Source organism: Sitodiplosis mosellana, unplaced genomic scaffold (genome assembly GCF_009176505.1).
Source record: "Sitodiplosis mosellana isolate CC-2019 unplaced genomic scaffold, AAFC_SMos_1.0 Smas_scaffold_1, whole genome shotgun sequence".
Taxonomy (NCBI): Eukaryota; Metazoa; Arthropoda; class Insecta; order Diptera; family Cecidomyiidae; genus Sitodiplosis; species Sitodiplosis mosellana.
The window spans coordinates 15,065,286-15,130,483 of NW_022595244.1; the positions used below are offsets into that span (position 1 = coordinate 15,065,286).

Consider the following 65,198-nt stretch of genomic DNA (forward strand, 5'->3'; position numbering starts at 1 on the left):
AAAAAAGCAAACAAATCCGAAACAGTGGTATAAACTTGTAAATAATACTTGATGTCTCGTGTACAATGTTAGTTTTAAGACTCATCTTGGAAAAAACTGGATTTTCATAATAAAATATTGGAAAATTCAAAATAATTTTTTTTTTATCTCATTGAATTCAATTGAATCAATTGGCTTTCTTTGGCTGGCAACGTATATGTGAAAATATTTGCCGTATCATCAAATTGTGGTTCAACATAGTCAGGTATCGTTTGTTCGCATTACTAATTGGTAAAATAAAGGACGAAGCTTTTTCAATGGAGCTAAAATGTTGTATTGTTTTAAAGACGAAATTGAATTATTACAGTAGTTTTCGAATTGGCTTATGAAACAAAACGACCGTATCAACATGAAAATGAACGAAAATTTGGGCATATAAGAAGCTGGAAAAGTCAGTAGAAAGTAACAATTTATGATCTTTTTCTTCACTTGAACCGTTTTTGTCTACATAAAACTAAATTCAATGCGTATATTAAAAGCGAAGATATCATTTTCAGCTTTGCCGTGCGAACGAAATGGAAGAAAGCTTGTTGAGCGAGTGAACGGACAGTAGCCGTAGTCTCCGGAGAATGTTTATGAAGTTTCTCGCACAGAGATGGCGTTGCCAACACTAAAGTGGCAGAACACAGTTCAAAACTCTTCTAACACAAGAGCTGAAAACGAATTCAAACCAAAAATGTAATCATCTCTAATTGTAAATTTATAAAGTGGAAATAAACTATATTTAAAATCTGGACAATGCTTGAAATAATAAACCCATTTACTTTCTCCGTCCACTCGAAAACTCATTCTCCCAACATCTTCGCAGTTGATAAAAAAAAACCCAGTCGTCGGCAACAAAAATGAAACAATGAAAAAGAACTATCGAGCATGAATCGTGGCATTGCCGTATTGAAAAAGTGACGTTCAAATGGAAAATTAAGACTTTTCACTGAATTGTCACGTACCAAAGAGCTCGATTATCAGCATAATAACCGATGGTGGCGAGATGCATTGTACTCGTGTACATTGAAATTGTGTAATTGCGATGAATGATTTCCCAATTGCGATAAAGGATCGCGGCTATTGTTGTTGCGTGCTGAATGTGTGGACGAAGAGCGAAATAAGCAGAATTGGAACAAAAAAAATAAACAAGGCAAATTTCAAGATACATAAATAGTTCGCCCTCGTTTTGAGTGCATATTCGCCGTTGTTATGTCAATTATACAATCGAGTGTAGCATTTTTTTTCTCTGTCTTTTTCTATCATAGTTAGTGAAAAATACGGCGCAACGAAATGATATAAAAATGAAATATTTTCGTAGTTGTCGTCGATTTTACCATCATGTAACAGCACTTTAGTAACAACTTAATTATGAGCCCATTATGGAATCGTTTTTCAACCAATTAACTGACACATACGTGTGGCGCATCGCACGCCTATTTTTTCATACCAAAGTCACAATATTATTGAATCTGACAAATGGAGGGCAACAAGAAATGACGCATTCACTCACATACACACACGATTGAATGGAAAAAAGAACTTTTTCCTCCTGATCAGCACTCGTATTCAAATTATTTCCACTTTTTTCGCAGCACAAGTCACCCTTAAATTATCGCCGCAGGCACACAAAATACGACGAATGATGTGTGTTGGCTTACACACTCGTTGACTTTTCATTATGTTACTGTCAAACAATCTCAATGTTCTAATTTAGATGGATTACGAACTTTTGCAAATGGCCCCGACAGCACAATGTGCCGTTTTGGGGGAAAACAATTATACGGACAATTTGTTGTATGCTAGTTTTAGTGTTGGATTTTTTTCTTCTTGATTTTATGACATTTTTTTCATTTGAAAATTATTAACGCAAAAATATACAGACCAAACGTCAATTTTTATGAAAACAGCACACTTTAGGTCATTTTTTATGGGGAAAAACTTTTTTATCGTACAAAATGTATATTGAAAGTTGAAAAATCCATTTTGACCTCTTGAAAGCCGTAAAAATGATCTCTATTTCTGAAACAAATCATCTACAGAACCAACTTTGATTGGGATTCTCTCTCGTTTAATAGAACAATGCATCGAAATAAATCTATTTTATGCATTTCCACTTCATACAATAGTGCGGCTCATGCACTAGAAAACCAAAAGTAACAAAAAAAAAATCTTCTAAATATTCGTTGAACTATCCGTAATAGTTTTCCATACATACAATTTGTATGAATTTCGTGTCGTTTCGCTTCAGCCGGTTCGTCACGTATGTTGTTCAGCATCGATCAAATTTTCAGCAACAAAAGTGCTACCGAAAAGCGGAATTTATCTAATAATGTGTCGAAGTAGCAAATGATATTAGTGTTCGAAACAAGTTTATCGTAAAATTATACCACTTATCTTTTCCACATACTACATGGCACGATACATATGTGTGCTCGTGATGAGTTTTGATCCAATCTTCTGTGTAAAAGTGTATGCAGTTTGCATGGCATGCAGAAAAGAATGGGCGGCAATCAAGCGATTTGTTGCTTGTTATATTCACGCTTGTGTTGCTTGTGAACATTTTCAGTATCAGCACAATTTGATAAGCGATTCGGAAACGGATGCCCACTTTTAGCCACACAGTACACTGTGTGAAAATCGAAACTCCTAATGAATTACCTAATCTCATTTTCAGGTCGTGTCTACGTTCAGTCTATCTCGGTTTGAGCGCATATTTTGTGGATGGTAGACAGGTTCTGGATTTTGTTTTCCACACAATGTTCGCTGCATCGGTTGGGCCTTTTGACAAGTTGAACAGCTTTTTCATGTGCTCTTTTGTGTCCAAACTTTTGTTTGTTATTCAAAACACGATGAACAAGAACGAACACGAAAATTCAAAGCGATTTTCAAATGGTTCACAACATCATTTTGACACTTTGATAGTGAAAGAGCCATGAATTCAATAGCGAATGGAGAGCGGAAATTATCCAATATCTATGCATACAATTGATGGCATCATTTTGGAGGAAAAAAATAAAAAATAAACGCATTTCAATTCGACGAAATCATGATGCTTTTCGGTTTAATTGTCATTTTTGGGTTTCTGTAAATGATATGCAGTATGTGAAATGGTGGAAAAAGGCGAGAATAATGAGTTTCAATGTGATTGGTAAATTGAGCGAATGCTGAATGGAGGATATGGCTCTCGCGGTTGGTAAATATGACTCCAGAATTCAATGGTAGCTGTCATGTAAACGGTTGAACATGCTTTTTAGAAGATGAAGTCTTTGTTTTGATTTAACACGTCTACTGCATTCAAACTACAATAAACAATCCACTGGAATATCCTTTCATCTTCACTCAATTCTGAGTACGTTGTAATTATATGAAATGAATATTGATAATTCGTTAATACCATATTTAAGCACTTGAATTCAAACGATGCGTATAATGAACTGAAAACGAGCAAATAAATTAAGTGCAATTTCCACCGAACGAAGCAGTTCAAATAGTTCTTCAGATCAGAAGTTTTGAATCATCTAATTGTTGATTATAAAAGAATCAGTAGACACAAGTATGTATCGTCGTTCATTGGAATCGAACACGTCTTTTTTTGTCGACTTTGCTTAGTGGAAAATTGTTCATCGATGTTTTTTCTGTCGAATCATTCATGTGAATTCAATCAGTGATTTCTCGAAGTCAAAACTATTTTCGATTTCTTTTTCAGCTCCAAATGAGTTCGATTCATATTCAAATCTTGTCGATGGCATTTCCCACGTTGATTTCAATTCATGAATTTTCGATGTGGTCACACGAGAAGTACACACCTATAGCTTCAATTCGACCACTCGGACATATCAAAAATCAGGAATTTACGAGTTCATTTGCCGTTCTTACACCGTTGAGAAATGATTTTTATTACATTTTATTTACAAACACACAATTTTACCGTGAGCTTGACGAAAACATGGAAATTCCGGCATTTTCGTTGGCCACAGAAAAAGCGGCGAATGGAATACGTGATGAATTGAAAGTTTGATCTAATTTGAATAACAAATGGAAATCATGGTAGAAAAGCGTAGAGAGAGAGAGAGAGAAATTTGCAAATGTGCAAATGATGTTGATTTTCTAATGAATGCCGAGAGTGATTTCCACATCAATTCGCTGCGGAGCAAAACTTTTCGCACGGCATATAACAAAAATCAAGGAGGCAAGCGGGAAAAAAATTTACGCTGAATTCGCAGTACAGGGCCCTCCCCCTTTCTATGGCTGAGCAAAATTAAGCTCCCGAATGCGAATAATTGGAAGAGAAGGCGAGAAAAACGGAGAAAAACACAAATGATATTAATCATAAAGATATAACCTCGTTTTCCGAAGAAAAGAATGCCAAGCAAAAATGGAACGATGAACAGCATTATCGCATTATCTGCTGTAGATGAGGTGACATCAGCAGCAGAAGCAGCTCCGGCTTCGTTGCACGAACGTTTATTAAATTTGCCAAACAAATCGAATTTGAACAAATCATGTCATAATGTTGTGATAGAATAATGATGTCAAGCAGATCAGGAACAATCAGACCGTTTCGTAACACGACAACATCAGTGAGCATGGTCTTTGCCACCGAGGATGACAAGGACACATTTTTGATATTGCGTACATTTTGCTATTAAACCACGACCCAAAATGCTATGTGGCACTTTGCCAATTCGTGATTTTTTCCACTCGTGATACTCATTAAAAAGAGACGGTTTTTTCTTTTTTTTTCTCTCGGCTTTTGCCGTTGTGGGTTCTATTTTATTGTCATCGATATTTGAGACTGGTGGTGATATAAGCGTGAAAAACTGAAGACCCTAGAACGAGAAGATGATTCATAAAAACGAAACGAAATAAATATCATTTTCAAATTTAATTGCAATCGGTTACTACTTGGAAGGACTTTTCTTCCTTATTTCCATTGCGTAACGTATGAAAAATGTTTCAATGCGGGTAATTCCATTGAAAAACACTATTGCAGTTAGTAATTGCTATGTGATATGATTTCAAAGTGGAGAATACGGATTTTACAAATCAAATTAATCCTCTTCTAAGAAATATAAGAAAAATACGGACAACATCATCTCCTATATCGGACTTCATAATTCAGTTTATTGGATTTTTTGTATTTTTCTTCGCAATTGAAATAAGTAGAGATGTCTCTCCTTGTGTATGTTCAACGGGTTAGAATAAAAGTTATTCAAAATAAAGGGAAGTAGAAAAAGGAATGATTATTTCCTGGCAGAAACGCTAATGGTTTTCATTTGAAATCATCATTTTTGTGACTCTTTGATCTCATCATTTCTGTTCCAATCCTTTGGCAACAGAAGGCTTTTACATCGGCTTTTCACATCAACGCATTACAAAAAACACCCATTCCTTTTTATAAGTGAAAAAGCAGACAATTTATATCACAACGTTTAATCATCACACCCACTCACAATTGTACGAATGCAATTGGATGCATCAAAACTCTGTGCCAAACCATCAGCACCACGAGTCATCATCTCAGCAACGCCCGACATATCAAAATCGGAAAATTCTCTCTCTTTCTGTAGTCACATCAAAGGAATAATTTTCCATTTTTAATTTAAATATAAATCCCTTGGTAAAATTTTCGCTTCCTTTTATTTTTTGTTCTTTTTTTCTACATTTTTCTTTTAGCCGTTGTTTTGTTTGCTATCAAACGTTCGCGTTTGACAGAATTCGCTCAGATCAAAGCCTTTCGTGCTTTTTACCGTAAACACTTTTGCAATCTCATTTGATGGTGCGTTTTGTTTACACAATTGGAACACAGAAACTTAAATGCAAAACAAGACTAGCATTGTGAACAGAACGAACTACTTCATTATTTCGAACAATATGAACACAGTCAACTCGTCATTGGTCGAACAAACGCATTGACTATATTAATAACAAATCCGATCTATTTTTCATTTTTGGAAAAAGTGTAATTTTCTTTCAAATTCATTTTAGAACAATGAAACTATAATTTTAATTTTTCGATTAATTTCTAATAAATTGGACGCATTTTTCAACAACTTTGCTCTGACGATTTGACGAATTCATACTACTGTTCAGTCAAGTTCATGTAATTCACATTGCGGAGAGATTACTGTGAACAAAAGTAAATGATCACCTCTGGTTAATGTTTGAATTATTACGACAAAGCAACGGATATGTTTCTGTCATGGAATGCGACTGCAATTACTGTGATTATGTGGAAAAAGTATTAAAATACGAATTCAAATAGCAAAATCCTTTGATATGGATTCTTTTAGTTGTGCTCAAACGGTGCATGAGTAAAATGAGGTTATTCATTAAAATCGTATGCTGCACTGAATAATGAATTATGGCTGGGACTTACATTACTACCGCATAAGTAATTATAGCATTGACTTTTAGGAATGAACAAAGTGCTGGATTCTTGATTCCAATCTTAACTTTTTGACTTTCTTCACGAGACATTTCCATGGCGATATTTTAAGTTTTTAAGTCAAATTTCTTCTAAAATGCCTCAAAATTGTAGGATATTGTTTATTTCTTTGTTTTTTTTTTCTAAAACCATGCCCTAAGCCTGCTTTTAATAGCTAGCACGTGTCATGCACACGTTTCCCGAAAATCTTATCCAATTTGAAACGTGTAAAATATCTCACATTCAAAATGGCGAATTGCAAGTATTACCAAGCACAAATAGTGTATTCTACAATTTTGCACGAACAATTTGGAATGAATAGGACGATGAGTTCTGGATTTTTTTTTGCAATTTAACTTGAAGCCTTTAAACAGCAAATCCAATATTTTCAAAACAAAATATCCAAAGAAAACTTCTTAAAATACGAAAATGATACCGATTATAATTATTAACAAAAAACCGCACTTCTCTGAATGAAATGAAGCAAAAAATGATTTAATCTGTTTGTCATTATAACTGCTTAACTTACCGCAAAAATTTGCATTTTCGGCATAATGCAAACGTGGGGAAAAGGGAACGCGATTTTGGAACTTGTGGGTTGTGGCGATGATAATTTTGACACAAACAACAAAAGCAGCGAAAAAAATTGAATGAAGCGGATTGTGTCGCAGCACTTCAAATTCACCGTCATTTGGATTAACGACCGAACTAACGAGAGTCCCATGAATTAACAAGAAAGAAAGAGAGAGAGAGAGAGAGAGAGAGAGAGAGAGAGAGAGAAAGAAAAAGAAGAGAGAAAATTATATGAAATTACTTTGCATTTGCGTCATTTCGAATGATGATGACTATTATCCGGAAAAATTCATCTTATTCCATATATTTTCCCCTTGATAAATGGACCGTTTCATCATTTTTCGATCAATTTCTTGTTTCTCACTCGACAATGTCGCAAGAAAATTTAATCCATCGTTATCATGTGAATTGATTCATTTTCTCGGCGCTTCGCTCCGACCTGATTATGGCTTCTTTTCGACAAACAAACAAAAAAAGCGGTGGAATCATTTTAATGCAATTTGTGTGTAAACATTTGAATGAGAAAAAGAAAAGTGAAGGCGGACTCTCTTATCTTGGCGCTGGTTTCTTATTGAATTTTCATATTCGTTCGTTATAAATTTTCGCTAGAATTGAAATTCAAATCAGCAATTTATTTGTTTTACATTTGAATAGAGATCCGCTCATCCTCATTGCATATTTTTTCTATCGAGAAAATGCTTTTCATGGCATTAACGAGAATCGAGACATTTCGGTTCCATTATGCGCCTCCAATGGACATGAGCATAATCATACAAGGGAAAAAAAAGGTCATTTGATTAAAATGATAATTTTTGAAAATCATATGATGACATCGATATGAATAAAAATTGATGCGAAACGAATTTGATGAAGTCGATGTACAAAATTGAGTCGCATTTTCATTGGAATCAGCAAATTTTCATGCATAGGCCATTTGGTTCCCATGAAATTGATTGCGTTGTCAAGGATTCAATCCTTCATTTTATTTAATTAGGAGCTTTGAATCTTGCCGTCTCTTTGAGCAAAAAGAGCTGAATAAATCATTTTCAATAAGGCGGCACTATTTATGCTCTGTCCAGAGCAAACATTTTCAATCCCTTTCGTCACATAATGAACTAGCTGTTATATCATTTCTCAAAGATTCATGGATAAAAAAACCCAACTTTTTAAGTGCAAATCATTCATGGTATGGGAAATAAGAAATGGGACAATCGCTAAGAAGACTCTGAAGCGGTAATGCCCTTTGGATTAAGAGCCGAGAAACTTAAGCAAATAAACCGAATTGGATGAAATGAAATAATAAATCAAAATATGAAATAGGTTTCGAGTTTATCTGTTGCTGGCAACAAGTATCTGCTCTTCGTTGTTCTTTGTTTTGGTGTCGCATTCGCAAGGATAGCAAAACACTCGAAACGAAAATCGATTACATTTTAACATAAGACATTTACAGGAATTATTATTGATATAGTTTCCGATGCGTAAAACGATGTATTAAATCAACTGGTATGGCTTCGGGGCGTGAAGGATCTGTGCAGTACATTTCTCGGAAGTAAGATTCACTTCACTATTGGTGTTATGTCACTTCACATCATGTACACAAACCGTTTTCCGAACCACTCGACACATATAGCAAATCCATCGAATGGCAAAAGTGCTTCGACAACTCGGTTGAAATGACATCGCCTTTCTTTTGCCAACAAAAGAAAACTTAAGTGCAAAATGCCATGTTTTTCCTCGACCTCCGAATGCATTTCTCCGCACGATGAACAAAATACTTTGTAGCCAGGTAGAAACCAATCGAGTGAGAGAGTGTATGGCATCAATTGTGTGCAATTTCACATCGTTTTGGTTAAAGTAAAACTCTACACGAAACAATTGCCATCATGTTAATTACACGAGAAGTGTGTGGAATAAGTTATTAAATGCTTGAATATGAAACATTTGATCGGAGACGATTGACATGAATCAACCACATTCCATGGAGTTAATGGTCTTTTTAGAGTGGTTTGACTGTACAGACGCCACTTACTACAGAAAATGTGATAAATCTCCACATCGCTACTTTCTAAGAAAAATGGCTAAACTACGTTGAGTACTACTAGCCGTTCAAATGGAAAATATACAGATGAAATTGATTGATTTCGTAAAATGGCGCTTTTCAACACATTCAATCCACATTTCTTGATGACTGATTTCCAATAACGCATTTTGCACTTTACTCAAATTGAAAAATCCTACGATTGCTTATTTTATCAATGAGTTTTCTACACATGATTCTTTACCGTCGATTCTTGTAGCAATTCTGGAAGATTTGGATTCGAATCGATTCTGTTGGATATTTCAAGGCAGTTTTAAATCCTTTGCATGAACCGAAAACATTTTGCAAATCAAAAATACTCTCAACATGTTAATGTTATTTGCATTGCTTTGAAGATGTGAATATTTTTTGAACAAGCGGGATTAAAACAGTGTCAAAAGCTTCCATCATCACTTCATTTCTTAAGAGAATTAAATTTTTTTTTTCTGAAAATGAAACTAAGCAAACCTTAGAATATGCACATTTTTCACTGCGTGGATAATTTTGTGCATTATTCCATATGAAAATCTAAAAATGCGTATAAGTAGCAAAATAGAAACAAAACAGAAAATGTCAGTGCATTTGAAAATATTCATCACAACATAAGCGAAATATCTGTAATCAAACCATTCGTCCCTGCAATTTGTATGAACTTCACGTTGTCTCATTCTATGGAAATCCGTACATTGCCTCTTGCGCAAAATGTTCTTATGTGAATTCACGAAGCGCATGATGGTTCTTATTCCATTCAGCGGTTTGCTATCGCTTTAAAATATTGGACGGTTTTTTTCCCCGTGGCCCGTTGAATAGAGCCCCGGTGAAGCGCAGCAAAAGCGACGACAACGGCGAATGATTCGTATTTGCGCATTGTACGTTTGATTCCATTATTCGCAGTATTTGATTCGTGAGGTTTTTTTGCAATGGCATGAGAAAGAAAGCAAAAGAAGCACAACAACAACAAATTATGGCGGTTATTCGAATGGAGTCGATCTTTGAATGCTGCGGCTGCTCACCATGCCCAATGTAGCACCACTGCATACAGTTTGTGCTGCATGAATCCGACACGGAGAGCAGAAATCAAGAGCGGCTGCGAGTCAAGCATTGTTCGGTATGGTTGTGTTTGGTGTGCATGTAGAGAGAGAGAGTCGATGGTTTCTTTAGCCAGGCGTTCGAGGGTTGGGTGTAGTAAATTACCGAGCATAATGAAGTGACGGCAACTCCTGTGTGTTGACGCTGTTTACGGAGTTTTGCTATACCGCGCGCTATTATAATTCATCGTGCTATTCAATCTGCTCGACTTTTTATTTCTCTTCTTCCATTTTTCTATATACGCTCACTCCCTCTCTTTTCGGGCTGTGAAGTACACACACAAAAAATAGCGGAACGGGGCGAAACAACAGAAACGGAGACGGAGAATATATTTTCATAATTTTTAATATTACGCAAAACGCAAATGTATGGCTACGAATTGCGAAAATGTACCATTGTGAGATTGCGGCTGTGTGAATGAGATGGAGGTAGAAAGAGGGAGAAAAAAGGTCGACAGATTCAGGATGATGCGATATATGTGTTATGAGTGAATAAGATTTTTACTATATTTGATGAATGTTGAACGGGCGAGTGTGAGTATTTGTATGTGTGTATGAGTCGTATGTACGCGTACAGAGGACGGCACGTTGAAGCCAGTCAAACAGAAAAAATAGACGGAAGAAGAAAGAAATCATACGAAATAATCATAATAATCATGATGAAACGCCGTATACGCGCATTATTATATGCTCAAGAGAAAAAAGGCGGAAACAATTTTTTACTCGCTTATGGCGCTGCTCGAACCAAGCGAAAACCGAAGAGACGACAAAAAAATGAGTAAACGCTCTCGATCTGGAGGAGCGAACTAAAATTATGCATTCATAAATGGATAAGTGTATGAGGGCTATGGCAGCCATATTTGTAATTACACCATAATGCATAACGATTATTATTTACGTATATGATGTGATTTATTCCATTTAAACGGAGGAAAAAACGAGACATTCTTCAATTTTTTTCTTCTTTTTTCACTTTTACGTCATAGATTTGAGGTCTTTTCTCCACTTCGGCAAATGGAATGGGTTGAAAATTGTCATTATCGTTGCTGAAATGAATATAGCTGATTTTTGCGTCAACGTTTTTTTCTTTCACTCTCCCGCTATCTCTCTTTGCCGGTATTTTTTCCTTCATTTGCAACAGCAGCATTGTCATCATCGACAATTGGAGCAACGGAAAAGCGATTATAATGCTCGATATGTAGATGTGGAAGGAAAAATACTTCTCAAACATTATCCTCTTAATTTTGCAAAGTTGCTATCACGCTGAAAAACTTTATCAATGTGTTTTAATTCCAATCGACTGATTCCATTATCCGTTTAATGAGATTATCACATTCGAATGCTAGACACTTTTATGAGGATTGAAATTGACAAACTCTTGAACAGTTTTTTGTCTTTTAGTAGAATGTATCATTTTTGATGGTGAAAAAATGGGAAAAACTTGAAACATTTACAACACATTATTTTTAATGATGGTTTCAAATCAATTTGACTCATTTTCATCTTCGGAAACTTTTTCGCTCATTATTCAAAAAGAAGACATTTATTTACTTCTCAAACATTCGTTTGTTTTTTCTTAACGCTTCATTTAACGCCACAAACGTGACCAAAATTCAGTCATTACTGAAAATTCATCTCTAAATGTATTTCGATAACATCCAATTAAAAAATAGTAGCACCAAATCACACTTATCGTTCATAATTCATCATTCATTTAATATTACAACTTGCGACTTTCAATTCATGGTTGCATTCAAAACCGGCAACTTTTGTCCTCTTTCTATGCCTGTTTTGTTTTCATTGTGTGTACTTTTGTGAGTGCGTGTAAAATTTCATGTTTATATAAATATATCGGTCGATTCTTAGATTTCGATCAGTGAAACACACAACATCAGATATCAAACATGTTTTGTTATTATTTATTTTCATACACACAATAATTCGAACAGATGTTAAAGGTTCTCATTTGCTGCCTGTTCGTGTTCGTGATGTCAAATTTGTCAAAGTGTCAACACATTTTATCCAATTTTGTGTTTTTTGCTACGTTTCGTGACGATTGATGGGTTTATATTCGCCGAAGCGATGTTTGAATGAAAAGGCTATTATAAATTGAAAAAAACCCATTTTTCTGAGATATGAAAAGAAAAGAAAATGCATGAAATGAACAATCTTTACTTTATTAATCATTTCATTCTTTCGAATCTCTTAAGATCAAGTATTTTTTTTTTCTTCCGAAGGACTAATTTACCACACAACAAAAACAAAACGACATAAAAAAAATAACAAAAAACATCATAAAATGGCACTAAATTCCAGCCTCAAGCTTCAATTTAAACAGCGTAAACATTCGCACGCGTCATTTTTAACGAATTCAATGCAATTAAAAAAGCCTGCAAATTCGCACAGCGCCATCGCTTGAGGGTTGAATGCAGCAACGGCTGTAATTTTGCACGGCACACGGTTGCGCTTTGTTTTAACTTGAAGGCAGATGCATGCAAATGGCAAGCAAGTTCTCGGTTTGAATTCGACGCGAGCTTTGCGGTTACCAACGGGCACCCGGTTTCAGCTGTAAGCAATGAAATCCGTTGAAGATGCGATCCGTTGTACAAAAAGTGATGAACGCAATCGACAATCTTATTTTATGCTTGCATTGACACTTTAATCGTTAAACGGTTCAAGTAGTTGAAATTCATTTCAATTCGGGTTTTTATCAAGAGTGTTTCATCTTTGCCGTCGTCATTTTCATATGATTGAATTGTGTCGATGGCTGTTATATTGTTGCTATTTTGAATTGAAAATAAATCGAAAAATTTGATTCTGTATATTGAGTTTTGGTCGTTGAACAATTTCAAGTTGCTAACGAATTGATTTGTTCGTGTCGATGCATATCACAGTTCTTTCGCCCAATATTCATTCCCCAATTTATTCATCATCAATTTTCATATTTGTCGTATGTTTCGATTTTCAAGATGCGTTCACCATGTTCGCACGCACATTCCCCCATTTCGGTCGTCTTGCAAATGGCATTTAAATTCAAATTTTTCAGCCTAATCCGTTGATTGGATATTTTGTTCATTAAATGACATTCGGAAGGGTGTCAAAACATTGCATGTGACTCGGCAGGAAAAAAAACACCGAAATTGCTCATCAAGATCATTGAATGCGTACGAATCCAAAACATGCTGATACAATATTACATTTGGTAAATGCGAATGAAGAATCAGCCGAAAAAATGGGCGATGAAGAAGCGACTGAACAAATGGGAGATGAACAAGCAACCATATTGGTTTTGAAATTCGGCAGCAAAGAAAACGAAATGTTGTATTAGAAAATATAACAATTTCCAGTAAACATACAAGTTGTGTCTCTTCCCTCTTCTCATCCGCATCCGAAGTGGCAGTAAAATGATAGCCTGCGCACCTAGTTGAAAGTGCCAAATAACATAAGTGCATAACTACTTATTAGAAAATAAACAATGGTGTTACGCACCCAAAAAGTGATGGCAATGAAAACATTACACGATGACGTCAAAACACAGCCAAATAATACAATCATTGACGCCCATTTCGGGTTCGATACAGTTTTTCTCGAGCTGTATTCAATTGTATCAATTTTCTGCCACAACTTTTATCCGAAATTTTCGCTTTTGTTGTTTTCTTTAAGTTTGTATTTTTCAGGTAAAATGTTTCGTATTGTTTGATTTTGAATGATTTTCGAACCGAAACACAATTGTTTGGAAGAAAAATACAAATGTTTGATGGGGTTTTTATTTTGAATCTAGAGTGATATGTGATTTTTGCAATGTCCCGACGGCACTTAAGTTTGTAACACATGCGATTCATTTCGTGCTGAATGCAGCTCAAAAATTGCGAATTGCTCTTTTTCTGAGTTCTGAGAATGCATTTCATCAAAATTAAAACGTCAGTCATTATGAAAATAAAATGTATTGTACTGGAAACAGTATACAAAACTTAATGATCAGATAAATTCGTAGAAGAATAAAACACCAATGAAACTTGTCAAACGGATGAAATCGCATTATTGTGGCAAATCAAATGCAGAAAATGAAAAAATCTAGCATTTTGTATGCGAATTTTGGAGTAAAGCTCCAAGTATATATACTTTTATCTTTAGTAATTGTTAATGGAACCGTTATAAAGATTCCTCATTTATGATGAATAAATACCAACTAGATATTACCTAGGACATTTTATCATTTACGTAAAGAAAAAAAGTACTTTGAGCTACGAATCCCTACTACTAGGCTATCGGTTCATAGCGAAAAGTAAAGATTCGTATTGATTCGCAAGAATAAATGCACCTAGATTAATAGCAAAGAAATTTTTTATGGGTATCTGCTATGAACTTTTGAGCTCATGGACTTTAAAAATTGTCCAACAATTTCGTTGTGAGCTCCCGTGTGCCAATATTGTAACCGACCAGTCAGTTAACTAATTTCGGACAAAATTGACTCACTTTGATTGACATTTCAGTACAACGTGTAGTTAAAGTCTATCAAAGTTAACTGAAATCGTTTAAAGTTACAAATCAAAATAAATTGCTTATTTTGGGACAAAGTGATTTTCTTCATACAAAAACATAAATTCAATCAACTACAGTCAACTGAATCTAAAGTCAGTCAGTCATTTTTTTTCCACACGGGCTTCTTTTGGAAAGAAAAGAGTTGACAAATATGTGTAATTTGAAGTAATTTTGAACAAACATTGAATAGTTCTTATCAATTGGTTTTCTGAAAATTGTTTGATTGAGCTCACCTAATTTTTGCAGATTCGAAATTAAAAAATTTGGTGATGCCAAAACACTTGAAATGAAATCTCAACATTTGCAAAAGTAAAGTTAAAAAAGAAAATAAAACAATAATCATCCAAAATGTACAAAATCCATCGAAAAAGTATTGAACCACTCGGCCAAATAAATAAATGTTCCTATTTGCTGATTTCTTGCATTCAAACAGAAAACGAAAGAAAAAAAAGAAGAACTGAACGAATCTGAACAACAGATATCCTTTTCACTGTTTTCACAGGTAACAAAGGATGTTTTGATATATCAATCAAAACATTTCGTCATTCGTTTTCAGCCACCGCAGAAAAAAGACCGAGCTCCTACCTACACAAAAGAAATGTGTAGCTTCATTCAGTCCAATTTGTTTAATGATTATTCTATCTGTGATTAAGAAAAAGCAGCGTATGTCATTCCGAGTCTCAAACAAAGCCATTTGTATGTAAAGCGCCAAAAAAATTGAATTTTTTCAGGAAATTTATCGAGAGCAGCAGTAGTTGGGCATTTGTTCAAATAAAAGTGACGATGAGATTTGATTTAGACAATTAACTCAATTCTTCTCTTTTTTGTTTGTTGGTTCACACTTTGTGTGCGTCCTCAATTTTGTGTGGTTACCCCGAATGAATGGAGGCAAAAAGTATTGGGTTTTTGGAATGAGTTGAATATTCCTTGAATGAACTTGAGAATGACGAAAGGATGAAGCATTCAGAACGAAACAGAAGTGAAATTTGATCCTAATTATGAATTGATCTGGATGTGAACGTGTGAATAAAAAAAAAGTGTTTACCTGTCGTGAGCGTGCAAGAGAAAATCCAAATGCGAAGGAATATTGTCGTCGAGTTTTGAAGCGATTGTGTCGTTCGATTAGTTTGTCTATATTTGGAAAAGCAATCAGCGATACGTATTCATTACAACCTCCTTTTTGATGCACAATGTCAAATTCGATGACGAGTTTTATCGCATTGAATAATTGCAGTTTTGCTGGTGGGAGAGAGAGAGAAAGAGTGCGAGAATTTAATCGCATTTCAAAGATCAATGTTTGGCAATGGTAACACGATATTTTATCGATTTAAGACGACATTTGACAAATAATAATGAGTTTAGAAATTGAACTTGTTGTTTGATGACTGCTCAAACAATCTGCTGACATCGTTGCGATCAAAACACCTTTTTAGACGTCATTCATGGAATTCCAAATGGGATTTTCGATTGAATTAAACGTTAATCAGCAGCTTTGTCGATGTGCTTCGTCGTGAGGTGAACAATGAACAGTTTGATATGGTAAAAGTCTCGAAAATGTGATTATTATCACATTTTCAACGGTGACGCACATTGATTAACAACATCATTAAATTTAATTGCGAATTCAACGGAAAATTGAGTAAATCAAAGATTGAGCGCGAGCTGTAATTTACATTCGGCTTCCATTCAACGACGACGGAACATTTTCCGATGCCTTGAATTGCTTTGATTATTTTGTGATTGAAGTCGCTTTGCGATGATGAGGTGCTCCAGTGATTGTGCGCCGCACCGCTCAACACCATTCAATTTACATTAGAATTATGGAATTATGAAATCATTGCATTAATATTATAATTTAGCAATTGTCAATCGTCGCGCAGCGGTGCTGTTCGCTGTGAATTCACCTTCCTGCGCTCATAATTTGAATCCTTTTCAATTCAATTTGAATAAATTCACTCGCAATTCAATGCGATTTTTCACAATTTTTTTTTTGTTCTTCCTTTGCGCAAACTGCCACTAATTGGAAACTTCGTTAGAGATTTTTTTTCTCTCCTCGATGCAACTGAATAAATTTGAAAGCGCCAAAGACAGTGAGAGTGCGAGCGAGCAAGAGATAGAGAGGCAGTGACTTCAATTGAAAATTGCTCTCTAACAAAAAGTTACGTGCTGTAGATCGTGAGGTGCAAAAATCATTAGCACAGCCATTGAACGTTTTGCACGTTTGTGTTTACATTCGAATGGCGAATGTGTGATGGAAAACGTATAATTTATTTACGTTAGAGCACCTCGGATACTTTGCTACACTCATTCGAAAAGACTTCGACAAAAAGTATTAACTTCTCTCTCATTCTTTCTCTCCTCGCTCTGCTTTTTTTTCCTCATTTTGCTCGTTGCCATTAGCACCACCCTTAACGCAACACAACACAGCCAAGCCCGTTCCATAACAATTTTCACTGTGTCTCTTGCGCTTTCTTCTTTCTTCGGCGACTCAACTACACACATGCGATCTTTTAATACACAATCCCATTCGAATGACATTTTTTTCACTCTATGCGATAAACTCCAGTCCTCTAATGGTTAATGTTTGAATAGAATACAGTATGTGTGTGTGTGTGTGTGTGTGTGTATGTGTCGAACGTACGGCGACTTGGTTGAATTCAAACTTAAAATCAAATCATACACGTATATCCTTCATTTCATCGTCGTGAATCGAACTAGCACTCTGTGGAATTGCGGATTTTCTCGTAGAAATGATACAAGAAAATCAACACGGAGTACTTGAATCATGAAATTACAGTTTTTTTTCTAATTTGCGCTGAGTACGTTTTCTTAACGCAACAGACCTACATTCACATGAATACCTTCAGTTGCAGCCACATCCAAATTGCAAAAGAAACACATCAGCCACCCGACGAAGCTCATCATTTCTAATGCGATGTGTCGTCGTTATCATCAAACACATTTCAGACGGTGACTGTAATTAACGATAAAATATGAAAGAGATGTCTTTTGAATCGCATCATCTCCGAATTGAGTGTCATGTGCCATCGTCTTGTCAGCAGGATGAACACCGACATTAGTTCATTATGACTCTTTTCTTCTGCTTCGAATTAACGATTATGTTCAAGGCATTTGTGTCATTTTCTGTTCACTTGCTTTAAATGCGTTAAAAAAACCGTCGAGAATGCGCCGAACCAACGAATCGACTCATATTTCATCTGTTTTACGCCGACAGAGGCCTCATTTCTAAATGACTATGAAATTTAATGGAATTTAATGCATTGAACGAAAATAAAAATAAATGATAACTTTTTTCAAAAGACAATAGAATGCGTTCTCTCTTTGTGGTTACTACACTCATTATAACCAAAGCCATCCAATTTATTTACGCATTTACAATTCGCATTGTTTTCAATTGCGAATCGACCGAAGTGAAAACACAAAGGTTTTTTTTGAATTAAAAATATTCATGAATGAATATTACATATTCTGGCACTCGGAGATCAAAATTTTTGCGAAATAACTCAATGTTCAAACAAACTAGGAATTTAACAAATCATTGATTTGAAATCAACAGACGGAAAAATTAATCATTCCAAATTTTAAGAAGAAAATTTGGAAGACATAGAAAGATCTCAGAAATGATTTTGATTGATGGTTACCGAAAAAAACGTCTCATCAAAGAATTAATGTATGATTTGTTGCATTTTCTTCCTCCGCTCGAGAAAAATTCACGACTTATAATCCTTGCTTTGGATTTCAAGCTCCTTAGGAAAAATTGAATTAAATAACAAAATTCATGAGTGAAACCTGTTTTTTTTTAGTTCAACATCAGCAGTTCAATTTAATCACTTCACTAAAATCGTGCATTCAGGCAGATTTTGTTCCTGGAGTGTTCGTTTGCAAACTACGCTTTTTTCCCATATTATTCTCTAAATAAAAATCTCTTTATCTTTTTAGCGTTAAATGAATCCTGCTCAAGGTGATTGCGTGTGCAAATTTTCGCATGTAATATATTCATCTTTGGTTCGGAGGTTGGAGTTTTACGGCATCGTATAACAATACCTTTGATAGCACTTCGTTTTTTCTTCCTTAACTGCTCGTTCAAGCACAAGCATCGTGAGCACCTATTATAAAATATGCATTTTTGAGTTTCACAATGCGCGCGCTCTCTCTCTCTCTCTCTCTCTCTCTCTCTCTCGCACTCAATGCTTCCCAAGCACAAAATTGCAGTAATAATCATTTGTTGTGTGTGTGTGTTTTGTTTTCATCAGACACTTTTAGTTGACGTCGCCAAACAATCAACCTGACTGAAAAATATTCGTCGTCTTCTTCTGTATCGTCGTTGCCACCATCATTGCCGCCCCATTTTATTGTTGATGCGAGAATGATTTGAATAATTTTATCAGAAAATCTGCTGCTGCTGCCGCTATCCACCTCATTACGATGGGATTCTTTGTGATAATATGTCATAAAGTCTTTAAGCGTTTACGTCATTATCCGTTGCAAAAGACTCACTTTATTTTTTGTAGTTTGTTCATTTCGACGTTTTTTTTAATGCATTCAGTCAGAGAAAATGCATTGTTTGCTTATGAAGCGTCAGATCTTCGCTTTGGCCTGTGATTTGTGATTGCATCCTTTGATGTTTTGTGTTGCTTTTACGTCCTTTGATGTTTGCTTACAAAAGTCGAAAATATTCATGCCTCAAAGTCGAGTAAACTCGAGAGAATGGGTAAGATAAGCGAAATGTCTTAATTCTTTCTCTCTTTGTATTCAAACAAAACGCTTTCTGTTCGTAATCAGGAGTGATTGCGACAAAAGCGTTGCAAACTTTGAAATCAACGATCATTGTAACCTTCTCCACTTGCCGTCACTCCATTGAAATTACAGTGGCGCTGTAGTCACTGAGAGACCGCACAACAACCACAAATGACATATCCAAAATAGAAACATAACCAAGCGAGTTGCTTGTGAAGAAATCACTTGAAGCTGGAAAAGAAGGTAAATAAACTAAATTTTTTTTTAAACATTTAATCAAAGGAAATCAATGAAAAATGTCTTGTTTTATTCAAAAAGGGTGAGCATTTATCAGAATGTTGTTGAATCGTGTACTGACAAAGACTTTAACATCAGTCTCATCGAGTGGATTTCACACGACCGCCGTATGCAATGAGATTCGAAAATTGGCGAGGCTTCGGGTTGTAGATAATTGTGAGATTGGTAAAAAAGCGATGGCCGAAGGAAAGCCCCCGCGCGTCATTCATGTTTATAATAAAAAATCGATCGGTTACACGGGCGACATGGTTCTGTTGGCCATTAAGGGAGAGAAGAAAAAGGGCATTCTCGTCGGATGTAAACAACAACAAAAAATCAAAGTTCCACGATTCGACACGAACAATGTGGTGCTGATCGATGATAATGGCACTCCACTCGGCACTCGCATCCAAGTTCCAATTCCAAATATTCTGCGGACGATCATGAAAGACAAGACACACTCAAAAGGTGCTGATTATACTAAATTGTTGGCGATAGCATCTCGATTCGTGTAACTACCCATTAAAACCATTAGTTTATTTAGCAAATCGCTTGTTTTATTAATAAAGATCCATATTGTTGATAATGAAATCGAATGGGTGTTCTTTTTGGTTTATGGTTTGATGAGAATGAACGTGAGTAAACAGATTTTGTTGTAAGTCCAAGTCCACTGATGAATGGAAAAAAAATATTTGATCAAGAAATAGAAACTTTAGAACTAGTTCTAGTCAACGCTTAACCAGTGAATGCTTTCTACAGACAATGTGAATGAACAACTTCATATTTCATTTCATTTTAATATAAAGAACCTGAGATTTTATCAATTTTTCAGCATTTTCTCGCTTAAATCTCTCTTCTCCCTACAAAAATTGAATGAAAAAAAGACGAAACCGTTGCTTCTATCCCTCTAAAAGGGGCATTCATAAATCTCACTTAAGAATTTTATTTGCTTCTTAATCCAGCATTAACAAACATAAATTTTCAAAATTGTACCAAATAAAATCACAGTCGTCCAGAACATACATTCATTCATTTGCATTCATACTACGTTTATACACAACAATTTTGAATATCAATCGTTATATCTGATGTAGATCGTATCGTTCTTATTTGCCAGCATCGTTCTGTTTGATTTTGTAGTCAGCAAGTGCTGCTTTGATTGCATCCTCGGCCAACACTATAAACAAAGAAATTGTATAAATATATATTCAGTGTACTGCGTCATTGTTTGTAATTGCGTTTCAAAAAAAAAATCGATTTCGAAACTGAAGCAATCGTTTCGTAATTTTCATTGATTATTCCGTATTTAATACGTACTTGAGCAATGCAATTTGACTGGTGGCAAGCAAAGTTCCTTCGCAATGTCCGAATTCTTAAGGTTGCCAGCTTCATCGACGGTTTTTCCCTTCACCCACTCCGTGGCCAATGATGACGATGCAATTGCCGATCCACAGCCAAATGTTTTGAATTTTGCATCAATGATTTTACCGTTTTCATCGACTTTAATCTGCAATTTCATGACATCACCGCAAGCTGGTGCACCAACCAAACCGGTGCCAACACTTTTGTCCGCCTTGTCCAATGATCCAACATTCCGTGGATTTTCATAATGGTCCAAAACCTACGGCAAAAAGTTTCAAAACAAAGTTCAGCTGTTTTGATTATACTTGTTTCAGTGGAGAATGCATGCACTTACATTTTTGTGGTACAAAGCAGCTGGAAGGCTTTGAACTCGTCGAAGTTTTAACAGGGTTGATGGTCGAAATAAAGCCATTCTTTGTGGCTGCTTTCAAAGTTGTCGTTCGTTGAAAATTTTATTTTTTCAATGCAATCGGTTCTATTACGTTTCGGCTTCTAATGCGCAGTCTTGTGCAATGGTACAATTCGTATAACTTCAATTATCTATAGAACTATTCTGCACACATTGCATTGACAGACGTCAAAAGTAAAGTATCACATGCGATTTCAAGGGCGCATCGATACTTAAGCAGAACGTTCAAGTACTTTCTATTGCATGTGATTGTGAAATTGACTAAATAAATATTTTACTGCAATTTTCAGTCGATTAAAATTATTTTCCGAATAATATAATTCTTCTATTCATTTTTATCGTTGAATTTATGCAGAAAAAATCGTCATTTTCGCATCAAAAGTGTTAAGTATGTGAAGATGGCGCGAAATGGTAATGGAATTTTTTTAACCGATGCTAGCGCTGCCCACAAATGCACGCATACACACGTACACATTGAGTATCCCGCATAGCATACATAGGCCCGCCATATTTGCATATACACACGATTAGGTTTTCTTGTGTGACACGCGACGACGACAGACATTTTCGATTATCATACACATTGAGAAAGATCACTTTTTTTGCGCCTGTGGCTGGACGAACACTTCTTTCTTTTTTGTGTGCGAATTTTCACGTTTTTATTTCGTACGTCCGAATTTAAGTAGCCAGAAAGTTCCGCAAACTAAGCACTACTGAGTGCGTGTGAAACCGACCATTAGATAGCGAAATAGAAAGCCGAGACATTCTTTGCGATAGCAGGAAAAAACTCAACCAAACGAGAATCAATTTATTTTTCCAGTGGATTTATTTGTTTATCGTATGTCCATCCAAAATTTAAATACCTTTGACCCATTTGCTGATGGTAAGTAGAAAAAAAAATTTGTTTAATTATTTTGGTATATTTTTTTCTGTTTAAAAGCATTTTTTTTCTGGTGAAAAGTGATTAGTAATCAGAAGTTATAGTACAACAGGAGAAAAAAAAACGTATGCATAGAGTAGACGAGGTGAACCGGAGACGAAGAATCAGCATATTTCTATCTCTTTCTAAGACCTTTCTAACCATAAATTTTTTTTCTACGTAACTCGTTAAACGTCTCCATTTTTTTGCGCTCGCTATAAATACTCGATGAGTTATAAATTGTTTTGAAATAAAAAAAATTTAAGGTTATTTTCCATAAACGGTATAAAGTCATATTTATGATGATTCATACCGTCATCATTTCTATCAGCTTGAAATCAAGCAGTTATGAGTTTCCGTATTTTATCCCCCACTAATTAATGTAAACGTCATATTGTGTGCTGTCTCTTTGTGTCACACGATTTGCTGTTCTGTCCTTTTTTTTCTTTTTTTCTTGACTTTTTTCGCATTTTTTTCTCCGTGATTCTAATCACATGCGATTCTTTTCTTCTGTTTTTTTTTTCTCGTTTAATTTATAGCAACAAAGGGTGCTGATGACAGCGTACAAGACGGCCTCGTTCACATTCGAATTCAACAGCGAAGTGGTCGAAAGACATTAACAACGGTACAAGGTCTATCAGCCGAATATGATTTGAAGAAAATTGTACGCGCCTGTAAAAAAGAATTTGCATGCAATGGTACAGTGATCGAGCATCCGGAGTATGGTGAAGTGTTGCAATTACAAGGTGATCAACGTGAAAACATTTGCCAATGGCTCACTAAAGCTGGTTTAGCCAAGTCAGATCAACTGAAAGTGCACGGTTTCTAAGTGTCTTCGTTTCATTTTTAAATTGCACACATACACACACACACACTCCCCTTTGCTCTCATCAACACAAACAAACACTCAACTCTTATCAAAATATCAAATGTTACATCGTTCATCGTATACCGTGCGGACAACAACACTCGCAGTTCGCCCTCACGACGACCACGACATTTTTTTAAGAACATAATTTTTTTATTCGTTGTTTCCCAGAGTTATGCTTTAATTCATAAAGCTTCTTCATGTACATTATTATTATAGAATCGTTCACAACAATAACATAATAATAAATAACATAGAAAATGAACAAAGGTACGACAATCGCATTTTTCTTTTATTTTTTTCTACTGGTTTTCAGGGAGATTACGACTTTGGGCAAAGTATTTGATATGCAAATACACAATCATGATTTTTTGTGGACATGAAACAAAGTTAAGTATATTTTGAGTGTAACAATAAACGTTGATTTATTCATGTAATATAATATCTAACTAAAATGAATGCCATGCTTATTGAAACAGTACAATAAATTCATGAAATCGTCCAGATCCATTGTGCGGGCACGTTTTTCGCTGGCTTCAGCCTCTTGCAACACACTTTCGACTAGTTGTTTGATGTCAAAATCGGGCCTGATTTCCTGTGAACATCGAGAAAAAAAGGTGTCGTTATTATTATCAATTCATGAAAATGGCATCAAACAAATGACTCATCCAAACAAAACTGGCTACTTTCGAAACGATGAGTCTAACGAAGTAGAACTTACCTGATTTTGCAGCGAAGCTTGCAGTTTGTAGTTATTTTCAAGCATTTGTAAAACCGAAGACTGTTTGAACGAAGCGGCCAGTGTTTTGTTTTTGCGCAAGAAGGCGATCCGAGTGAGGCCATCCCATTCGGTGAAGTTGATTGCTGGCGGTGGATTTCTGGGTTCGATACGCACAACGCTCGATTCAACTTTTGGTGGTGGTTTGAAGTTATTTTTGCCAACTTTCATGAGCATATCGACACGAGCCAACAATTGTGTATTGATGCTCAAGCGGCAATAGAACTTATCGCCCGGTTTGGCCACGAGACGCTGAGCAAATTCTCGTTGGAACATAAGTACGGCACATCGGAAGATCGGCCGGTGCAGTAACAGTTTGAACACAAGCGGTGAACTGATCTGATACGGTACGTTTGCAATGCAAATGTCAAAAAATGGAAACTCTGACTTGAGCGCATCGCCGATAAGAATTTGCAATTTGGATTGGTATGGCGTTCCTTGGACACGCTTCTGTAACTCAGCCACAAGCCGGGGATCGATTTCACAGGCAACCACTTTTTTCGCTTTTTCCAAAATTTTCACTGTCATGTTTCCCGTACCAGGACCAATTTCCAACACAACATCTGTCGGTCGCAAGGCTGACTTCTCCAGCATGCTTGTGATAACCAGAGGATTCTTCAAAATGTGCTGACCGAAATCCTTATTGAATACAATTCCTACAGATAAATACGTCAACCGGAGATTGGAATTTATTTTCAGAAATTTAGCCAATTTGAGAGGTTACAAACCTTGTTTCTGTACTTCATTGTGAATTCGGTGTTTCTTTTCAGCGATCACCTTCGGCATTTTGTAGTGTTTAACGAATTATTTACCAAGAAGCAACCAATTTCGCAGTTATTATTCCAAAAGTGTATGCACGTGTTTACAAATTCAACGAATTGAAGAAAGAATGCATATTGAATGTCAAAGTGATTGAGGAGATGGAGCGGTTTGTCACCAGATGGCGCCACTCACCAATGCGCACACAAAACATCAGAATCTAGTTAATGGATCGAATCAATTTTATTGGTGATATGTAATAGTTATTACATTTCCATTTTCATATGAACGGTGGAAGTTGGCTTGGTTCGGGTTCGCACGCGTCTTTGGACTTTGTTGAAAAAATGTGATTTATAATGAGCTGTCATATTGTACTTTTGGCCAAATGCTTTGCCACATTCTGGGCATTGGTGTCTTTTGATGCCAGTGTGCGTTACTAGGTGCTGGTTGAGCTGTGACGTTGTTTTAAATTTCAACGGACATTCTGGGCACTGTTTGTTACGAACTTCGGTGTGCGTCGTTTGTAAATGCATCCGAAGTGATGATTTGTGCACAAAGGTCTTTTCGCATTTATCGCATTTGAAGAATTTCTTGTCGGCCTAAACGAAACCAATTAAAAATTGGAATTTCTACGAATTTCTCTCGAATTTGATAAGAAAAATAACATTTTAGCTTACATGAATCCGCATGTGTAAGACCAGGTTGGCTCGATGTTTCAAAATCGTGTTACACACCACACATTTCAGCTGATTCTCATGTAAACCGACATGGTTGGCTAATGACTCATTGGTGCTTTCGGTGATGCCACATATTTCGCATCGAAGATTGCTATCGCTTTCGCCGGTTGATACTTCTCCACGACTGGATTCAGCCTCATCATTTGAGCAGTGTTCAATTTCATGATCTTGGCGTGCATGATTTCTCAGTTCCAACTGATTGTCGAACACCTTTTGGCAAACTCCACACTTCTTTGGGGTATGATAGCGTAGTTGATGTTGCTAAGAAGGGAAAATAGTTTTTCAAAAAAAAAAGCATAACTACATTTCTTTCTATTGAAAGAATTTGACGAATTTTTCGTAGCACTAATTTACCTTCAGCTCTTTTTTGGTACCGAATGGAATGTCACACTCCTCACAGCCGGCGTGACTTTTCCGCTTAGCTGGTGTGAAGTCATTGGTTTGCTTTTTTGATGGATCGAGCACCTCTTCTATTGCGTCATCAATGCTCGATATGTGCACTGTTTCTATGTTCTCCGCTTGATTATTGCCTTTCTCTTGTACATTCTGCATATCATATTGGTCCTGAAATCTGAATTAGAAATTCGATCAGCCATCCGTGTGTGAATGTTGACTTAAGCAAAAAAACTTACTCTTCGAAATCTTTTTGGCAAGAATTTTTTTCACTTTGTACATCTTCCAGGTATTCTACTGGTTCTTCGCTTATATATTGCTGTTCAGTGGCGTACAATGCATTTGTAACATCTTGTTGAATTTCGTCGGCCATTCGACACGCCAAATCATACTGGTTGATTTTCTGAAAACATCGCTCGCAAACGATGTCATTTGGGCTGAATCGCAGCGTGTGAGATTCCTTCAAAAAACTCTGTATAATCTCGTGAACACCGATACCAGAATATTTCGTCTTCGTCCGTATTCGCCAAAGGGATATTGCAACTTTTTTGACCAGAAAAAACGCCATCTTACGTCGTGCCCGTAAATTATTTTACTGTATATTTCGATGGTAGAGCTTGAACAAAAGTTCAACACTATGCATAAACTTGGAAAGAGCTTGATAAACTTGATGAAATACATATATTTTATGGTAGTTGCAATACCCCTATGGTATTCGCACGCTATTGTGCAGCTTTGTTTCAGAATTGCAGATGTAGCAGTTTAAATAGTCCATTTTTGTTCAGAATGTTTATGGTTCTCAAATTTTGGTGCAAACTTCTTTTCCTTGTGCTCAACCAATTCTTCAAAGTTCGTGTAAACAACGGAAATCGTAAAAATTTGAAAACAATCTATTATTTCACTTTGGATAAATTTGAAATTCACAATTTTAACGAGAGAGTGTAAAAGATCAAATGAATTATTTTTTACAGTTGAAGCGTCACTCACTTGTCAACAACAACAGAAAATAAAACAACGCCTGACTTTTCGAGCTGTCATTCGCAATGTTTGAGCATTTCGTGTTCGATCACGCTGTCAACAGGCCCGAGCATTGTTTTTATAATGTTCGACAGCAACTGAACTTGGAGAAGAATCTCCCATCTGTGAGAGGTGTATGTGTGTTGTTGTGACATTTACTCTCATTGTGAATTCCGATATTGTATTAGGTCGCATAGCACAGTTCTATCTGAAACGCCTGTGCGCTTACAACCCAGACCATCGAGGAAGACGAAAAAAGAAACTCCGTCGCACGATTGAAAACGGGAAAATTCGTATTGAATTTGGATTTCCAGCTGCTGAAAAGTTACCAGCTTCACATGGCAACGTGTTAAATTTCGTGTGAAAATGTGAATCAATCGACGAAACGAAAGTGGAGAAAAAAAAAATTGCATAAAAAACTGTTGTGCGTGCAAAGTGCGGGTGTGGATAAAAAAAAATGGCAACGCAAAAACCTGGCGAATGGGCCAGTTGCATTTTATCGAGATTTGAAGAGCAGGTAAACCGAATCATACATGAATTTTCTTCGATTCGCATGAATGCTAAGTGAAAAATGCATGAAACTGATGCATTTTATTGTGGCGAAGCATAGATAAAATTTTCATAGGTCAACTCCCAAGATGATGTGAAAAAAGTCAAAACTCAGTGAAAAGTGAATTGATATTCGAGAGAGAGACAGTGCAAAAAAAGTGTTTATCGATCGATATTATCGTGCGCTTACAGGCCAAGAGCTGCTGTTGCTGCTGCTATGGATGTGCGTGTGCGAATGTGTATAGTCAGTGCGTTCCTCCACATTTCATTGCATGTTTGTATATGGACTCTCATTGTAAACAGAGCAGCAGCAGCAGCAGCGGCGTCGACAGCGACATTCGTAGCAGCAGCAACACAATATATATATACTATCATCACTCCTACACCACTACCACCGGATTGCCCATTCGGTGAAATATACATGAACGGGGCCGCAATCCGTATGAATGAATTTTCCACTCAATTGTGTCAATCGGACTCTGCAGAAAGTCGCGTGGGCGCATTGTTTTTATTCTTGAAAAGTGAAAACTGAATGACACCACACACGAACGAACGAGCAAACTAACGAACGGCTACGTGCCATTCACATCTGTGGATGTGTCTTGTGCGCCTGTGCACAGGAATGTGACTCTCAGTCTCATTCTCTTGACTCTACTCCGACATTCGCCTCTCTCTCTCTCCGTTTGTGTGTTGTGCGAGTTTTCACTATGTATATTGGCTTTCCATTTTCGATGCTGTGCTATGCTAACATATAGTTTAGCTTGTGGTGGTCGTGAATTTCACTCACTTTTGTATAGCGCGTTGTCGCGCTTCTTTTTTGTTTGAACGTTTCGAAATTTTATGAATGAAATATTTATGATTTGTTTTGTTCGCTTGTCCCGTTTGGTTTTTTAATTCGTTCGATCGCGTGCGTTAAAACACCTCTGTAACACTCTGATGAATGAAAAAATAGTAAAATTATTGATGTCGACAGGAACAGAGTAAAAAAACGAAAAAAATTAGTTTAGATGCTACTTATAAAACTAGAAAAAAAAAACGGAAACCAACGACGAATATGTAGTACTGCAATATGTATTGGGTTGTCTAATTGATGCAGAAGCGACCTTTAAGCGGTCTAATTTTAATTCAGTTTATTTGTAGAATCTGTACAACTCGTGAATGTTGACCTCGTTCGGTGCCTTCTTTACATTTTTATGAATGAACGCCACAGCGGCCAAACCGTAGACAAACATCCACGGCTCGTATATTTGAATACAAAATTTGAATGAAATCTATTTAAAAAAGATGGAAATTAAAACGAAACGTTGTGCGTAATATCGAGTGTCTTTTTTGTAAAAATGTGTGAATTCAAGCAGAAAATTCAGTGCTATTTTTGGCTATTCTTTTTTGTTATTTTTCGTTGAAACTGAAGTGTTTACTTTGCTTTTTATTCGTGCAGCTACCAGTCCGTGTTGGGATTCACAGCCCACAGGCGCGTCAAAATTATGAGCATACTATGACATGTTTGATACAAATATCACGATATAAATTCTCATTGATCCTTGCTGGTCTCACAAAAGCACTTCAGCGTACAAATGAATCGGTAATTTCAAATTAATCCATTGACTTTTACTATCACTCCCGCCGATAAGTGAACCTAATCATTATTCGTACATTTTCTCCATTTATTTTTTTTCACGCGTCATAACACACAGTGGGCAAATGGAACGATACGCCAAATGGAGCCAGAGCGATGTTATCACGATACTTTAGTTATAATTTTAACAACTCTGGAACGTTGTTTAAGCAATCAAACCAAAGATACATCACGGTTCGAAGAAGCAATGAATGTGAAATTATTGCTTCGTGAACTATGCCAATTTATTTATGTGAATGAATCAAATTCGAACGCACAATCGCTCAAGGCGCTCGCATCAAAAGTCATCTTTGCATTGTCACAAAACCATTTCGGTGCTGTATTCAATCGAATTTTGGCTCGGCTGCAAGAGTTGAGCGCAACATCGGAAGAAAATCCCGACTCTGGTGACCTTGAACTCATTCAACACATTGACTTGGATATCAATCGATTAATCAAACTATTGACTGGTGCGTATTTTTGGTGTTCAAGGATTGTTTTTTTTGTAAGTACATCGATTTAATTCCGGTTTTATTGTCCTTTTGTTTAATTATCTAGAAATCAATCAAAAGTTCCGCATGGTGAAGAAGTCAGCCCATTTGGCTCTCTCTATTTCACTAGAGAAAGCAATTTGGAATTGGGTTGAATTTCATCCACACGAATTTGCCGAAATACAACGAAATCAAAACGACGAACTGGCCAAGTAAGCAAGACAACAAATACTGAATTATTTAAATGAACCAATGAATATTTTAAACCAATTGACCTTTCCGTAGATGCTGTGAAATCCTATTCGATATACTGGACTCGTATGTTGATAACAAGAAAATGCGCACCATTGTTTGGCCGCTACAGATACTATTGTTGGTTTTATCTCCGGTATGTATTTGGAGATTTCATTGTAAATTTGGAAATGAAGCGTTTTTCTTATACGAATGTTTCCACGAATTTCACGAAAATATAGAAAGTGTTGGAGGAAATTGTGAATGCAGACAGTGGTGCTCCGTGTTCGCCGCGTCATTTAAAGAAAAAGCACTTCATTGACACCATTAAAAAAGGTGTAACCGCACACGCATCGTCCAAACAATTAACCGAATCGGCAGCTATTGCGTGTGTTAAACTGTGCAAAATTTCAACGTACATACCGACAACAGAATCAACAAATGTCACATTCTACCTGGTGCAGTGCGTCATCAATGACATTAAGGTAAAATAATATCCTGCCCAGATAATTTGCTTTTATCGAAAGAAAGAATAAATAATAATGAATTTGATGTTTTGTAGGCATTATTATTCAATCCAGCAAAGCCGTATGCTCGTGGCCAAGGACCAAATTGCTCGGATATTGAACTGATGATCGATTGTATGGTTGCATGTTTTCGTATAACACCTCACAATGCGGAGGCACAAAAGGCTTGCCTCCTTTTGAGCGCACCACCTGCTTATCATTTTGTGATTGTTAGCTCTTTGCTGAGGTAATTTGAATGTCATTCTCTTTCCCGATATTTTAATCAAATTATTTTCCATTCATTCTTCGTTTTACTTCGTTTGAATTCAGAATTGTGACTCAGCCTCGTCTTCCGTGGTGGCCACAAATCGATTTGGTGTATGCGCGGTCCGAAGCGTTGCGAAATTTATTCACAGACACTTTGAACAAAGCGACTCAAGGGTACATTGCACACACACCGCTTCGAATGATCACATCACTCACGTTGAAAGCCAAAGATGGCCAGAATCGATTAACTCGGCCCGAAGATGGAATTGCTCATAAAACGTTGCTTTTGCTTATGGTTCGATTGGTTCACACAGATCCGATGCTACTGCTCAATGTACGATCGAATAGTGATCAACTAAACAGTGATGTGGTGAGTATTAAACTCTTTTGATTTTCAAAGAGAAATGACAAATGTCCAAACTTTTTTTCCAGAACTTCATGAAGATTGGTCACGATGTGTCCAGTTCAACGGTTGAATTGATAAATGGTCTGGTAAGTTTGGTGCATCAGGCGACAATGCCAGATGTTGCTCAAGAAGCTATGGAAGCCCTACTCGCTTTGCATGCACCAGACAAAATCGAAGTATGGAATCCAGAAGCGCCGGTCAACACATTCTGGGATCTCAGCTCGCAAGTGATGTATTCAATTTCGCAAAAATTGGTGCAACACCAAATTGCCAACTACTCCGATGTGTTGAAGTGGTTAAAAGAGATTTTGATTTGTCGAAACACATTCTTGCAACGGCACAAGGATTACGCCAACGTCGGAACTCATGTGCAAATTTGCTATAATGCGCACAACAAATTGGTGGTGGTGCTCTTTACGTATTTATGGTCAGTTGATTTGGAAGCGGTAATAACCGCTTTGTCCTGCTTTGGATTATTGTGTGAAGAAGCTGACATACGCTCCGGACCGGATGAATCGCCACTAAGTATTACAGGTAATTATCCTTCATATCAGGAGCTAGCTCAAGTTGCATCAACAGTGAAAGCATCTAATCCAACCAGTCGGGAGGATTCAAAGTTTTCATTCTACGAACAAACTCAAGGCCGTTTCTTGCTTCAGAAGAAAATTATGGCTTTGCTGCGAAACGTTCAGTACTGGGATGAAGGTGTGCAATCAGCATGGGAAGAAACGTTCCGAAATTGGGAAGCAACTTGCAAAATTTTGCAATCTTATCCCAAAGGAAAGTCAGAAGATGGCCAAGAAATATTTCATCGTGCCATTGGCAAACGCAGAGCTAGTCATCAAAGTTCGGAACATGATCTTGAAGAGCAAATCAATGAATGGGCCAATATGACGTGGTTCCTGCTATCGCTCGGTGGTGTTTGCTTACATAAAAGACGACCACCGAAGAATAACTCACAATCGGAAGATTCGATAAAACATCAACAATCCATGTCATCGTTGAATGCATCGCTCAGCTCATCCGGCCGTGGATCAATGCATCCAAGCACCACATCATTGGCCACATTGAATGCCAGTCCACAGGAAGTGCAATACTGCCCAGTCACCCAGTAAGTTTAATTTCAACTCAACAGATAGACACGTTGACATTCTTTTTTTATCTCTCTCAAAACAGATTCATAAGTCAATTGCTTCGATTACTTGTGGCCAGCAACGAGAAATTTGGACCACAAATTCAGAAACATGTAAAAACTTTGGTAGGAGAGGAGATGGCACCCGATCTCTACCCACTATTATTCGATCAAATTCGTGGTATTGTCGACAAATTCTTCGACCAACAAGGTCAAGTGAGACCGGTGAGTGTGGCAAAAGCGATAAAATATCCGCTTAATTTTGCACCATTATTATTGAATAACATACTAAATTACTACAATTTGGCTCAGGTTATTGTTTCCGACATCAACACTCTGTTCATCGAGCATATAATTCACATAATGAAATCGATTTTAGAAGGTCGCCAAAATAAAGAGCAAAACGAGCAGCCAACGGTGTCCGAGCATTTGGGCATAACAAGTATTGAAGGGATGATGTTGGGCATTGTGCGATATGTGCGGCACTTGGATATGACTGTGCATGCGATTCACATAAAAACGAAACTGTGTCAATTGGTTGAAGTGATGATGAAGCGTCGTGATGATCTCGCCTTCCGACAGGAGATGAAATTCCGAAACAAACTGGTCGAATATCTAACCGATTGGGTGATGGGAACATCACATCAGATTGCGCCTCCAAGCAGTGGCGATGTTTCAATTATGACAAGGTTAGGCTTCACAATTTTCTCCATTTTTATCACGTGTTTAAATCTTCATTTACCTTTTGTTTTTCTTCTACTTCGCATTGTTAGTACATCGTTAATTTTCCGAGACTTAGACTCAGCTTGCATGGAGGCCGTTGCAGCTTTATTACGCGGTTTGCCATTGCAACCGGAAGAGTCTGACCGCGGTGATTTGATGGATGCAAAGAGTGCTCTATTTTTGAAATACTTTACACTTTTCATGAATTTACTGAACGACTGCGTTGACATGTCTTCGGAGGCCGATAAGGATATTAGCAATACGCCAATGCCTATCATTCGACCGAGAATCACCGCCGGAAAATTGACAGCTCTACGAAATGCAACTATTCAAGCCATGTCAAATTTGCTCAGTGCCAATATCGATTCTGGCCTGATGCATTCGATTGACTTGGGCTATAACACTGATCTACAAACCAGAGCAGCTTTTATGGAAGTTTTAACACAGATTTTACAACAAGGAACCGAATTTGATACTCTCGCCGAAACAGTGCTGGCCGATCGTTTTGAACAACTCGTTCAATTAGTTACAATGATAAGTGATAAAGGTGAACTACCGATTGCAATGGCATTGGCCAACGTTGTCACCACTGGTCAGATGGATGAATTGGCTCGTGTTTTGGTCACTTTGTTCGATGCAAAACATCTACTTTCACCATTGTTGTGGAACATGTTCTATCGAGAGGTTGAAGTGAGCGACTGCATGCAAACCTTATTCAGAGGCAACTCATTAGGCAGCAAAATTATGGCGTATTGCTTTAAAATATACGGAGCTGGTTACCTGCAGGAATTGCTGAAACCACTTATTATACCACTGCTTGATAAGCAGATCACATACGAAGTGGATCCATCGCGGTTGGCCAACAAAGACGACCTTGAGCCAAATCGAAAGAATTTGATTGCGTTGACCGAAAAGGTGTTTGATGCCATTGTCAATTCGGCCGAACGATTTCCACCACAATTAAGATCGATGTGCCATTGTTTGTATCAGGTGAGGAAGACACGTTTTTGCGTGTATTTTCTTTTTAAATTGAAATGTTTGCACAACAATTTTTGTGCATTTCTAAACTAACTTTTTATCATTTTTAGGTTTTGAGCAAACGTTTTCCAAATCTGCTGCAAAACAATATTGGCGCCGTTGGAACTGTAATCTTTTTACGATTCATAAATCCAGCCATTGTATCGGCACAGGAGCACGGAATTGTCGAAGGGCCTGTTCCTCCTTTACTCAAACGAGGCCTGATGCTGATGTCCAAAATTCTGCAAAATATTGCAAATCACGTCGAATTCTCGAAAGAGCAACACATGCTTTGCTTCAATGACTTTTTACGCGCACACGTTGAGGCTGGAAGAAGGTAATATGCTTGCTCATACGTTTTCATTCAAAATGTTCACTATATTCATCTTTTTTCATACAGATTCTTCATTCAAATTGCATCCGACTGTGAGTCATTAGACAATGTGGCTAGCATGAGCTTCATTTCTGATGCAAATGTGTTGGCTCTACATCGATTGTTGTGGACTCACCAAGAGAAAATCGGAGATTATCTGTCAAGTAGCAGAGATCACAAGGCAGTCGGACGAAGACCATTCGACAAGATGGCCACACTGCTAGCATACCTCGGACCACCAGAACACAAAAACGATTCATGGTATGTTTCAGAAATAAGTCGAAAATGTATGTAGTGTATCGAATATTATTACTGATAAATTGAATATTTCCCTAGCTTGCGTTGGACTTCCGTAGATATAGCGTCGGGTAATTTTGAAGACATAATGAATAAGCACCAAATGCACGAGAAAGAGGAATTCAAAGCGTTGCAGTCGAACAATATATTTTATCAGTCTGGTCAGAGTAGAAGCGGATATCCAGTATTCTATTACATTGCACGGCGCTACAAAATTGGCGAAACAAACGGTGATCTGCTCATCTATCATGTCATATTAACGCTTAAGCCATTTTTGCATGGTCCATACGAAGTGTTTATCGATTTCACGCACACATGTTCTGATAACCGCTTCAGGACTGAATTCCTGCAAAAATGGTTCCATGTGCTACCGAGCGTAGCCTATAAAAATCTGCACGCCGTTTACATTTACAATTGTAATTCATGGGTGCGAGAGTATACGAAATTCCATGACCGCATTTTGCAACCGCTCAAAGGCAACCGAAAGCTGGTATTCGTCGATGCAAAAACCATATGCGATTGCATTGATCATGATCAGCAAAAGCTACCCGGCGCTACATTGTCATTGGACGAAGATTTGAAAGTGTTTAACAATGCACTGAAATTGAGCCACAAAGATACAAAGGTAGCGATCAAAGTTGGACCGACCGCATTGCAAATCACGGCAACGGAAAAAACCAAAGTACTTTCACATGGCGTATTGCTAAACGACGTGTATTATGCATCGGAAATTGAAGAAGTGTGCCTAGTCGATGATAATCAATTCACACTGTCAATTGCCAATGAAAGTGGGCAGCTAAGTTTCATTCATAACGATTGTGATAACATTGTTCAAGCCATAATTCACATTAGAAATCGATGGGAGCTAAGCCAACCGGATTCGGTGGTTGTTCATCAAAAGATACGGCCCAAGGATGTGCCGGGAACACTATTGAATATGGCACTATTAAATCTGGGATCATCGGATCCTAATCTGAGAACAGCTGCATACAATCAACGTATGTTTATTAGGATATTTCTATATTTTTTACTTTGCTTTCAATAACATTTCATTTTTTTTTTCTTTTCACAGTGTGTGCACTGACAGCTACATTTGATCTCAAAATCGAAGGACAACTTCTCGAAACTCAAGGATTGTGCATTCCATCGAATAACACAATTTTCATTAAGGCAGTCAGCGAGAAATTGGCCACAAACGAGCCGCATTTAACGTTAGAATTTTTAGAAGAATGTATTCAAGGATTTCAACGAAGTACCATCGAATTAAAGCATTTGTGCTTAGAATACATGACACCGTGGTTACAGAATTTAGTCAGGTAAAAAATAATCTTTAAAACTAAAAGAATTTAGTCTTAGTTGATTGAATAGAAATAAAGAGAAATTTGTCTCCGTTTTGTCCAGGTTTTGTAAGTCAAGTGATGACACCAAAAAGTCAAAAGTGTCGCAGATACTGGAGCGTCTAATCAATTTGACGATCGAACAAAAGGAAATGTATCCTTCAATTCAGGCGAAGATTTGGGGTTCAATCGGTCAAGTGAGTGGAGATATTTTCAAAATTAGAATTTCAGTATGAATTTCAATTTTCATTTTGTAATTTTAACATTTAGATTCCTGAGCTGATTGATATGGTTCTAGACAATTTCATACAGAAGTCAGTTGTGTCTGGATTAGGTTCACCGCAAGTTGAAATAATGGCCGATACAGCGGTGGCATTGGCATCGGCAAATGTGCAGCTAGTAGCTAAGAAAGTGATTGGACGTTTATGTCGCGTAATTGATAAGACGTGCACCAATCCAACTCAATTTTTAGAGCAACACATGATGTGGGACGATATCGCTATTTTGGCACGTTACCTACTCATGTTGTCCTTCAACAATTGTTTGGATGTTGCCAGGCATTTGCCGTATCTCTTCCATACGGTCACATTCTTAGTGTGCTCCGGATCGCTTTCGATGAGAGCTTCAACCCATGGTCTTGTCATCAACATCATTCACTCACTCTGCACGTGCAGCAAACCATCTTTCTCAGGTAAGAATGTCAAACTAATGGTAAAATTCGTTTCGAACTGAAGAAACTTCATTAATTTTACTGTTTCAATCCACAGAGGAAACACAACGCGTGCTCCGTTTAGCTCTCGATGAATTTTCATTGCCAAAATTCTACTTGCTCTTCGGCATTAGCAAAGTCAAATCGGCCGCTGTAACTGCATTCCGGTCGAGCTGTCGGCACCCAGGTGAACGATGGCTGGGAAACGAACGAGTCTCACAAACATTGCCTCCAGATCGTGAACGTCTTGCATTGACCTCCCTTGAAGTGATTGCCGACGCATTGCTTGAAATCATGGAAACGTGTATGCGCGATGTGCCAAACTGCGATTGGCTTCAAACGTGGACAAGTCTATCTCGAAGCTTTGCATTCTGTCATAATCCGGCACTTCAACCACGTGCGCTCATTGTTTACGGGTGTATAAGCAAAACCGCCACCGACCAAGATGTCAAAGAGATTTTACGCATTCTAGTCAAGGCACTGGAATCATTTAACGATATTGTTTTGATTGAAGCTCTTGTCATGTGTTTAACACGGATTCAACCGCTGTTGCGACAGGTAATTTTGGGTTTGGATTATTGTTGTTTTTGTCATAAAGAAACTAATCGCATTGTGTAATTAACTCAATCAGGAATCACCGATCCATCGAGCACTTTTCTGGGTAGCTATTTCCGTTCTTCAATTAGACGACGTGACGTTGTACGCAGCCGGGTTGGCTTTACTTGAACAAAACTTGCATACGCTTAATTCGCAGGGTGTTTTTGATAAGAATGTAAGTGTTTCATTTGATTTGGACCTTTTCTGTTATTTTGAAAACGAACAAGAAATTGAACATCGACTTTTTTCGAGTTAACGTTTACGATTATTTTCAATCATTCAATTTTGATTTTATAGAATATCAGCGATGTTATGATGGCAACACGTGAGTCACTTGAATGGCATTTCAAGCAACTGGATCATGCGGTTGGGTTATCGTTCAAAAGTAACTTCCATTTTGCATTAGTTGGACATATGTTGAAAGGTTTTCGACATCCAACACCAACCACTGTGTCACGGACATCTCGAGTGCTCACTGTGCTACTGGGAATCGTTGCTAAACCGATGCAACGCGACAAATTTGAAGTCAGCTCCGATAGTGTTGCATATTTAACCGGTGAATATTTTTTTTCTTCATAAATTGAAAATGCATTTTCCGTTGTGAACAGTGAAGAACCAATTAGCTGGCTAATTAGCCGCATAAGTGTATACTGGCTAACGAATGTGTAGACCAGTGAAAAAACTTCAGTATGAACTGAACGCAATCATTTGAACTGACGTTTGTGACTGACATTTAAATCACCAGGTCAGAGTTTAAATGAATCCAAACATCGACATTTTTTTTATTAAGTTTTTGAAAAAAAAAACTCAAATTATAAAAATGACTTTTAAATTGAAAATTAATTGAAATATATTAATTTTTTTTAAAATTTGTATGATTTGAATCAGAATACGCAAATAAAAAATTATTATACTTTGAATGTACTCATTTCACACAGATAGCTGGCTAACGATTGGCTTACACCAGTTGTTGGTGTAAGCCAAGGCTAAGACAATGCTGGCTAACGAAAAACCATCACTGGTTGTGAAAATCAGAAGTCCTCATTGGAAAATGTCCATACTTTTACATGAAATTTATTGTATTGTTTGTTCAATATTTGTGATCTCCAGCTCTCGTTGCTGTATCGGAGGAGGTGCGCTCAAGATGTCATGTGAAACATACATTACCTAGATGGCCAGTTGAAACCGAACCAGATCTGATCGCAGTTGATTCCGAAACCAATCAAACCGTGAGTTGTATAGAACAAGCATTTTATTTTAAACTAACAACACAAACAAATTACCATAATCCAAATTTAACACGAAAACTGTAAATATAAATCAAACACACAATATATAGATTTTAAATATCGACCTCTGTACATAATGACCCATTTGTTGTGTACTAATCTATTGTGCAATCAATGTTCTAATCAATTAATATATATTTTTGTCTTTGTTTTTTGACTAAATTTTTTTCTCTACATTTTTGAAACGAACTTTCCCCCTCCCAAAATATCAAAATGTATGGCTCAGAAGGCATAGGGCTCAGAGCCGATTATATTTTGTAACAAGTAGAATGATTCATAAATGCACTACTTCTATGCAATTAGTCAAACGTGATTCGATTTCATTTTTGAATAGAATTTTCTTGCTACGTTTTTTTCTTTACTAAGTAGTATGGCGTCTGTATTAACAGGTATACTTGAGTTGATATGACAATGTGACATATTAATAGATGCGCAATTCCAAGGATATTGTTCTTTATTCTTCTATGAATCATCGCTTTATGATAAAATAATGTCTTCATGAGACGTCTTCATTCCGAATTATCCGTTCATCAGATTATAATTATCCTATATCATGTATGTTTGTTCAGTTGATGCGTTCGTTCGTTCGTTTGTTTGATACCAAAATTCAAAGAAAATCAATGGTTTTTGATTGATTTGCACGGCATATGTCAGTTTGTTGTCGATTGTTTTCCAATTTTGTGCTGTGGTGACAATTCTTTTAAATTGTCGCACTTATCAACAAGTATTTTACTGACATAGCTATAGAGAAGTTTGCATCAATCGATATTCGCATTGTGTCGACAAAACGTTGTTCATTGAAAAAGATCGCTATGGATGATAGCAAAAATATAGGAATGCTGTGAGCAAATTTACGCAATCGTTCGATCTAATCTTAAACGTCTAAAATCTAGTTGCTTAAGCACCATTATTCTCATATCAATTTTTTTTAATGATACATTTCATTTGGAACACACTTTTTAACCATATTAACTTGGATATTTTTCCGATCCCAATCACTCGAATACTGGAATTTATCACATATGTCTGATCAATGTTTAACTTTTGTGTACACGAAATGGTATCTTATCACTACTATTACAAGTGCTCAAGCTCATTCAAATATGAGTTCAGCTCACGCAAATTAAGTCAGTTTATTTTTGGTCTCCGTTTGATCCGTTGAAAATAAAGCAAAAAGAAAAATCTGATGCAATGATGTTGAAAACCGTTGCTGTGCTGTGTTATATGCTTTTCGCCACTTCGTTGGCAGAAAAAGTTTTCGATAGACGATTAGAAAATCTTGAGGGGTTAACACTTTCAGAACTGTTGAATGTTTCTTTGACAAGCGAGCGCGGATATCATGAAGCTAATACATTGTTCAAATGGAAATATGAAGATTATTCAGTTGAAATTTCGCTGGACGAGCGTGATATATACATTTGGTATGTAAATAAGAGAATATATGTGGACTTCAAGATGGCTGAGCAATTTTTGAAAGGATTTGGTAAATCATTTGAAAAATTGTCAGTTGGATACAATATGGTTCCAGAGAATAAACATGCAGAAATTGGGAAATATATCAATGAACATTGTTCAGAGACACTCGTCGAATTCAAAGCCCATCACAGCCGAGAAGATGCATATAAAAATATGACGAAATCATTCACCAAAGTTGAAAAAGTTATCTTCCAAGGCCTTTGGAAAAACGTTGATAGCAATTCATTGGGATTGGATGAGCTCTTTCCCCAACTGCACGTTCTGACTCTTACCTACACCAATGGTTATATTTTGGATCGCTTTTTCCCACAATTGGACGAATTGAATGCTGACGTAGATCCTTCACCGGCCTTCGTAAAATTCTTGGAGAAAAATTCACAAATCAGAATATTACGGTTGGCATCGCCGTCCGTGGACGTACTTCGTGCCGTTAATAAATTACCTCAGCTAGACACTTTTGCTTTCCATGTGCCGAAAGATTTGAGTTCTTATCAAGAAAACCCTGTAATTAACTTTGAACATGTTCAAGATGTTTCAGTTGTTGATCTTAATCGTGACATTGAATCGGGAAACATTACATTCAAACATTTGAACAAACTTCATTTGACAGTAATGGGAAAATTGGATGACGTGTGGCTTAATTTCATTGCACAGAATAAAGAATTGGAGACACTTGTGATCACAACAGGAAATTTGAACAATTCAACACTTCTAACACTAGCCGAAAACCTCAACAAGCTAGTTGACGCTGATATCCGTTGTGATTTCGGTCTTGATATCGACAGCATTGTGAAATTCTTGGAGAGCAATCCAAACATGAGGACATTTACTTTGAATTTTCCCAAGGGCTCTGTAGCGTACTTCAATGCGTTGACTGAAAAACTATCTTTGTCCGAAAAACTGAAAGGTTCCAAAGTTGCGCCAGTTGATAAGCGATTTGACAGTTTGAAAATTGTTTTAGCACCTCCAAATGGAGCATCATACATTTTTGCCAGCTCAACTTTAGCAGTCACTTTAATAACAGTTGTTGTAAATGGATTTGTATTCTGAGTGAAATATTATTTTGAGTCTTTAAAATACAATTTCAATTATTTAACAATTGAAAATATTATAATACTTATTTATAAAAAAATAAAAAAATACGTAAAATTGAGTTAAAAACATTGTTCTAAAATCATCTTTGGTTTAAACGAAGTAAAGGAAATCGTCTTTATTCTCAAGCTAAACTGAATCCGTGAGCATAAAAACGACTTATTAAACAATCGCCGAACAAAACGATACAAGAAAAAACTACCGAACAAAACGTACCACAGCGGTAATGTGTAGCGGAGTTTCGTTTTGAACGGTACCGTCCTGCTGTGTTACGTTTTTAACGTGTGTTTTGTTTGGTAGTTTTTCCTTGTATCGTTTTGTTCGGCGATTGTTTAATAAGTCGTTTTTATGCTCACGGGTTCAACTATCAATTGCTTTGAAATCGCTGATCATATAAAACATCATATCAGCTGTGAAATTTGTATCCTAATCAACAACTCCATAATTTTCTTCCATTCTTCTAAAAAAAAATTGCGTCAGAAATCCTTTTCAGATTCAAATGATGCCATCTTATTTTTGAACTGAAAGATATAGAAAAAAATGAACATGCATTGACAAGGTGTTAAGAATGTAGACGATCCTGATAAGATAGAATTTCCCATAATGTCATTCGCCATTGAATGATAAATTGCGGGTTTCGATTGTAAAATCATTCAGTTCACTTTTGTTTTCCGATCTCGGTAGTTCCATATCAAATCGTATAGAAAACTTGTACAAAAATGAAGATTGAAATTTTCCTACTTTCGTGCTGTTTGGTCATACATTTGTCCACATCGGTGGAAAACAATTCTTCATCGGACGTTGATAGACAATTGAGAAATCTGGACAAATTAAGCCTTTTCGACCTTTTAAAGACCAGCCTGACGAACAGTGATAATCACCGTGAAGCAAATACAATATACAAGTCAAAATATGGTCATTTACCGGTCGAAATAATGGATAGTAACATATATAGGGAATTAAAAATCGAGTATGGACAATTAAACGTTCGTTCTGACATAGCTGAACGATTTTTGATGGCTTTTGGATCATCGATTCAAAATTTATCAATTGGATATTTTTTCATTCCCTTCGACAAACACAAAGAAATCGGAAGATGTGTTAACACCTTCTGTTCGGAGACGCTGGTGGAGTTCCAAGTAAGAAGTTATAAAGAAGGCGGATTCGATGACATGCAGAAACCGTTTAGAAATGTAGAACGCGTCGCCTTCGGTGGGTCTTGGAAAAATTTGGGTAAAAACACTTTGGGCTTCCATGAACTATTCCCCGAGATGCGTGTTTTGAGCTTGACTGGTTATTCCAGCGGTCATATTTTGGATCACCATTATTCGAGTTTAGTCGAATTCAACACCAACGCAGAACCCAATGAGGATTTAATAAAATTCCTTGAGAAGAACTCGCATGTTAATAAATTGGGTTTGGTATCGTCATCAATGAAACTACTTCAAACTGTGAATGATAAGCTGCACGATTTATACACTCTGGGTTTCAATTTACCAAGTGATTTATCGTCTTATGCGGGTTCTATTACATTTGAAAATGTTAAAGAAGTAACAATCAGAAACCCTTTTGGGTTTATCATGCAAGAATCAAAATTTTTATTCAAACAATTGAAAAAACTTGAGTTGGTTCTCATTGGAAGAGTAGTTAAAGTTTGGCTTGATTTTATTGAAGCTAATAGAGGACTGACAACACTAATAATAAAAAACTTAGATTTAAGTGACTCAACTCTAACCGAACTTTCAACGAAAATTGACAGTTTGACTGAAGCAGAAGTTCACTGTGATAACAGCGTTAAAGCAAAAACTGTAGAGAAATTTCTCCAGAATAATCCATCGATGAAGAAAGCTATTTTGAATTTCTCCAAAAGTCCTGCATCATTTTTATATTCTTTAAAAGAACAACTCAAAGACGAATGGAAAGTTACGGCTGAGAACGATATTAACATGAACAAAATAAGCATTATCAAATTAAATTCATCTTCTGTTGATAGCGAAAATGGACCTGCTGACATTTCTAACTCAGTTTCTGTTGAGTCATTAAGAAATTTTGGAGAATTAAGCCTCATTGAACTTTCAAAGGCCAGCCAAACAAGCTTCAATAATTACCGAGAAGCAAATGCAATATACAAATCAAAATATGGTCATTTACCGGTTGATATAAAGGGTGGTTTACACGGAAATAGTGGAATACTGGTCGTTAATGAACGTTTAAACGTTGGTTCTGACATAGCTAGACAATTTTTTATGGCTTTTGGACCGTCGATTAAAAGTTTATCAATTGGATATTCTCTCATTCCCTTCGACAAACGCAAAGAAATCGGAAGATGTGTTAATACCTACTGTTCGGAGACACTGATGGAGTTACAAGTTAAAAAGTACAAAGAAGGCGGATTTGATGAAATGCGTACACCGTTTAAAAAAGTAGAACGTGTCTCGTTCGATGGGTCTTGGAAAAATTTGAGTGAAAACGCTTTGAGCTTCAATGAACTATTCCCTGAGATGCGCGTTTTGAACTTGACTGATTATTCCGGCGGTCATATTTTTGACCACCATTATTCGAATTTAACCGAATTCAACACCGACGCAGAACCCACTAATGATTTAATGAAATTCATCGAAAAAAATTCGCATATTAAAAAATTGGGTTTGGCATCGCCATCAATGAAACTACTTCAAATTGTGAATGATAAGCTGCACGATTTATACACTCTCGATTTCAATGTACCAAGTGATTTGCCATCTTATGAGGGTTCAATCACATTTGAACACATCACAGAAGTAACTGTCAGAGATTTTCGGTATAACTTGCGAGGATCGCAAAGAAAAAAAGTTCTATTCAAGCAATTGAAACAACTTGAGTTGGTTGTCGGTGGTAAATTACCTGAAGTTTGGCTTGATTTTATTGCAGACAACAAAGGACTGAAAACACTAATTATAACAAACGGAGATTTAACTAACTCAACTCTGACTGAACTTTCAACGAAAATTGACAGTTTGATTGAAGCAGACGTTCGCTGTGATAACAGCGTTGAAGTGAAAACTGTAGAGAATTTTCTTCAGAGTAATCCATCGATGAAAAAAGCTATTTTGAATCTCCCCAAAAGCTCTGTATCATTCTTCGATTCCTTGACTAAACAACTGGAAAACAAATGGGCAGTCGCCTCTGTGGATAGGGACACTAACAAAATAAGCATTACCAAATTAGATTCATCTTCTGTTGAAAATAAACCGGTTGACATTTCTAGCTCAACAGAAACCATTCGAAGTTCAACAGAAACCATTCCAAATTCCACAGAATCCATTCAAATTTCAACGGAAACTATTGTTCAGAATACTACGAATACTGACCATAATTCTGGAAATGGAGCGTCGAATGTTTTTTCAAACATAATCCTAAAAGTTACATTATTGGCAATCATTGTTAATGCAATCGTCTTGTAGTATAAATATTCATCCCGAACATATTTCAATTTTATTATAATCTTTCAGTTTAACAAGGGAAATAATAAATATTCAATACATTCAAAAGTTCTTACCAAGAAAATGATTGTTTTCCATTTTGAATCCAATTTTTTGAACAAGTTACTGCACTGTACAAGCATTTTCTTGATCTGTTTCCTGAAATTCGTTGTTTGAATTCAACACATGATTTTTGTCGAATTCCGCTTAGAAATCCGAGTTTTGGTCACGTGTAAATTTTACCGTATAAACGAATGTAACTCCAAGCCACACTCCAAGGTTTTCATACAAACTTCCCATGTCGACAGTCCAACACAGCCAAAAATTGAAAAATAAGTCAAAACTTTTTCGAGTCTTATGCAGAATTCTGTGCGCTTCATCGATTGAAATTCGCATTGAAATTGCATTGTTTCATCATTTCTATCGACTTGAAGGTGTACCGTACATTTTCGCTTCAATTAAAGTGGAAAATAATTTCTCTAGTCAAAAACTATTTCAAGATTCACCCCCATGCGAACATAATTTATGCTTCACTTTTAAGATACAGATTAATCGCGTAACGCGTCTCCGTTTGGTTATAAAATGGTTTGAATTCAGTCAATGTTCACATCCGCTAGGCTTGAATGGACTTTTCCGCGTGTGTTTTAATATCGCCAATTGTAAGTAACATTCAAACCATCAAACTATCAACACTGCGATAAGAGTGATAAGAATGATAAGCTCATCGGGATGGAACATAAGAAAACAAAATATATAACCGTAGTGATTGCCAATCGTGTTGACAAAAAAAAGTTTTTTTCCCAAATCAATTATAATTCAACTTTTAATTCATCCAAGATATTATAATCAAACACATCCTCTCCAAATTCTAACTCCTAAGAGTTGTGTAAACAAGAGAAGATTTAGAAGAAAGGCGCCATATGAACAAAATTTCTTGCGATGATCGTAATACTATTTCTTTCACAAAACAGTGAGAAAAATAAATAATTCATGCATTAACAACGTGTTGGTGCAGCTGACCGTGATAAGATAGCATTTCCCCAAATTTCATTGCCATTGAATGATAAAATTAAGTACTATTCTGTTGTAAAATCAATCAGTCCACTTTTGTTTTTCGGTCTCGTTAGTTCCATATTAAATCGTATGAAAAACTTGTACAAAAATGAAGCTTGGAATTTCCCTACTTTCGTGCTGTTTCATTATACATTTGTCCACTTCCATGGAAAATAATTCTTCGTTGGACGTGGGAAATCTGGGCAAATTAAGCATCATCGACCTTTTAAAGGCCAGCCTGACGAACAGTGATAATCACCGTGAAGCAAATGCAATATACAAATCAAAATATGGTCACTTGCGCGTCACTATTATTTATGATACGCAACATGAAAATAGTAAAATAAAAGACAAATATGGACGTTTAGACGTTGGTCCTGACATAGCTGAACAATTTTTGAAGGCATTTGGACAATCGATCAAAAATTTGTCGATTGGATATTTCTTCGTTCCCCTTGAAAAGCACAAGGAAATCGGAAAATGGGTTAACACCTACTGTTCGGAGACGCTGGTGGAGTTCCAAGTAAGAAGTTATAAAGAAGGCGGATTCGATGACATGCAAAAACCGTTTAGAAAAGTAGAACGTGTCTCGTTCGATGGGTCTTGGAAAAATTTGAGTGAAAACGCTTTGGGCTTCAATGAACTATTCCCTGAGATGCGCGTTTTGAACTTGACCAATTATTCCGGTGGTCATATTTTGGATCACCATTATTCGAATTTAGTCGAATTCAACACCGACGCAGAATCCACTGATGATTTAATCAAATTCCTCGAGAAGAATTCGCATGTTAAAAAATTACGTTTGGCATCGTCATCAATGAAACTACTTCAAACTGTGAATGATAAGCTACCCGATTTATACACTCTTGATTTCACTTTACCAAGTGATTTGTCATCTTATGAGGGTTCAATCACATTTGAACATATTAAAGAAGTTACAATCAGAGATCGCTTTTTTTCTAACATGCAAAAATCGAAAATTCTATTCAAACAATTGAAACAACTTGAGTTGGTTCTCATTGGAAGAGTAGTTGAGGTTTGGCTTGATTTTATTGAAGCTAATAAAGGACTGAAAACACTAATTATAACAAGAGGAAATTTAAATGACTCAACTCTAACCGAACTCTCAACGAAAATTGACAGTTTGACTGAAGCAGACGTTCGCTGTGATAACAGCGTTGAATCAAAAACTGTACAGAAGTTTCTTGAGAATAATCCATCGATGAAGAAAGCTATTTTGAATTTCTCCAAAGGCTCTGTATCATTCTTCAATTCCTTGACAAAACAACTGAAAAACGCATGGACAGTCATTGCTGTAAATAATGATATGAATAAAATAAGCATGACCAAATTAGATTCATCTTCTGTTGAAAGCGAAAATGAACCTGCTGACATTTCTAATTCAACAGAAACAAGTTTAAATGGAGCGTCAAATGCTTTTTCGAGTATAATTTCGAAAGTTACATTATTGGCAACCATTGTCATCGCAATTATTCTGTAATATTATGATATATTCCAAAATTTGATAACAATTTCGTTCAATTCAACAAAAATTGTTTGTTTTCAAAATAAATCTGCAATATTCTTAAAAGTTACATCATGAAAATTAGTGTTTTTCATTTTGAAGTAAACATTTCAAGTATGTTTTTGTTAAATGATCATTATCTCTGAACGTTCGTATTTGTTTGTCGTCAGAAAATGTTATGACGTAACTGTGCCATTGTTTCGTGTGATTTATGATTAAAAAGGATTGTGCAAAAATCATTATTCAGAAAAACAATGAAATCTTTTCTACCCATCTTCGTTTTGTGCACCAATCCGTCTCAAATTTCAACTGTTCTAATTATTCGAAATCTGGCAATACCTGGATTCTTATTAGATTCATTTTTGGGGTCAATAACAGAATATTGGGGAAAAAAACTAAAGGCCTTACGCCAATTTACATATTTAGAATAAAAATAAATACCACTGGACAATCTTGACAAGATAGGATGTTCCGTAATTCCATTTATCATTGAATGATAAAGTGGGTGTTTCCAATTTAAAATCAATCAGTCCACTTTTGTTTCGCAGTGTCGTTAGTTCCATATCAAATCGTATCGACAACTTGTACAAAAATGAAGTTTGGAATTTTAATACTTTCGTGCTATTTTATTATACATTTGTCCACTTCCATGGAAAATAATTCTTCGTCGGACGTGGATAGCCAATTGGGAAATCTGGGCAAATTAAGCATCGTCGACCTATTGGAGGCCAGCCTGACGAACAGTGATAATCACCGTGAAGCAAATGCAATATACAAATCAAAATATGGTCATTTACCGGTCTATATAAATTATGGAATTCCTCAAAAAAATAGTGAAATAAAAGACAATTATGGACGAGTTGACGTTGGCCCTGACATAGCTGAACAGTTTTTGATGGCTTTTGGACAATCGATTGAAGGCTTGTCGATTGGATATTTCTTCGTTCCCCTTGAAAAGCACAAGGAAATCGGAAAATGGGTTAATACCTACTGTTCGGAGACGCTGGTAGAGTTCCAGGTTAAAAAGTTCAGAGAAGGTGGATTCGATGACATGCAGAAACCGTTTAGAAAAGTGGAACGCGTCGTCTTCGACGGGTATTGGAAAAAGAGTACGAGCATTTTGAGCTTTAATGAACTATTCCCTGAGATGCGTGTTTTGAACTTGACTGATTATTCCGGCGGTCGTATTTTTGACCACCATTATCCGAATTTAGTCGAATTCAACACCGACGTAGAACCCAATGATGATTTAATGAAATTCCTCGAGAAGAACTCTCATATTAAAATATTGCGATTAGCGTTAACATCAATGAAAATACTTCAAATTGTGAATGATAAGCTACCCGATTTATACACTCTTGATTTCAATTTACCAAGTGATTTATCGTCTTATGAGGGTTCGATCACATTTGAACACATCAAAGAAGTTACAATCGGAAACCGTTTTGGGTTTATGATGCAAGAATCAAAAATTTTATTCAAGCAATTGAAACAACTTGAGTTGGTTGTCGGTGGTAAATTACCTGAAGTTTGGCTTGATTTTATTGGAGCTAACCAAGGACTGAAATCATTAATCATAACAAATGGATTTTTAAATGACTCAACTCTAACCGAACTTTCAACGAAAATAACCAGTTTGATTGAAGTAAGCGTCCACTGTGATAACAGCGTTGAAGCGAAAACTGTAAAGAGATTCCTTCAGAGCAATCCATTGATGAAGAATGCTATTATAAAATTCTTCAAAGGCTCTGTATCATTCTTCAAGTCCTTGACAGAACAACTCAAAAACGAATGGACAGTCACGGCTGTGAATAATGATATGAACAAAATGAGCATTGTCAAAATAAATTCATCTTGTGTTGATATTGAAAATAGACCTGCTCACATTTCTAACTCAACAGAAACAAGTTCAACTGGAAATGGAGCGTCAAATGCTTTTTCGAGTATAATTTCGAAAGTTACATTATCGACAACCATTGTTATTGCAATCATTTTGTAGTATAATTGAATCGTAAGTTATGATAGATTCCTAAATTTGATAACGATTTCGTTCAATTCAACGAAAGAATTTTTGTTTTCAAAATAAATATGCAATGTTCTTATAAGAATACACCATGAAATCAGTATTTTTCATTTTGAAGTAAACATTTCAAGTATATTTTTGTGTAACGATCATTACCTCTGGTTGTTGGTATTTGTTCGTCTACAGAAAATTGTATGACGTAAGTATTCCATTGTTTCGTGCAATTTCAATGAATTCTTTTCTACCCATCTTCCTTTTGTGAATCAATTCGCCTGAAATTTCAACTTTTCTAAGATTTCAAGCTATCAAAAAACAACCTTTTCCTCAAAAGTGCCACTTGAAGTTTGGTTTAACTATTTTTTGTTGCCAATACGCCGCCAAGTGGTTCTCGAGCACGACGAGGCATATGTACGTCAAAAAGGTGCAGAAAGGTAAAAAAACAAACAGTTTCCACACAAAACGTTTGCGTACAAAACACATTTTGAATGCGGAAGATTGAAGTAAAACAATGGAAATACCACATTTTGACAAATATTCTTGTGGGAAGATATGATGTACAATGTCATGAGAAGGTTTTTGTGGGTTACATAACGTGAGAAGATCTTCTCACTGGAAACTATCTGTCTCAGAAGATCTTGAGTGCGACAAAGTAGAAAAATAATAAAAAATGATAAATATTTCATGCATTGACAAGGTGTTAAGAATGTAGGCGATCCTGATAAGATAGGATTTCTCATAACGTCATTCGCCATTGAATGAAAATTTGTGAGTCTTTGTTGTAAAATCAATCAGTTCATTTTTTTTCTTCAATCTCGATAGTTCCATATCAAATCATAGTGAAAAACTTGAGAAAAATGAAGCGTGGAATTTTCTTACTTTCGTGCTGTTTTATCATACAATTGTCAACATCCATGGAAAATAATACTTCGTCGAACGTGAATGACCAATTGAGAAATCTGGGCAAATTAAGTCTTTTCGACCTTTTAAAGGCCAGCCTGACGAACAGTGATAATCACCGTGAAGCGAATGCAATATACAAATCAAAATATGGTCATTTACCGGTCGATATATATTATGATAGGCAACACGAAAATGATAAAATAAAAGTAAAGTATGGACGACGATTAGGTGTTGATCCTGACTTAGCTGAACAATTTTTGATGGCTTTTGGACAATCAATTAAAAGTTTGTTAATTAGATATTACTTAGCTCCCTTTGGAAAGCACAAAGAAATCGGAAAATGGGTCAACACCTACTGTTCAGAGACGCTGGTGGAGTTCCAAGTAAGAAGTTATAAAGAAGGCGGATTCGATGACATGCAAAAACCGTTTAGAAAAGTAGAACGTGTCTCGTTCGATGGGTCTTGGAAAAATTTGAGTGAAAACGCTCTGAGCTTCAATGAATTATTCCCTCAAATGCGCACTTTGAGCTTGACTGATTATCCCGGTGGTCATATTTTGGATCACCATTATTCGAATTTAGTCGAATTCAACACCAACGCAGAACCCAATGAGGATTTAATGAAATTCCTTGAGAAGAACTCGCATATTAAAAAATTGGGTTTGGTATCGTCATCAATGAAACTACTTCAAACTGTGAATGATAAGCTACCCGATTTACATAGTCTTGGTTTCACTTTACCAAGAGATTTATCGTCTTATGAGGGTTCTATCACATTCAATCGTGTTAAAGAAGTTAGAATCAGAGACCACATGTTGTCTATCATGGATGAATCAAAAATACTATTCAAAGAATTGAAACAACTTGAGTTGATCCTCATTTTCAAATTATCTACGGTTTGGCTTAATTTTATTGAAGCTAATAAAGGACTGACAACACTAATCATAACAAAAGGAGGTTTAAGTGACTCAACTCTAACCAAACTCTCAACGAAAATTAACAGTTTGATTGAAGTAGATGTCCTCTGTGATAAAAGCGTTAAAGCGAAAACTGTAAAGAGATTTCTTCAGAGCAATCCATCGATGAAGAAAGCTATTTTGAATTTTCCCGAAAGCGATGTATCATTTTTCAATTCTCTAACAGAACAACTCAAAAACGAATGGAAAGTTACGGCTGAGAACAATATGAACATGAACAAAATAAGCATTATCAAATTAAATTCATCTTCTGTTGATAGCGAAACTGAACCTACTGACATTTCCAACTCAACAGAAACTATTCCAAGTTCCACAGAACCCATTCAAATTTCAACGGAAACTATTGTTCAGAATACAACGAGTTCTGACAATAATTCTGGAAATGGAGCGTCGAATGTTTTTTCGAGCATAATCCCAAAAGTTACACTATTGGCAATCATTGTTAATGCAATCGTCTTGTAGTACAAATATTCATGCCGAATATATTTCAATTTTATTATAATCTTTCAGTTTAACAAGGGAAAAAATAAATATTCAATACTTTCAAAAGTTCTTACCAAGAAAATGATTGTTTTCCATTTTGAAACCAAAATTTCGGATAAGTTATTGCAATATCTCTGACCGTATTTATTTGTTTGTCGTCAGAAAATGTTACGACGTGATTATTCCATTGTTTCGTGCGATTTAAGATTAAAAGGAATTGTGCATCATTGTTCCTAAAACAATGAAATCTTTTCTAACCATCTTCATTTTGTGCACCTTAAATCATTGGCGTTTACCGTGGAAAATGACAGAAGATTGGAAAATAAATTAGTTGCTATGCTCATTATCTCGCATTTGAACAGGTCAGATTTCAAGTGAAATAACATTGTTCGTGATCTTACCGTTGCTTGTGTATAAAGCAAGTAACACAACCATTGTTCGTAATATGTGTTGCCGACTACGGTTAATCAGCAAGAATAATTAGTTGGTCTTTTGAATCCAATTTGTGTAAAAAAAAAATGAAGTTTGAAATTTTCATTATATCCTGTTGCTTTGTTGTACGTCATTGTATCTCTTTGGTAGAGGATATTCGGTTTGTGATGCCAGAAGAGCTGAACTTTACAGAATTGTTAAACCTTAGTTTAGCGAGTGATCATGGTAATCAATCATTGTATAAGGAAAAATATGGTGATTTACCGGTCGACTTACACTTTACTATGGATAATAATCGGAGAATATTAAAATGGAACAACAAGTTGGTCGTTGGAAGTAGCATAGCCGAGCAATTTCTGATGACTTTTGGCCAGTCAATCAAAAAATTATCAATTTCATTAGTTGTTGCTCCGGACGGTGAGCTTAACAAATTCGGAAAACTTGTTAGTGACTGTTGTTCTGAAACCTTGATTGAATTTAAATGTGCACTCAGAATACAAGATGCATTTGGAGAGACCAGAATTCCATTCAAAAAAGTCAGAAGTGTTGGCATTTATGGCGTACAAAAGTGGAGCCGAAATTCACTCAAATTTCCTAAGTTGTTTCCCGAAATTCGTTGTTTGAATTTAAGTGGTGTAAATATCGATATTTTTAACTATCAATATCAACATTTAAGAGAATTGAACGCTGATGTACCCACCTCTGATGAGTTTACTATGTTGGTGAAACAAAATCCACAAATCGAAACATTGACACTCGCTTCTACAACTATAGAATTCCTTCATATGGTTAATGAGAAGCTGCCTCGGTTGACAACACTTGCTTTCAATATTCCAAAGAATTTATCATCATCGAATCCAATTTACTTTGAACACGTCAAAGATGTTTCAATAGAAGATCGAAAATCACACTTTAAACCAGATAAACTATTTTTCAAGCAGCTGCATCGACTTCAATTGTTGACATATGGTCGCATCGAAGATGAATGGGTTGAATTCATGGGAAATAACAAGGATTTACAAATACTCGTTGTATCATTGGGATATTTCAACGATGCGACACTTTCCAAACTGTCAACAAAGCTCAATAATTTAACTACGGCAGATATTCGGTGCTCTGTGTCGGTTGATATTGAAAATATTACGAAATTTCTCGAAAGTAATGGACGATTGGAAAAAGTGATTTTGACACCAAGCCCGGTTGGGAATATATCGTTTTTCAAAACATTGAGTGAAAGACTGCATAAACAGTGGATCGTAGCTTCTATGAACGCGGATTATTCCGTTTTGAATATAACTAGATCGACACCATCTTCTGAAATTATCGATTCGGTTAACGATATTCAAGAGAGTTCCACTGAAGCATCATCAACCACGGAAAAGATCACTGAAACTGTTTTGGGAAATAGCACTGAAACTGCTTCGGGAAATGGAGCGTCGACAATATCATTGAGCACGTCTTCAGCGTTTGCATTCTCTATGATTGCACTATCAGTAGTTGCTTATTTTATCAACGAACTACAAATTTTATGCTGAATCTTGTTTTTCTGAACTTGAACTTAAACTTAACAACGAGTTTCTTATGTTTTTTTCCTGAATTTTCAATCTTTACGTGAATAAACCGATTATATGATCAATTCAATGATTATTGAACAGCACACTCGAAACTTTTCTCTATCAACTCTCACTCTGAATTTAAATCTCAACAATATCTTTGATTACCTTAATCAATTTCGAACTTACGGTGAAAATGACTGAATAATTACTACGTTGCCATATGCTTTATCACATGTCTGCACATGTAAATTATCATAAGGTGAAACTTTACTACACGATATGCCGACATTGAGATTAAAACAAGACCGTCTCTGTGCAAAATCAATTAGTTCATGTTTGGATGCCGATCTTGACTAAGCCGCAGAGGTTGGTTGCACATAAATTTATTTATATAAATTTCAAATATCAAATAAATTTATCCGATATTTTTCATGCGTTGTGTTGTTCTAAGGCATTTGCCAGCTATTGATCGCTGGAATGAGATTTTCGTTTTGTTCATTTACCGTTATTTCTCAACAATTCTGCCACTGTGTCACTAAATAGTATATTTAGTCCATAAGAAATGTGCAGAGATGAAAATGTGCGCCATTTAGTTTTACATTGCCGATACATTAGTTATAGAGATTTTTGTTTTGTTTATTTTTTGTCGTTTATAAACAAATCTTTTTGCATTGCCACTGTACGTAGTATATGTCCCTAAGAAATGTGTAGAGAAAATGCAAAAAGACATGCAGATTTGTTTACAAACGACAAAAAATAAACAAAACAAAAATCTCCATAACTAATGTATTGGCAATGTAAAAATAAATGGCGAAAATTTTCGTCTCTGCACATTTTTTATGGACTATATGACACAGTGGCAGACTTGTTTACAAATATCGGTAAATGAATAAATCAAAAATCTCATTCCTGCGATGAATAGCTGGCTGCCAATACAACGGCCGATGTCTCGTTTATGTACTGCAAATGCGTCAGAACAACACAACGCATGAAAAATATCGGATAAATTTATTTGATATTTGAAATTTATATAAATAAATTTATCTGCAACCAACCTCTGCTAAGCCGAATTATAATTAAAATGAAGATAGTAATTTTCGTCATTTTGTTCTGTTTGATTGTGAATTATTGCATTTGCTTGAAAGACAACACACCGAGTGTGGATAGACGATTGGATAAGATTAAAAAGTTGGAACTTTCCGAGCTGTTGTATGTTGCCTTATCAAGTGTAAAGTATATACACTGAAATATGGATATTTTCTAGTCAAAATCGATTTTGACAAAGATGCCGATAAAATACAAAAATGGCATAATGAATTATACATTGGTATTGATATAGCCGAGAAATTCTTGATGGCCTTTCGGAGATCGATTAAAAAACTATCAATAGTAAAACTATACGATTCCATTCCGGAGCGTAGACTCAGAGAAATCAACAAATTGGTTAATGATCCCTGTGCCGAGACGTTGATTGAAATCCATGTGAAATATAAAAGAAATGAAGATGCGACCGATTGCATGAAAAAATCATTTGGAAAGGTTGAAGACGTTGCAATTCAAGGTGTATGACAGTTGGGTAAAAATTGGTTGGAGATCCATGAATTGTTTCCGAAAATGCATCGTTTGAATTTGACTGACGTTGATATAAGCATTTTTAACCGCACATATCCACATCTAGTAGAAGTGAATGCTAATGTCCCACCATCTGTCGATTTTAACAAATTTATTGAAAATAATCCGCAAATCGAAACTTTGCGAGTGAAATTAACATCTATGGAATTGAATATAACTAGATCGCTGTTTTTTCTATGTCGAATTCAGTTTTTGCAGTTTTATTCCTGTGAAATTTGTTGATTCGTTACGCATAGATTTACTCAAAGTTATAAGTTTATGTTATTTTAATGCAATAAACGAATTGAAACAGATAACATCTGTCATTAGGGTGCGTTAAAGGTATAATCTTTTGTAAGAATGTACTTTACATATATCACGATGCGACTCTAGAGGCAAAACCATTGTTATAACTTATAAGTAACGAACGATTAAATCATATTTTCCGAACGAACGCTTAAACAAACATTGAATTTTAATCAAATGGAAAAATGAACGAACATATTTTTTCGTAGTCGCCGTTATCTCATCATTTAATCAAAAAAAGTATGCGACCACACTTGACTTCATTTCTCTTGTGAAATTTGATGGATGATTCATACTTTGGATGATGAAATTCTAAGTAGAAAAAATATGGCACGGTTTTCACAGGAAACATTTCGAATAATATATTGATTGTTTTCGACATTTTTTTTTAATTTGAAAAATTTAGACCTGACATAGTGATAATTAGCCTTAGCAGTAAAGTTTTGGAACTTTTTTTTACGTCTATGTTTCTTTTTAAAATTAGAGCGACATCAATCGCTAGCAACATGAATTTTCACAAAATGATTATTATCCGAATGAAGTTTATTTTTGTGCTGATTCATGGATCGAATATCAGTATGACTTAGAAGTGCGTCTGTCCATAAGTATATTGAATTTTGTTTTTAAAAATTATTTGGTTTGATTGAGCTACATACATGCTGACAATATAGATAACAATCGCAAAAATTTCCCGAAAAAATTGGTCATTCAAACAGACGATTGCTCTTTTGTTGTCCATATCAGACGAGAAACTGTTCGACTTGAACCATTATCAAATTTTACCAAGTGTTTTTTTTTATTTTGTCCTTTTACTCTTTTCCTCATTTCGTATGTTGTAAATACAATTAAATGTGTCTCTATACAATGCATACATCACGCATTAGGATACGACAATCAAAGGGAAATCATGGCGAAGTTTAGATTTAACGTTACACTCTCACGGTCATCATAATCAGTTAGGTCATGTGACGGCGCATGGTGCAAATGTGACGGCGCATGGTGCATCCCATGCAAATCACACAATGGGACACACCGTGCAACCATACGCGAATCCCATTTATCAGCGGCACGATTTTCAAAATCGTAGATCTGCCTCCGAACCAGCACACGAACTTCAAGCCGCTAACCGGTTGGCTAGCACCGTCTCCACCGAACAACCAACAAATAATCCAAACAATTCAAACGAACCGAATCATCAGCACGGTGATGATTGTAATTATGTCGATTGTCTGCAAAAAATTACAACAGCCAAAGTAAGATGTTTGCCAAGACGCAAAACACAAAAACTCAATTCGATACACCCACACATACACACATACCCAAAACACAAAAGTGACATGTTGAACGGCTTCATGATCAAATCAATATTGGTCTTCGGAAGCTTTTCACCACTCACAAACATAACACAATACAACACATTTATGCATATGGTTTATCTCTGAATAAACAAATGGCATTTTCGAGTGTTTATTTCTTTTGTCTGTAAATTTATTATTATTTTCTCTGTCATTTTGAATAAAACAACCACCATGACATCATTTTGCCATTTTCATGGGACCGCTTATACAGATTGGTTTTTTTTAAATCTATGTCTGTTCTTCTCTCTCTCTGTCACTCATCTAAACTACAAAAAATCTGCTCTCTTTTCTGTCGATCCTATGATTTTCTCCCATCATTTTCGTTTTCATTTTGTCTATTCGTCGCCCCTAATTTTCTGTTACATCTGCTCATTGGTTCGTGTTCGCCTGAATTGGCACATACTGCTAAATTTTTGTCATCATTGTTGTTGTTGTCGTTGTTCGTGACCCAATTCGGAAAAAGTAAATATTTTCTGTGTGATCACCCTTTTCTATCGACACCTTTTGATTTAGGGATTTTTATCTGCACATTTTCCTCGAAAGAAATCTGTTCAAATCGTAGATTCTAAGCTACTATTTTTCTTTATGTTTGTTCGTCTTAACCGTTTTTCTAAAACTGTAATATTTTTAAGTGATTTTTGTGATTGTTTTTTTTTTCTTCTTCAAATTAGTAAAACAACAATCTATATGTTTTTCGTTTGATTCGTATTCAATTCTGAATGATTGCATGGTTTTCATTGTATTTTTCAAATTCAATTTAGGAATGATAATTAAAATGACTTTTTTCGTACATATCAATGAAATAGCATGTAAGACTAACTCTAACTGTCAAAATTTTATCTGTTTAATTTATTGAAAACTGTGACATCTTTTATATGGAAACAATTTTCAAACTTTTTCTGATATATTCCATGGACAATGTAGGAACGAGGTTCACGATCTTCAGTGTCAAACGAATCGAATGTTTTGTTGGATCCAGAGGTTATTCCAGATCTATCAACTCAAGCATTGGTGTTGACTGTACTCGCCACTCTTGTCAAATACACATCCAATGAGAATGAAACCAGAGTTTTGTATCAGTACTTGGCCGAAGGTTCCGTTGTATTTCCGCGCGTATTTCCAGTCATGTAAGTGACTTACGTTTGACAATGTAAATTTGTTGCGTGAGAATTTGTATTTGAATAATTGAGTTGAATAATTCAACTTGAATTGTAGAAAAGTAGTATTGATTTATTGATTTTCCTATAACTTTCTGATTCCAATAGTCATTCGCTGCTTGATCAAAAGATCAACAATGTGCTATCCATATCGAATGACCAGGCTATTTTGAAAGCGATCCAGAGCATTATCCAAAATATGCTAGCCACAGAAGATCCATCACAACAACAATTGCACTTCCTACAGAGTTGCGGATTTGGTGGCCTGTGGCGATTCGCTGGTCCATTCACAAAGACAAGCGTAAATACTTTTTTCTCGATTGACTATGAATTTTGATTTTCCTTCGGCAATTTTAACTCTAATTTAATCAAAATATCTGTTTATTCTTTTTTTACAGTACAATTTGATGGGCGAGTCATCGGAACTGTTTGTCAATTGCCTGGAAGCAATGGTCGAGACTTGTTTACCTATAGAGGATTCGACTGGAGCACACGTTGTACCAAGAACACACAATTTGAGCTGCAGTTTGAGCAGTTTAACACTGAATTCACCAACTGATAAAGGTACCCGCTAATTTTCGACCTAAGTTCGATCAGTTTTTGTCTAAAAGACATAATTGTTGTGCAGAAACTAACAACGAATGAAATGAAACAAGATAGTATGAATGAAGTTAAACAAGAAAGCAATATTATTCTTTGGCTTCACTTTATTAGAATCATAATTTTGTTTTTCATTACATATATTAGTCGATGAAACATTTATATGAATTCACCACATCACTAATTGAACTTATTATCATTTTTTAATACTAATTCATTCGAAGATGTGGTTAGTCTGTGAATCGTTTAAGGCGAATAAAATCAACGATAGAATCGTGATCGTTGCATAGTCCGACGGAAGTGATTATGTCATTCATGTAAAGTACATTCATACTGTTGTGAGATGGGCTGCCGGGAAGTAACGGGCGTGATCTGCCTTGACAATTGATATGTTCAAATATTCGAAAACATCTATTCAGAGTGTTGACCGAATTGGCTGTATCATTTTCATCCAAGTTTAAACATCGTTTTCCATACATCGAATAAAATTTGCAATTGCCTTCGAAATTCTCTTTATCACACACTATCACACCATTGTCATTATCGATGCTGGGGCAACAAATGTTCCCATGTTTTTTATCAAAATGATCACAATGCTCGGCTTCATAACAATTCAAACCAACGTCACCTTGTACAAGTGATGCGAACACAAGTAAATTTATTGCAATATTTTGCATCATCTTGAATGCCTTTGAATTCTTATTGACAAAATGATAACGTTCTATTCCGTTAAATGATTGAACAATGACTGTATGTGTTTCCGTGCCTCTCCTCGTATATATACATTATTCCAGCCTTGACACATGACCTCAGTGATAAGCAGAATCAGTGTAATTTTATAGTGCAAGTTCAATTATCACCATTGAAATTAGACGCAAATTACGTTATTACAATGAACATATACGTAATATGGCATCTACGTAGGAGATGTGTTTTGTGGGCTAAATCTTGACAAAACGATGACGTGATGAATTCGTTTCCTTATTCCATGATTATTGATATTAAATTGATTTCCTTGTACTTGAGTGAATATGAGGAAGTGCGTTTTTTGTTTGGAATCTCCAACCAAATTGGATTTTTTCAGATTTTACAACGTAATATGCGACTAAGACGAGAACTATTGAACATTTTTTTCTCTCAACCTTGCTTTCAATTAAACGGTTTTTTTAAACAAAGAACAACATAAAATCGCTGAACACAAAATTGAAATTGACTTTTTTTCAACAATATTTTTCTTCTTTTGCAGCCTTTTCAACGGAATCACTTGACGGTCACGAGGGTTTTCGAGGGAGTATGAGTTCTTTGCGACGCGGATCATGTGGTAAACCCCGATCCGCCTCGGCCAAACATCGATTGAGCGAAAGTCCAATGAAGTAAATGAAACGCACACTGAATGTCACAGAGACCAAAATGTTTTCTTTTCTTTTTTAACTGAACCGTATAAAATGGGACGAAGAACGATTTATGAATTAGATGAACGAATATTACGAGTTGCTTATATTAGCTGTTCGTATTACGATCTATGTAGCTTATGTGTTGTCCACAAAATGAATCAAAAACTATGAATTATCTATCTCAAACTTTTATTATTCTAGTGTTAGGCGAATGAGAGGAACAACGGTAAATGTCCAATGTACAACTAATTAAAATCAACTTTACATTATTGTAAAATGTATTTATTGAATGTGTGTCATTTAATCAAATATTTAGATTTATTTCTAACGAAAAATTATAACAATAAAAATTCGTATTAAACGAATTTAGAGAAATTGCTGCTAAAATTTTACCCAGATTTAGGATCATTCATCCATTTTTTGTGTTGTAAACAACAACTTACAATGTTCGCTGTAATGTAGCAACTGCACGTTCTGAATTTTTTTTTTTTTTTTCACATTATACTTTAAAAGATTTTAATCTCACTTCGTTGTATTTGTAAGCGAAATGATCTAACCCAACTAAAAGAAGAACAACAACTAATTTTTAAACACATATTACAAAAATTATTATTAATGAAAATGGGATATATTTTATATAAATGTTGTTTATTGCCATTAACTCAAAACAAAATGTATTTTATGGAAAGTGACAAAAGAGGCAGATTATTAATAAAATTCATTTATTCACACATCTATACAAATGAATTGTGTTTCAATCAATTTCACTCTCAGAATTCAAAGGAGGCAAACTAAAAAACATATAGTGTAAAACATCAAATTACCCACTCTGTTTTCGCCATTGTAGGCAAAATTTCAGTTTACCTCCATTGTATTAAAATAGTCGGCGGAATGTCATTTTACCTACATTGTTAATACAGTGGAACAATATTCCACCAACAATATAGGTAAAATGACATTCCGCCAACAATTTTAATACAATGGAGGTAAACTGACATTTTGCCTACAAAAAAACACATTGGGTAATTTGATGTTTTACACTACATGTTTTTTTAGTTTGCCTCCTTTGAATTCTGAGAGCACGCGTTTCAAGGGATATCTTTTGTTTTTTTTTTTGGTTCATGGCATATGAAAATATGCTAAAATTAAAAGATTTTTTTTCGTATTTTGTAACAAAGTGATTATCTTCTCTGATTCGTGGAAAGACTTCGTGCATCCACTTCAAGAAATTTGGAATTTCAAATTCCTATGTGTTGAACTGAATTAATCTTGATTCAAATTTAAGCAAACAATTGCGAGCAAACGTGAAATAATTATTGTTTGCAACCAACTCACTTCGATATCAAAGTACATACATTTGAAATTCTATAAAATTTTCGATGCAATCAATATTTCAAAGTGTCTGACTTTGGAACCTCAACACGCAATCTATATGATAAGACAAAAGATCATACAAATGATAATTGAAATAAAACAACAGGTTTTGCTAACGAAGTCACTTCGTATCTATCTCGTCTTTTGTAAAGTTGTTTTTTATGTTTTGTCGTCTCCAAAAATGAATTTTGGAATTCTTTTTATATTTGTTTGCATAATCATTCAATATTGTGTTTGTTTGGATCGATCTATAGCAAGTAATACAAGGAATGCTCTGAATATTTCCGGCAGCAGTGTTGACGACATGAATTTAATTGCTCTTCTGAATCAAGGTCGAAAATTTAAAAGCAAAACAAGTGAAATTTTCATGCGGATGTATGGAGAAAAACCAGTTGAAATTACGGACATTTCAACACCTATGGTTTGGAATAACCGATTGCTCATCGATCATTCGTTAGCTGAGAGATTCCTGAGCGTGTTTGGGGATTTAATTAAGAGCCTGGCAATTAAATATGTGTCCATTCCGGTGTTCAGGCATAAAGAAATCGGTAATTTTGTCAATTTTTATTGTTCCGAAACGTTGCTGGAATTCGAAGTGAACGACTGTAGCGAAGGAGCCTTTGACGGCATGCAAACACCATTCAAAAAGGTTGAGAGTGTAATTTTCAATGGAGTATGGGAGAAATTAAGTAACAAATCACTCGGTTCTAATCAACTATTCCCTGAGATGCGCTATTTGACATTGGTTTATTCAAATGGATACATCTTAGACGAAAACTACCCGAAGTTAATCGAATTAAACCTCAATGCACCTAATTCCAACTTATTGAGGCTCCTCCAATCCAATCCACAGATTCAGAAAATGACAGTAAGAGATTGTTCAACCAATTTTCTTAAAATGTTGAATGACAAACTACCAAAATTGGAATTCATTTCATTTGATGTACCATACGATTTGGATCAATACAACGGCACGCTGATTAAGTTCGATAGCGTTAAGTATGCCTCTATTTATGATTTAAGTGGAAGTTTTAAAAGCGATAAATTCCATTTTAAGAATTTGGAAAATTTTGAACTTTTGGTCGAAGAAGATGTTAACAGCGAATGGGCTTTGTTTATGGCAAGTCTCAGCGGCCAAAAGTCTCTTATAATATCAATATCGAATTTTACCGAAAATGTTCTACCAAATTTGCCTCTACATCTTAACAGTTCGATTGAAGTGAGATTGGGCTGTAATCTCATTGAAATCGAACCTTTGGCCAATTTTCTGAATAGTAACAAGGAATTGAAAACACTCGTTCTGAAATGTTCCAAAAATTCACAATCATTCTTCAAGGATTTGGATTATCGGCTAGATGATGAATGGAAAATGGTTCCAGTTAACAACAGCAAACGAAGTTCCATTTTAACCACAATGGACATAGCTCAAGATCAAAAGGAGGTAACTACCGACCAAGGACAAGAGGTGCAGACAGTTACTGAGCCACTTTTCAATAGTACCGAAAATGCAATTAACAATACAACTGAGCCATCGAAGGGGACAAACATTGCGACATCATTTCCAATTGAAATGTCAATTTTCACATTAGTAGCTGCCATAATGAACACAATTTTCTAAATTAGGTATTTTTTAAAAAATTAATTTAGTTCTTTATTTACAAGATGGATTTTGATTCAAACATAACTGTGCGTAACGAAACTGTGTTCACACCATTGGTTTTAACATGTTTAAATTAATGACTATTCAATAAAAAGTGTATTCTGTAAATCTGATCCTGACTACTGATAAACTCAAACATAAATTTGATGTAAATAAAAACAAAAAATGTCCAAAATTGAGGCTGTGGGAATGAAAATGGCAATACAGGATTAAACATTCTGAAGCGCATCAAGAAAAAAAAATTCGCAAAAGTGAATCATGAGTTCTGAATACGCAAAAGTGAACCATGAACCTCCTATGCTGCCCATGTAAATTCATGTTTCACTTTTGCATAATCAGAACTCATGATTTATTTTTGCGATTTTTTTTTCTTGATGCGTTTCAGAATGTTTGTTCCTGTATTGCCATTTTCATTCTCACAGCCTCAATTGTGGAACAAAACATTTTCATTCACTCAACAACAGTTGACTATCGCTCTGGATTAACCCAACGACTTTTGTTATGCGGATTTTGTTTTTATCAAGATCGACCGGTTCTTCGAGCTTATCATGTAAAATTATTAATGGGAATCCCTAACTGATTAATCTTCTCAGTGGCAACATGTAAATATGAATAGTTGTTTATGTATTTGAACAGGAAATTATTGAAGACGATAAAGTTTTAACTGAAAAATTCTCATATAAAATGAGTGATAAGTTCAATTGATTTCAGTTCATTGAAGGCGTTCAAGTCAAGTAACGGTTTAAAATCATCTTTGCTGAGGAGTATCTTTATTGAATCAAAACACTAGTAAATTCAGTTGACAAGATGTCATTTCAACCGAATGTCGTTTTTGCTTTAGTCGTGCTAGCAGCATTTTGTGTTTCATACAGTGTTGTGGTTGCAAAGCCAAACGCAAATTCGGTTCAAGACTTGGAGATGTTTGAAGCCGGGCTGAACAGAACGAAGCGTCAATTGGGCGATGCAGGCATCGGTGTTGGAGTTGATTGGGTAACCAAATCAATCACGAATGCATTTGAGTGCAGCGAGAAAGCTGGTTGTCAGAAGGGCCATTGTTGGGCATGGTGCGGTGTCAGCCTGACTGGTGGCGAATGGTGCTACACAACTCGATCATATTCACAAAGTTTCCAATATGTCACATGTAACCAAGATTCTGACTGTGATAAATGCTGGAAATGCGCTGGATCGTGCACACTTTAAATGCGGACGCCGAAAACATAAAGTTACGAAAAAGTTTCATAAGTTTTCATTCGAAAATTTAATGTTGTCCGAATTTCTATGTATCAATAAATTAGACTGTGTCTGTGTGAATGCTTTTAATTTTGTTGAATAAAGGAAAAATTGATTGAAAATTAAATCTATGCTTTTATCTATAAAAAAATTATGTTTTTTCAGCCTTGAGTTTCACAATTATATTTCTACTATTGGCTTTGGTGCTAGGTTGCTCCGCGACTCGACAAAATCGAATGTTCATCTGTCTGTATCATCATTAAATCGACAAATTATAAATCTTTCCAACAATAATTGCTAAACATGTAATAACTAACATTCAGCTGAGTCCCTAGTTTACAAACCAATTCAACTTTTGAGGCGAAAGGAATCAAACATATAACAGAGCAAATAACAAAGAAAGTTCTAAAAATGTTGAAGAGTTCAATTTTTCATTGAAATTTGAGTTTTTTTGATATTTTGTCAATTTTTTCCATACCAATTACGCTAAGCCACATATCGTTCAATCGATCGATAATGTCTGAACAATGAAAAACACGCACATCATGTTAAAATGTGGTTTTTTTTGCCAGGGTATATTTTTGAAATTTATGAAAATTGGCTGCTTTTGCAAAAAATGAATGAGGAAAATGAACAAAGACTGTATTTTTGAGAACCATATTCAAGCCGCGAGAAATTAAATGACGCGCATAACAACAGAACTATGATTTAAAAGATGCCTCAACACTCACGATACACACTGTGACGAACATTAAATGTAATATATGTATATAGATTTGACTCAACTTATTTGTTCAGTCATAAAAGAATAAGAATAAAAGAAGTGCCAAGAATAAGGCCACTGCTAAATGCAGTCGAAAAATTTCCATATAAAATAAATTCGTCTGCATATAGCAGTAGCCGCTATATGCAGTCGAATAAAAAGAAATGAGAAAATGAAGCGAAAATCAATGTTAGATGGAATTATAGTCGTTTTTTTTTTAA

General features: G+C 35.8%; 8 protein-coding genes across 11 annotated transcripts; 5 read left to right on the forward strand and 3 right to left on the reverse strand.

Moving 5' to 3' along the window:
• The first annotated feature begins 19,649 nt into the window (after nucleotides 1–19,649).
• Nucleotides 19,650–20,476, forward strand: LOC129577890 (39S ribosomal protein L14, mitochondrial). Its single transcript, XM_055465685.1, has 2 exons — nucleotides 19,650–19,732; nucleotides 19,808–20,476. The coding sequence occupies exon 2, from the start codon at nucleotides 19,825–19,827 to the stop codon at nucleotides 20,278–20,280; it is 456 nt and encodes a 151-aa protein (XP_055321660.1). The 5' UTR covers nucleotides 19,650–19,732; nucleotides 19,808–19,824; the 3' UTR covers nucleotides 20,281–20,476.
• A 182-nt stretch (nucleotides 20,477–20,658) lies between these two features.
• Nucleotides 20,659–21,701, reverse strand: LOC129577891 (iron-sulfur cluster assembly scaffold protein IscU). The gene is made up of 3 exons (XM_055465700.1): nucleotides 21,462–21,701; nucleotides 21,083–21,386; nucleotides 20,659–20,942 (listed from the first exon to the last, which is right to left on the reverse strand). Exons 1-3 carry the CDS (start codon nucleotides 21,537–21,539, stop codon nucleotides 20,872–20,874), a joined length of 453 nt encoding a protein of 150 aa, XP_055321675.1. The 5' UTR covers nucleotides 21,540–21,701; the 3' UTR covers nucleotides 20,659–20,871.
• Nucleotides 21,702–22,060: 359 nt separating this feature from the next.
• LOC129577893 (eukaryotic translation initiation factor eIF1) lies at nucleotides 22,061–23,596 on the forward strand. The gene is made up of 2 exons (XM_055465715.1): nucleotides 22,061–22,419; nucleotides 22,995–23,596. Exons 1-2 carry the CDS (start codon nucleotides 22,377–22,379, stop codon nucleotides 23,282–23,284), a joined length of 333 nt encoding a protein of 110 aa, XP_055321690.1. The 5' UTR covers nucleotides 22,061–22,376; the 3' UTR covers nucleotides 23,285–23,596.
• A 122-nt stretch (nucleotides 23,597–23,718) lies between these two features.
• LOC129577886 (probable dimethyladenosine transferase) lies at nucleotides 23,719–24,992 on the reverse strand. The gene is made up of 3 exons (XM_055465669.1): nucleotides 24,830–24,992; nucleotides 24,045–24,757; nucleotides 23,719–23,918 (listed from the first exon to the last, which is right to left on the reverse strand). The coding sequence occupies exons 1-3, from the start codon at nucleotides 24,885–24,887 to the stop codon at nucleotides 23,769–23,771; spliced, it is 921 nt and encodes a 306-aa protein (XP_055321644.1). The 5' UTR covers nucleotides 24,888–24,992; the 3' UTR covers nucleotides 23,719–23,768.
• A 21-nt stretch (nucleotides 24,993–25,013) lies between these two features.
• On the reverse strand, nucleotides 25,014–26,503 carry LOC129577877 (zinc finger protein 354C-like). Its single transcript, XM_055465657.1, has 4 exons — nucleotides 26,230–26,503; nucleotides 25,952–26,168; nucleotides 25,538–25,858; nucleotides 25,014–25,459 (listed from the first exon to the last, which is right to left on the reverse strand). The coding sequence occupies exons 1-4, from the start codon at nucleotides 26,361–26,363 to the stop codon at nucleotides 25,127–25,129; spliced, it is 1,005 nt and encodes a 334-aa protein (XP_055321632.1). The 5' UTR covers nucleotides 26,364–26,503; the 3' UTR covers nucleotides 25,014–25,126.
• A 204-nt stretch (nucleotides 26,504–26,707) lies between these two features.
• Nucleotides 26,708–60,693, forward strand: LOC129577866 (neurofibromin). Of its 2 annotated transcripts, XM_055465637.1 has the most exons (27): nucleotides 26,708–27,524; nucleotides 28,995–29,138; nucleotides 29,251–29,641; nucleotides 29,730–29,874; nucleotides 29,948–30,050; nucleotides 30,136–30,378; nucleotides 30,456–30,646; nucleotides 30,730–31,036; nucleotides 31,099–32,183; nucleotides 32,249–32,429; nucleotides 32,517–32,893; nucleotides 32,978–33,917; nucleotides 34,016–34,281; nucleotides 34,345–34,578; nucleotides 34,654–35,612; nucleotides 35,687–35,930; nucleotides 36,016–36,148; nucleotides 36,222–36,642; nucleotides 36,719–37,218; nucleotides 37,292–37,432; nucleotides 37,555–37,813; nucleotides 38,368–38,486; nucleotides 56,326–56,694; nucleotides 57,724–57,926; nucleotides 58,065–58,257; nucleotides 58,355–58,520; nucleotides 59,803–60,693. In XM_055465637.1, the coding sequence occupies exons 1-27, from the start codon at nucleotides 27,465–27,467 to the stop codon at nucleotides 59,931–59,933; spliced, it is 8,505 nt and encodes a 2,834-aa protein (XP_055321612.1). In that variant the 5' UTR covers nucleotides 26,708–27,464; the 3' UTR covers nucleotides 59,934–60,693. The 2 variants fall into 2 exon arrangements, with proteins under 2 accessions (XP_055321612.1, XP_055321621.1); XM_055465646.1 differs by lacking the exon at nucleotides 56,326–56,694.
• Nucleotides 60,694–61,439: 746 nt separating this feature from the next.
• LOC129568759 (uncharacterized) lies at nucleotides 61,440–64,341 on the forward strand. Of its 3 annotated transcripts, none has more exons than XM_055447031.1 (3): nucleotides 61,440–62,947; nucleotides 63,370–63,586; nucleotides 63,696–64,341. In XM_055447031.1, the coding sequence occupies exon 1, from the start codon at nucleotides 61,506–61,508 to the stop codon at nucleotides 62,940–62,942; it is 1,437 nt and encodes a 478-aa protein (XP_055303006.1). In that variant the 5' UTR covers nucleotides 61,440–61,505; the 3' UTR covers nucleotides 62,943–62,947; nucleotides 63,370–63,586; nucleotides 63,696–64,341. The 3 variants fall into 3 exon arrangements, with proteins under 3 accessions (XP_055303006.1, XP_055303015.1, XP_055302998.1); XM_055447040.1 differs by having other exon boundaries at nucleotides 63,407–63,586; XM_055447023.1 differs by having other exon boundaries at nucleotides 61,440–63,586.
• LOC129580360 (allergen Tha p 2-like) lies at nucleotides 63,792–64,184 on the forward strand. Its single transcript, XM_055470704.1, has one exon. It carries the CDS (start codon nucleotides 63,792–63,794, stop codon nucleotides 64,182–64,184), a length of 393 nt encoding a protein of 130 aa, XP_055326679.1.
• Nucleotides 64,342–65,198: the final 857 nt, after the last annotated feature.

Bases quoted from the DNA above. Each gene is read 5' to 3' on its own strand.
- LOC129577890 (XM_055465685.1), top strand. From the start codon at position 19,825: ATGTTGTTGAATCGTGTACTGACAAAGACTTTAACATCAGTCTCATCG.
- LOC129577891 (XM_055465700.1), bottom strand. From the start codon at position 21,539: ATGGCTTTATTTCGACCATCAACCCTGTTAAAACTTCGACGAGTTCAA. The intron at 21,387-21,461 runs GTAAGTGCATGC...TTTTTGCCGTAG, and splicing joins CTGCTTTGTACCACAAAAAT to GTTTTGGACCATTATGAAAA. The intron at 20,943-21,082 runs GTACGTATTAAA...CTTTGTTTATAG, and splicing joins AGTCAAATTGCATTGCTCAA to TGTTGGCCGAGGATGCAATC.
- LOC129577893 (XM_055465715.1), top strand. From the start codon at position 22,377: ATGTCCATCCAAAATTTAAATACCTTTGACCCATTTGCTGATG. The intron at 22,420-22,994 runs GTAAGTAGAAAA...TTTAATTTATAG, and splicing joins CTTTGACCCATTTGCTGATG to CAACAAAGGGTGCTGATGAC.
- LOC129577886 (XM_055465669.1), bottom strand. From the start codon at position 24,887: ATGCCGAAGGTGATCGCTGAAAAGAAACACCGAATTCACAATGAAGTA. The intron at 24,758-24,829 runs GTTTGTAACCTC...ATTTATCTGTAG, and splicing joins CAATGAAGTACAGAAACAAG to GAATTGTATTCAATAAGGAT. The intron at 23,919-24,044 runs GTAAGTTCTACT...CGATGTTCACAG, and splicing joins AAGCTTCGCTGCAAAATCAG to GAAATCAGGCCCGATTTTGA.
- LOC129577877 (XM_055465657.1), bottom strand. From the start codon at position 26,363: ATGGCCGACGAAATTCAACAAGATGTTACAAATGCATTGTACGCCACT. The intron at 26,169-26,229 runs GTAAGTTTTTTT...TTTCTAATTCAG, and splicing joins TGCCAAAAAGATTTCGAAGA to ATTTCAGGACCAATATGATA. The intron at 25,460-25,537 runs GTAAGCTAAAAT...GGTTTCGTTTAG, and splicing joins TCTTACACATGCGGATTCAT to GCCGACAAGAAATTCTTCAA.
- LOC129577866 (XM_055465637.1), top strand. From the start codon at position 27,465: ATGGCAACGCAAAAACCTGGCGAATGGGCCAGTTGCATTTTATCGAGA. The intron at 27,525-28,994 runs GTAAACCGAATC...TTATTCGTGCAG, and splicing joins TATCGAGATTTGAAGAGCAG to CTACCAGTCCGTGTTGGGAT. The intron at 58,521-59,802 runs GTACCCGCTAAT...CTTCTTTTGCAG, and splicing joins GAATTCACCAACTGATAAAG to CCTTTTCAACGGAATCACTT.
- LOC129568759 (XM_055447023.1), top strand. From the start codon at position 61,506: ATGAATTTTGGAATTCTTTTTATATTTGTTTGCATAATCATTCAATAT.
- LOC129580360 (XM_055470704.1), top strand. From the start codon at position 63,792: ATGTCATTTCAACCGAATGTCGTTTTTGCTTTAGTCGTGCTAGCAGCA.